At 40.7% G+C, this 70,860-nt stretch overlaps 5 protein-coding genes across 11 annotated transcripts; 3 read left to right on the plus strand and 2 right to left on the minus strand.

The window, feature by feature from the left end:
• Positions 1-277: 277 nt before the first annotated feature.
• Positions 278-12,160, minus strand: LOC137607336 (claspin). Of its 2 annotated transcripts, none has more exons than XM_068333028.1 (24): positions 11,961-12,160; positions 11,051-11,168; positions 10,280-10,710; positions 9,825-9,971; positions 9,546-9,605; positions 9,389-9,461; positions 9,196-9,298; positions 8,439-9,016; positions 8,175-8,363; positions 7,903-8,063; positions 7,625-7,800; positions 7,458-7,510; positions 7,175-7,365; positions 6,283-6,778; positions 6,044-6,077; positions 5,789-5,876; positions 5,539-5,666; positions 5,229-5,390; positions 4,656-4,777; positions 4,243-4,373; positions 3,616-3,736; positions 2,659-2,738; positions 2,077-2,238; positions 278-732 (listed from the first exon to the last, which is right to left on the minus strand). In XM_068333028.1, the coding sequence occupies exons 1-24, from the start codon at positions 11,985-11,987 to the stop codon at positions 604-606; spliced, it is 3,960 nt and encodes a 1,319-aa protein (XP_068189129.1). In that variant the 5' UTR covers positions 11,988-12,160; the 3' UTR covers positions 278-603. The 2 variants fall into 2 exon arrangements, with proteins under 2 accessions (XP_068189129.1, XP_068189128.1); XM_068333027.1 differs by having other exon boundaries at positions 5,539-5,669.
• Positions 12,161-18,202: 6,042 nt separating this feature from the next.
• Positions 18,203-37,645, plus strand: ago4 (argonaute RISC component 4). Of its 3 annotated transcripts, none has more exons than XM_068332436.1 (19): positions 18,203-18,387; positions 24,265-24,436; positions 24,682-24,802; positions 25,182-25,363; positions 25,706-25,842; positions 26,375-26,509; positions 27,266-27,353; positions 27,520-27,667; positions 27,816-27,935; positions 28,125-28,286; positions 30,495-30,643; positions 30,793-30,977; positions 31,103-31,262; positions 31,576-31,747; positions 32,021-32,164; positions 32,325-32,459; positions 32,552-32,653; positions 32,917-33,116; positions 33,711-37,645. In XM_068332436.1, the coding sequence occupies exons 1-19, from the start codon at positions 18,360-18,362 to the stop codon at positions 33,817-33,819; spliced, it is 2,649 nt and encodes an 882-aa protein (XP_068188537.1). In that variant the 5' UTR covers positions 18,203-18,359; the 3' UTR covers positions 33,820-37,645. The 3 variants fall into 3 exon arrangements, with proteins under 3 accessions (XP_068188537.1, XP_068188539.1, XP_068188538.1); XM_068332438.1 differs by having other exon boundaries at positions 30,510-30,643; XM_068332437.1 differs by having other exon boundaries at positions 18,203-18,378.
• A 1,935-nt stretch (positions 37,646-39,580) lies between these two features.
• cldn35 (claudin 35) lies at positions 39,581-41,577 on the plus strand. Its single transcript, XM_068332762.1, has one exon. The coding sequence runs from the start codon at positions 40,879-40,881 to the stop codon at positions 41,566-41,568; it is 690 nt and encodes a 229-aa protein (XP_068188863.1). The 5' UTR covers positions 39,581-40,878; the 3' UTR covers positions 41,569-41,577.
• Positions 41,578-41,649: 72 nt separating this feature from the next.
• On the minus strand, positions 41,650-43,896 carry airim (AFG2 interacting ribosome maturation factor). The gene is made up of 4 exons (XM_068332763.1): positions 43,453-43,896; positions 42,939-43,118; positions 42,735-42,853; positions 41,650-42,256 (listed from the first exon to the last, which is right to left on the minus strand). The coding sequence occupies exons 1-4, from the start codon at positions 43,719-43,721 to the stop codon at positions 42,216-42,218; spliced, it is 609 nt and encodes a 202-aa protein (XP_068188864.1). The 5' UTR covers positions 43,722-43,896; the 3' UTR covers positions 41,650-42,215.
• A 111-nt stretch (positions 43,897-44,007) lies between these two features.
• Positions 44,008-48,936, plus strand: cdca8 (cell division cycle associated 8). Of its 4 annotated transcripts, none has more exons than XM_068333444.1 (11): positions 44,008-44,064; positions 44,360-44,535; positions 45,077-45,205; positions 45,508-45,548; positions 45,653-45,728; positions 45,829-45,896; positions 46,013-46,095; positions 46,432-46,530; positions 46,757-46,886; positions 48,138-48,224; positions 48,333-48,936. In XM_068333444.1, the coding sequence occupies exons 2-11, from the start codon at positions 44,445-44,447 to the stop codon at positions 48,366-48,368; spliced, it is 840 nt and encodes a 279-aa protein (XP_068189545.1). In that variant the 5' UTR covers positions 44,008-44,064; positions 44,360-44,444; the 3' UTR covers positions 48,369-48,936. The 4 variants fall into 4 exon arrangements, with proteins under 4 accessions (XP_068189545.1, XP_068189544.1, XP_068189548.1 ...); XM_068333443.1 differs by having other exon boundaries at positions 44,011-44,064; positions 44,443-44,535; XM_068333447.1 differs by having other exon boundaries at positions 44,012-44,050; positions 44,443-44,535.
• Positions 48,937-70,860: the final 21,924 nt, after the last annotated feature.

Raw genomic sequence — 70,860 nt, forward strand, 5'->3', positions numbered from 1 at the left:
AGAAAGTGAAAGTTATAGTGTTCGGCTATCATTTTTCTGTTTTTGTGTGATGGCCAGTCACAAATCCATGCAAACACATCAGCATGTAAACATGCTAATGATCTAAAGAAAACCGAAGTTAAATTCATCCTTTTTACACTCCAGACAGCTCACACCAAGTTCAATAGAGGGAACAAGAGCAACGTCTTAAAATACTTTTATTTACAATAAAAATGAAATACAATTGAATCAAAATAATAATTCAACAAAATCAAAATCATATTTACATGAGGACACATTGAAAAGTTCTGTCACGCAGTCTAATTTGAGTAAAGTGACGTGACAGAAGAATAATCGATACACAATTAAGACACAGACGCTGGCCAGCAAATGTAAAAAACAAACAACAAAACAAGCAGGCATTTGAAGACGACTCAGGAATGATCTTCAGTTTGCCATTTGAAAGTTGTGTAAACAACAGTCCAGGGAGGAGCTTCCACATAAACACCTCCTTCATTAAGTCTTTCTAGCTCATGAAATGAAGACTGTAGCTCCTCAGTCCAGGCTTGAATTAGTCTATTCCTAGTCAGTTGGTGATTTTCGTTGAGTTTGTGTACTGCAACATTAGTGATCCAGGAAGTTAAAGATGCTCTTCTGGGGGCCCTTAGCCTGCCCAGCAGGTTTGTTCTCCCTGCAGACCCTCTTCGCTGCTGGGTTAACTGCTCCCATTGGACCCCTCTTCTTCATCTTTGGCTGAAACACACCCAGAGTTTCAAAAAAATTGAAATATACAACCATGGTCAGAAGCGGTGTTATGACAACACACTGTGGTGAATGAACATGTGAGTGATTATGATTAGTGAGTTTATTAATGCTGTGTAGGTCCTCTCCATCAAGAGTGGTGGGCTTTGATTCCATCTAGTGGACAACACGGAGATGACATCAACGTCAATAATGTCATCTGCCACACTATCACACTCACATGACGGTCACACTGTGATGTTCTCTGAAAAGCGTTTTGTTTCTGTGCTAATTTTACAACAAGGGTCAGAACAAAAACCAAACAAAAGGCAATCACATAATCTGACCTTTTCTATTCAAGTATTCATGACTGTAAATCTCAAAGGTCGTGTGAACTGATCCAGACAGACTGATGGGGTGAAAAAGTGCAAACCCATGAGATGTCTCTGTGTTGTGTTTGTTGTGTTGAGGTTCCACTTCTGTGCCGCCGTTCAACTTCAAGAAACTGTAGCCACAAACTCACAGGTTGATAAGATCTGAATCATGCAGGATGTGTGATGAGCATAAATATAATATCAGCACCAGCTTGTCTTTTTACACTATATTACATCATTTACTGTCTTATTTCATAATAGAGGTTATGGTTTCCCTGGTAACCGTTTGCTAGTTAACAGCAGGATTACACAGAAAATACCAGACGGCTTTTCTAGAAACTTGGAAGGTTTTTTTTTATATTTCTATCTAATACTAAAACTACGTGGTGCCTTTTAATTACTGTAACCTATTCGGAGAGAGGGAGACCCCAGTAAATGTGAGAGTAGATGTGGATAAAGGGGCGGATCAGGCATTAGGGGATAAAATTATGAGAATTTTTGCTAGAAATTTGAAAGCTTTTACAAAACTAACCTTTCGTGCTTCGAAGATAATAATGCATTAAGATGAACAGACCGTTCATTCCTGAATTGGTTCAACATGGTTTCACTTGGACAGTGCTTCTTAAAAGAAGAAAGAAGAAAACGCTTTGCACCCCCCACCCCAAGCCACACTTGCACTTAGGTGTGTGTGTGCTTGTGTGCAAGGTGGAAAAAAAACACGAGAAATTGCACAACATAGCAGAGGGGCACACTCCTTGTTGGTGCTGGATTAATTACAGTTAATGGCACATTACATGTAGACATGAGCATCACTGCCACCTACAGTAGCGGATCTGCTATTACACTTTATTCTGGTATATCAATAAAAAGCAAATGGTATTTTCACTGTGCACGTTCCCCAGAATCACCGCACTAGGATCTCATAGAGCGCCTAGATGAGAAAGATAATAAACTCTAACTGAATGACGGTTCTTTCACTCACCGGTTCCTGGGGAGTCTTTGAGGATGAGTTATCTTTCTCTGGAGACAGAGTTTGAAACAAGAAGCCTCTGCTGTTTCTGGGTGCCCCAGGATTTCCCTCCGAAATGGAAGCAAGCTTCTGGAGGACGGCATGAGGCTGACTCAGTAGTGAGCCTCTCCTCACCTGAAAGGGTTGACCAATCATCAGTCACAGAGTTCACAGGGAACACGTCATGAGCACTGTCTAAATGTTTCCTCAAACCAGCAACATTCACTCACATTACTCAGTCTATGTTTGACCATTTGTAGGCAGATTTTAGTTTGATATGAGGCAGCACCAGGCAGACAACTACTGTACACTGATGACTGCAGCTATAAAGTATGAACTCGCTGAATCGTGTGATAACTGTGTCTGAAAAGCCCAGAATTAGAAAATTAAAGCTGTGACGGATGTTGAAATCAACAGATAAAGGAAAATAGTGGCAGGGTGTTTCCAAGAGAACCTTGAAACAAAGGAACTTTTGTTAACAGTCTCAAATATAAAATGATCAAAGCTGCATGAAAAATTAAACTAAGATTCACCAAACAAGATTTTCTATTGTACCTTTAAGGGCTGCAAGGGTCTCTGGAAGGGGTTGACAGCTGACGAGGTCGTCTTCTCTGGCTGTGGCGCCACATGAAGCTCTGTTGGAACATTTCAAAAGAGTAACATTTTATTGTTCCTGTTAGACGACGTGAACTACTAAGTTTATCAGTCTGATCTGTGGATGTGAAGCATCCAGTAACAACAGGAGCTTGAGAATATGACAAATATACAGATGATTCACATTTCTTCTTATGAGACCACAGTAATGCCTCCACTGTAGAGAAATTAACGGCTTGTCCTTTATTCTAATTGCATTGGCAGTAGTTTCTGGTTGGTTTAGGTTTCTGTCCATGGCTCAGTTCTACCTCCAAAAGCTCGGCTGCATGAGGTGAAATTTCTGAGAGATTCTCAAATGGACCCTTACTAAAATCTTTATCTCACCAACTACTTGTTTAATATTTACCTGCCAGGTTTTTAACTTTTATTTCACTGGCTGCCATTGACGTCTAGAGACATTCATTTTTCAACGGAGAGGGCTGGGGGACAGTCTGGAGCAGTTTGTCAGTGAAAATCAGGCTTCCCATCATGGAATTTAGCGTAATGACAGGTGATCCAGTAACAGAACAGAGAATGGCAAATCACAGGAAGATAGAGAAGTTGTGGCAGCTTACTATGCAAATGACGTTCGTGTATGTCAGAGCACATCCGCAAGCGAACACGGTACAGCCCTGAGCAAAATATCTTGTGATCGGTCAACAGAAAGAAAACGCAGATAAATATCCGGAGCGTCGGACAAAGTCAGTTACTACAAAGCACTGGCAGCTAATTAGTTAAACCCAGGACTGCTCCACATTTAAACACGAAGGCAATCCTTTATCACTGAACGATCCCATCCAGTGGTTGCGGTTTAGATTTCTTGTCTGCAGCCACTTGTTTGCGTGTTAGGATACTGGCGAAGTTTGACATCATACCAACCTTTTCTCTGCAAAGTTTTCGCTGTCAGTTTTTTGGCCAGCTTCATGAAGTGACTGTCTTCTTCTCCAATCTTCTCATCGTCTACATCCAAATCTTCCCCTTTCTTGGCTTTCTGTTCAAACTGAGGAGAAACCCAAACAGATTGTGTTTACACAATCAGTGCTCTTTGAGTCTGCATTTTTAAAATTTATTTTATGTACATGAATAATCCCCAAAGGGGAATTAGTGGCACACTCTATTTAATCAATCACATGCATATATAGTGTGTATAGGCCTTGAACACACAGATATACACATACACACACAGAAGGGGGCCGATAGGCATGCAGTGGGAGGTAGAGTGCCTGGCAGCTCCTTCCTGGTTCCCCCTTAATGAGCAACTTGTAAAGGGGGACGGCGCATTGCTCGAGGGCGCCCCGGCAGTGCTCCGGAGGTGACACCTCCCACTGTCAGCTCACACTCTGATGATTGGTAGCGGAAATCGAACCGCCGATCTTGTGATCATTGGACGACCTGCTCTACCGCTGAGCCACTGCCGCTCCAACCTATGAAATCTCCAAAGTGGATTCTACCAATGTCTTCATTCAAGGCTGCTGACATTTACATTTGTGTAACTGTACAACATACCTGCTCCCTGAGCCACTGCTCCCTCTCAATCCTCTCCTTCCTCCTCTGGATTTCAGAATGGTCCATGAGATCACCTTCTTCCTCCTCTTCCTCACCCTCCACTCCTGTTTTGTCCAAATTGAAGTCGACATCTGGAGGAAGAATTCACAAAGAAACCAAGGGATTGTTGGAGCAACGTCAAAGGATGTTTGTAGAATATGAACAGCAGATAAGATGAACCCTTAAGAGTGCTTATCTTATGGTACAAATAATAATAATGATAGTAATAACAGTCATCATCTGTAAGTAATATGAGGTGAAAAAATACGTAAACATTTTATTCAGATGTTCTGTTGAATATCCACTTACTACTGACTACACAAAACAGCTGTGCTTTAATATTTGGGACATGTTTTCCTTTAGTCTCCGCTCACCAGTGTTTTTCCAGCGAAATCTGCGAGCTCGTCCCGGCCCATCAGAGTGCAGGTCACCATCAGCAAGGTAGCGCTCCTGGTAGAGCCTCAGACGACGCTTGTCATCATCCATTATCTGCTTCCTGTGGGAACATTTTCATCCCTCAGTTCAAACCACGAAAAAAACTCATCTACATGATGTCCAACTTGCATTTTGAGTTCAGGATGTTGCCATTGTGTTTGGAGCAATGATGAAGGAAACTCTGTACCTGGTTTAAGCTTGGAAAAAAACACACACGTCAAGACTGTTTCCACTGACGTGAATTGATGTTTTTAAAGCAGGAAGAAGCATAAATCCTACGAGTGAGTAAATATACCAGATAACAAACTGAACCCTTGGTCAGTATCAACTGGAGTTCAAACAATAGATGACTCTACAAAGCATCACCTGACAACCAGCAATATGCGTTGAAAAAGAGGGAATCAAATACTATAAATTAGATGAAAACTACCTTTTCAGTCTTTATTCATTTATTTACTAGTGTGTCCATATAAATATATATTTAAAGACATGGAATGAGAACATTTACTCACATGTGGATCTTGTTGACCTGATCCTGTAGCTCATCATCAGAAGGAAGCTCCTCAAGAAGCTCCTCTTCCTCATAGTCACTCCCCCTCTCTCCGTCCTCATCATCGCTGCCCACGTCGCTGCCTGAGAGCTCCGCCTCAGATTCCAAGAAGTCTGCCAGATGCCTGCGAAGAGGAGGCAAAGTATTTAGACCGGCGCTGATGTGAGGATGAGCTGATGAAAAGGATAGTTTTTCTTGTAAAGTCAAACATCAGAGGACAGTTTAGATTAGTTATGTTTGCAAGGACACACATAAGAGCTTGTACCACTCACATCTTCTTTTTCTTGACCCGGTGTGATGCAAACACACCCTGCAACTCCTCCTCTTCTACTTCATTGTCTTCATTCCTACCATTTTCATCCTCATCTCCCTCTTCCTCTTCATCCTCCCCATCCTCATCCTCCTATAAAAACACAATCCGCTTATCATATGTATGATCAAGACACATGGAGTGTGTTGTTTCCACAGGATGTTTAAACCTAGCTCAGCTCAGAGACGTGCAACACATGTTGATGACCTCACCTGTTCGCTCTGACTGTCCACGTCCGACAGAAGCCTGAACTCACAGTCCTCTTCCTCCTCCGGATCTTCCTCCTCGGGTTTCTTTTTACTGGACAAAGAAAACAACATGAGAATTTTAAGACAAGTACTTTGTCAAAAGAAGACAAAATAAGAGAAGAGGACAATAAAACACTGAGTGCAGTTTTTCAAAATATAACAAGGTAATCAACATCTACTGGAGAAAACTTTGGATTATTGTTGGATTTTGTTCTGTACCTGTCTTGTTCTGGTGAACCAGTGTGAGCAGAACCTAAAATTGGCAAAAAAGCAGAAATATTTTAATGGTTAAACTGGAAATAATGAATAAACAAAAGACAGACAATAAGACGGTCAAACAATTTTATGTCATCCAGGCTTCCTGAGGGTTTCCGGACTCTTATGTTAGCTGTAGAGTCTTTTCAATATAAGACCTGCTACAGAGTTATAAAAGAGTGTAACTGAGCACACTCCATTACCTGGACTAGGAAACCTCCCTGAGCACAGCCCCAGCAGCTGATCCATGGTGTTATCAGATTCTCCACCCTGTTCTCCTTCCTCATTCTTCTCCAATTCCATCGGCTCTTTTCCCGTTTCTGTTGGTGGAAACGCTCCAGAGCACAACCCAAGCAGTTCGTCTTCTTGTGTCACGCCAAGGCCTCCAGCCTGACCGGAGCGGCTGTCGGCTGTCCCGAAAACACCTGAACAAAACCCCAGCAGCTCCCCCATGTTTGCATCCATGGCATTTTCATCCATACTGTCCAGGATCAACTGTCTCTTGTGGGAGCGAGGAGCGCCGGGGCGTGGCCCTACATTCAGGAAGCCGTCTGCATCGAGTAACTGGGAATGGGTGTCATCCTCCAACGAAAAACGACCTTGAGGCCCCGAATCAGCTCCAGGCGATGGGGGTGCATACAAGTCCTGAGAGTCTTCAACAGGAAGACAGAGAGAAGGCTCGGAGACCTTTCCTGAGCTCTGATGGGAGAAAAAATTAAAAGTTAAAACACATTGTTTTGACACAATCTAATCAAAATGCAGATGATGAACAAATTCTGTCCTGTTTTTAATAGTTGTTTTTATTGTGCCTCATGTTTAAAGAGAAACATGCAAAAGCTTTTCAATTCCCATCACTCTCAGACAAACTAACATTTAAACTTATTTAAATTAGAGAAATATGGAGGTGTACCAGCAAGATCACATTTTCCATTAAAGTTTATCTTTATTGTACTTTACTGATGTGATTAATAAAAGGAGTGAATTATCATCACTATTATCATTTTGAAACACGTTGTTTAACTCAGGGGCAAGTTTTGCAGATTTAAAACTTGTGATGAAGTAATTTTAGGTACTAACCTCAATAAACATTCTTACCTTAGAGGCAGAGCTGAGGAAGCTGGGCCTGAAGAGGCAGGGCGAAGGGGAGCGGAAAATGGAAGAGTTGGAGGCGCTCCTCATTGTGGAGCGTTGATTGACAGGCTGGTAGGATGTTATCATGGATCCGACAAGCTCAAAGCTGCTGTTGTGGCTGTTGTCCTTCACTAGGGACAACGAGTCTTCCTCATCTGGAATAGAAAACATTTTCTGTCATTATTGGCTGATGATCCATACACATGAAAACATCGACCAATCAAATGAGGTCTTTGACTGCACCCACCCATCTTATTGCTGCTGTCCACTCCGGGAGGCCCGGGCCTTTTAACACCATCACTAAAAGGGACACATGTGAAACTGTAACACCTCCATTTACACACAGTGTTAACATATAGAACACACCAATATAACACCACAAAAATGACAACCAGACACCTTTAACACACTCACCCTGTGCGAGAGCATGAGTTGCCGGGAAACAACATAAGTGTGCCATCTGTGTTAACCAGGTCAGGTGTCGACAACGGTCTGTTCAGGGCCACAGGAGAAGGGCTTCTGATACTCTGAGCCATGCTGCCTTCCTCCTCCTCCTCTACATCGCCACCTCCCAGTAAGTCATCTACATTCTGGTAAAAAGTTGATCAGGTTTGATAAGACCACAAATAGAGAACAGCACAAAAGTGTAGATTTGATTGTTCTTAAGCAAAAAGAATCAAGCAGTCTACTACCTCGTCCTCCTCAGATTCATCGGTCATATCTTCCTCCTCCTCCTCCTCCCCACAGTCTTCATTGTCTAGACGATTCAGCTCAGCCTTGCGTGCTCTCTCCTCCTTTCTCCTTTGGGCCATTGCGACCTGGAGCCGCTGCTTCAGCGTTAACAGCTTCTCTCCTAAGAAAAGAGACGGAGAAGGTTAATCATGGCAAAATCGACGACAAAAATAGATTCTTAACATTCCCGGGAACCCCGTCCATGATGTGCTCATCTCATGTATATGCTCACCTGGCTTGGTTGGCACAGACTCCTCTGCTTCCTCTTTAACAGTGACAGTAACAGACTTGGCGTGCAGCTCTTCTTGACCTGATGGGGTGCTGTCTTTGCAGACGATATTGAGCTGCATTGAACGCTCACCCTGAGGGCATGTGGGTATTTGGACATGACGAAGGTACCGCTTTTTTAGGGCCTCGACACCTGGTTCAAGAGGAACAGTTAAGAATATCTCTCGATGTGATAATATAGACTAGAATACGGTTGAGGCTCACTCACCAGGGTTGAGCTGTGAAGGCTCGAGAAGAACCAAGACTCCATCATCAGGGCAAAGTTTAGCAACAGGCGGGGGATCCAGACCAAGCTTCTTCAGCAGAGCCAGTTTGTCCTTTGTCTTGGATTTGATGGTTTGCTGTGGGGTACCATCTGCTGCAGCTGGACCAGCGCTCCCACAGTGAACAACAATTAGATCCTCCACATTCTTTGACATACATTCTGTTTGCTGGGCATCGGACGTTATTACAGCCTGGATTTGCTCTGAGGCTGAAGGGAAGGTTTCTTCTTGAGAGTCAGGAGTAGGTGTCACCACCCCATCTGTAGTGACTGATTCCTGCTGAGTCTCAGAGAGGTATAACATCTGTTCAGATTCAGGGCTGGGATCTAAGCTGCCGAGGCTGAGACTCTCCTTCTGTGGGGATGAGGTGGCAGCTGGATGACTTTTGGGCTGAGTGGACAACATGTCCACAGATGGAGAGTCTTGCTTTGTGGGTGACTGCAGAGGAACACTGGGAGGATTGATGGGAGTCTGAGGAGGAGGTGATGGTCCTTCCAACATCACAGCAGAATACTTTGCAGATCTGAAGACAAAAAGTGTGGTTTGATCACTGAGTAGCCTTTAAATGACAGACACAAATGTTAAACCTAAACTTAATACAATCAGTCACGTGTGTTCGGTGAAACTGAGACTACAGATTGTGGTTTTTGGCCATGTAGCTACTTCTGTTTTCTGTGATGTATGAATATGTATTTCCTTTACTTCAACAACGCCATGGCAGACCCCACCGGCCTCGTCCGCCGCTTAAAGAACTGGTCAATGGTCTTCGGCTCGGGGATGTGGTACGGTAGGCCAAGGGTAGACTCTATACAGACAGTACAAGCACAGAAGACATGAAATTTCCATTATGAATCAAACTTTGATCCAAAACTACGTTTTGTCAAGACAGTCTTACCTCTGACCAGCCTCTGAGATTCACTGTGGAGCTGCTTCATTGCCTCTTTGCTTGCTTGTGCAGCTTTCCTCTCCTGAAAACATCACAAATGTTGAGATTGAAACCAGTCTTCAGTCTAAAAATCCAGTATGATTTAAATAATATAGACATTGCATACCACACGTTGGGGTTTCTCTGCTGCCTCTTCGTCTTCCTCTTCCCCACTCAGGAGAGGATCCTGGTCCAATTTGACAATGAAAAGATTTAACAAAAATGTAATTAAATTCAGAAAGCATTTTTTGTGTATTAATAAGTTGACCGCATCACAAAAGGCAAGGAATCAAATTTAAGCAAAATCCTTTTGCTTGTAAAGTAATATTCTATGATATTTATCAATAACATCAGTACACAGACAAAATTCTACGTACTAAATCTACGGATTGCAACATTTTTGTACCTTATGTTTCTTTATCTTTTGCTTGACAGCAGAGCGGATGGCCTCCAGAGATTCTTCTTCTTCATCATCATCAAGACCAGCATCGAACAGGTCTGTGTCGCCCAGCAGACACCCACTATCATTCAAAGCCCGAGGGACAGGCGGATCCTTAAACGTATTAGTAAAGATGCCTTTAATTCATGAACATTGGTTGAGTTTGACATTTCCAAATTTTGGTAGAACACAAAGATATTTCTACTGGATAAGACTGAAACGTGAAATAATAAATTATTGGTACATGAATAAAATAGCAGCGTGTACATTATACCCAACATCCATATTTATTTCTCATAGTTTGTGCCTTATTCTTTATTTCCTCATTTGCAGACTAAAATAGCAACATTGATGCTCCTGTACATACACATTTATGAGAAGAAAACAACCATCACTGAATGAAAAGGTCAAGCTGGACTAACCTCATTCATTTCATAGACTCTGTCTTTCTTCTTCAACTTCTCCACTGTTTTGCTTCGCTTCTCCTTTTTCTGTTTGTTCCTCTGACTCTTCTCTCTCATCTTCCGTTCCTTCATTGATTTAATTTCTCGCCCCACCTCCTCCTGTTCCTCCTCCATTTCTCTGCATTCCTGCTGAGGCTCACTGTCGTCACTGTCATCACTATCTACAGGAGCACGTCGTATTCTCTTGCTCTTCAGCTGTCGTCTCATTTTCCTTTCATCCTTCTCTTTTGTAGTTTTGATGTCTTCACCACTGGAAGCAGATAAGATCAGTGCTTCGGCCATGTGAACACTATTCTCTGCAGCAGCCTCCTCTTCATCATCGCTATCTCTGATAGCATTTCGATGAGATTTAAGGTGAACTGTGATGTCATCATCATCATCATCGGATTCTGAAAGAAAACAAAAAAAGCTACAATACTCATCCCAAATCATTCTGCGATGCAGTTTTTAATCAAGCAACATACGGAAAACATCAAAAATTGATTCTGTTGTTGCTGTATCAGTCTGTGTATTTTCAAAATGACATAAATATGATTCTTCAATACAATTGTCCTCTTATTTACCTAGAATGTATTTGTTCCATCTACAGGAGCATTACAAATTAAGTAATATATGAGTGTATCGTTTATTGTAAGCATTGTGATTAAGTATAGATGAAATGTCTCACTGCTTGTTGTAAACTCAACAACCTGACCGGTTATGGATTTGTATGTTTTAGTGTTGCTTTACCTGGACGTTTCTCTTTGCTGATGGCCAGGTCTGTGGTCACCTCCTCTGTTGGAGATCCCATTCCACTGTCCAGATCACTCTCTGTTGCTGTTTGGAGCACAACTGGGACTTCGTCCACCTAAGCACATTAGTAAACACATTTTCTCATAAAATGGAGGCCCTGCAGTCCATTTGCAATCATTTCTTTGCTTGGCCCAAACCATGATCGACCACCTTAAGTGTAATAAAGCTTTAATATAAGTCAAATTCTGCCTATTATTGTTCAGCATTATTGATCGTGCTCTCTGCTTTTTAATGAAACAGTATTACGATAAAAATCGGCACTGGTAAATTACGATTTTGGTAGTAATGACAAACTACAACAACTAATATCTGCAAGTCCATAACATATTCAAATAATCTTAATGAGAGGTCGCTGTATTTATTTAAATCCAAATAAAAAATGTAATTATGTCGCAAAGTAAATAGTAAGTATTTCACTCCATTGCGAGATTTTAGAGTAAGTGGCGCCTCAGAATGAACCGAGCGCACTACAATAGCTAGCCACATAGCTTCCTTCCTAGCGTTTGTTAACAAGTTAAATGATCGAATATTATATTAAGAGACATTCATGACTTCTTTCCATGTACAGAGCCGTCTATTTTCATCGCATTCTATTTGAAAAATGATTTTTAAATGTGGTTCACGACGTTAACTCTCGTGGATTTCCTCGCTGTGACCAGGCCAAGACAACAACCAGCAGCAAACTTGCCCGAGCGAGCTAGCAAACTAGCAAACCCTAACAATGTTTGTCCTGGAAGACATTTAATATTTGACAGTTCCATTTAACATGGAGAAATATGTTACGCTGGTAGTTTAATGTCCTGCGGATGTTCAAAAGTAGACGAACATCTTGCACGCGTTTGCTTACCTGATGTTGAGAAAGGACGAGGCTCATCTTTGTCTGCTGGCTAGTTTACGCTTTGTCGTAAACCAGTTGAGATTATATACCTTGACAATTCTCAGCAGTTACTTAAGAAAGAGTTAAAAAAGTAAATGTCTGTGTAACACAGCCTACTTTAATCTCTGAGTACACATTTAGAAAGCATTTAGCCGGCGTAGTTCTCACCCTCCCGCCTGTTTCATACACGTCTATAGAAATTTTGATCTTTCGCGGGCCGTGACAGCTGGCCCGTAGTTTTTGCTCATCGATACGTCAACCGAATTCTCGCTTTGCCATTGGTCAATTTGAGAACTTTATTTCCGCCCGATTTTACGACAGTTTGGCCCCTCCCCTAATCTAATTCTCAATAGTATGACGTTACGTCTCTTTCTTGTTGAATTCGTCCAGTGATAGGCTACGTGGGAAACGTTGCGACACATCAAGCCAATCAGAGATAGAGGTAGGCGGGTCTTCATTTCACAATACATAGTAGGTCTGTTAGATCTGCTGTTGACATTCGGGATGGTTGTTATAGCCCAGGCATTAAAGCAGTAATACGATCTGGTGTGAGGACTTGAAGATTAGGCAACGGAAGTTAGATGAAGCAAACTTGAAAAAAAAATAAAGATTAGTAAAGACAGTTAAGACTTGACATGAAGATGGAAAAAGGTGGAGGAAACATCATTACATAAGATAAGAATATAGCACAATTAGTAGTAAGGAAATTTCTTAAAATGCATAGTTCAGATATCTTAAATAACGAGGAAAATATGGAAAGAGAGAACGATAGTAAAACATTTCAAAGTGCTGCAAGACGTAAATGAAGGTGAGGGGAAAGTAAATGAGAAATTATTAGTATCAAAATTAAATTAATTGCTAAGAATATCTAAAAAGTAGGAAAAGATAACATAAACTCTTATGCTGAGTTAAGTTATAAGATCAAAATATAAAGTTGCATATCATTATACAGTATGAAAAGTGGAATACTGTATTTACCAACTCAGTGGAAGAAAGCAATTATCTTTTCAATATGCAAGCCTGTTTCATTTTGCAGGAGACTCCTTGTGTTGTGTCATGTGCTTTCTGTTTCTTGTGTCAGTGTCAGCTTTGTTTCCTCTTGATTTTCCCTCCACTGAGGGTCTCATTGTTTCCACCTGGCCCCTATTATCTGCTATATACTTGTTTGTTATCATTTATCTTCTGTGATTTTTTGTGCCCACTGTTACTTTGTTTTGTTTGTAACTTGTTTTGCTGTCTGTTTTTCCCCATGATATACTTATATGAAAAGACAGGCAAGAACAAAGTTGTAGAAGCATTCATCATGCCAGAGTATCAAACAAAAGAAGAAATGACAATCTGTCTGTATACACACAGGTCATACAATTAGGTCTCAAACAAAGATGCCAGTATCATCAGATTCAAGTGTTTCTTTGACAAGAATCAAAAGCATGTTATCAGAAGTAAGACAGAACATTCATTCATCTTGTCTGTGTAGGTTCTCAGTACAAAAAACTTGTTTGCTAACCAAGAAAACACAATAGAAGGAACAGAGATGGTTCCAAAATGAAAAGGTCATGGTTATCCAAAGCTGTTGAAATAAATTCCCTGAACTTTATGAAAGTTTCTTGAAGACGTTTTGCCTCTCATCCAAGAGGCTTCCTCAGTTCGTCCATTCATCTTTTTCCTCTTCATCTGCTGTGGTGGGTCGCGGGGGAGCTGGAGCCTACGCCCAGCTGACTGAGGGCTTGAAGCGGGGGAAAGTCCAGGCGTGACAAAACATCATGATCAAAATCAACAGGGTAATAGTGAAATTCATGTGGATACCAGTAGACAGAAGGAAATGAACTACCAGACAAATATTAAAAATATTTAACCAAAAAAGAAAGCACAACAGAAAATTGCAGTTTAGATAGAAAGATAGATAGATAGATGGATAGATAGATAGATAGATAGATAGATAGATAGATAGATAGATAGATAGATAGATAGATAGATAGATAGATAGATAGATAGATAGATAGATAGATAGATAGATAGATAGATAGATAGATAGATAGATAGATAGATAGATAGATAGATAGATAGATAGATAGATAGATAGATAGATAGATAGATAGATAGATAGATAGACAGATAGACAGATAGATATTACAATGTACGGCATCACTATCTAATATCACAACATCTAATAACTATCAAATATCACAAATTCTATCTAATATCATAACTATCACAACTATCTAATATCACAACATCTAATATCTATCTAATATCTATCTCACAATGGTCAAAAATACAAGGCGTGACTATCAAATATCAAAACATCAGAACACCTTGACCCCACTACACTGCAGCACAGGCTGACATGTCATTCCCTCCATTCAACCGCGTGCTGACCTCACCACCTCCCCCCTCGCTCCTCCTGAGAGAGTCATTGTACCCCCTGATGGCACGGGGCACGAAGGAGGGCCTCAGGCTCTCTGTGGAGGCGTGTGTGACAGCAATCTGCCGCTGAAGGTGCTCCTCTGCTGGGAGAAGGTGGTGTGCAGGGGGTGGCTGGTGTTGTTCATGATAGCCCTGACTTTAGACATGGTCCTGCTCTGAAGAAGTGTCTCTTCAAAGTCCAGGCTCAGCCCGACCACTGAGCCAGCTCTGCGGATGAGTCTTAAGATGGTCAGTATCTCTTTTCCTGGCCCCGCCACCCCAACACACAATGGCATATGACAGCACACTGGAGACTACGGACTGATAGAACATGAGAAGGAGCTTAGGACAGATGTTGAAGGAGGCCAGCCTCCTCAGGAAGTACATCCTGCTCTGCCCCTTCTTGTACACACAGTCCGAGTTGAGTGACCAGTCCAGTCTGCTGTCTAGCTGCAGTCCCAGGTACTGATAGTTTCCTACCACCTTCACCTCGATGATCACTGGTTGTGGAGAGGGGGGTGCCCGCCGGAAATCCAGCACTCATTTTGGAGACATTGAGGTGGAGCTGGTTCTGTTGGCACCACTCCAAGAAGTCAGCCACCAATGCCCTGTACTCCCCTCATCACCCTCCTGGATACATGCAATAATTGCAGTGTCATCGGAGTACTTCTGTATGTGGCATGTATCTGAGTTGTGGTTGAAGTCCGATGTGTAGCGGGTGAAGAGAATGTGGGGGGGGGGGGTTTAGCTGAAGGACATGGCACAATAAAGTCAAATTAAGAGGAATAAGCAAAACAATGGAACAGAGAAAATAAAGGTATGCTTTACTATAATACTGAGAAAAAAGTATAAGTACTAAGAGAGACCTAAAAATAAGGAAGAGAACATCTTAACAATGACATCTGGAATCTCTGGATGTACAGTACACAACATCAAGCAGACAGGGGTGAGAACTGTAACACAGAGGAAACTATATAACATGTAAAGCATATATTGTCACCAATATCGACAGAAAAGACAAACTCTACAAAGTTAACTGGAAATAGATAAACCTGGGTCGATCCAAGCTCAAACTGAAGAAGTACTGCACAAAAACTTGTTTGCTAACCACCAAAACACAATTGAAGGAACAGAGTTGGGTCCAAAATGAAAGGGCTCACTGAAATATCACCTTAACTCCCCAGGGAAGGGGACATACTCAAAGATCCTGTTTGTGGACTTTATCTTGGACCGCACATCAGTGGACCTTTTTGTAACACTCCTGAAGTTTGTAGATAATACCACTGTTTTTGGGCTGATATGGTGATGAGTCCACTTACTGATGGTGATGAAACAGTTGGTCCGTAGGTGTAGTCAGAACCACCTGGAGCTGAACCCATTAAAGGCTAAGGAAATGACAGTGAACTTCAGGATGTGACGTTTTAAAATACCATGAGTTAAGTTTCGTATTTTCATTTATTTGTTTCATCCCCAGAAAAATACTTACATTTATCTAAAAAATATTGTTAAGGAGGCTTCCAAACAAACTGGAAATAAAAAGGAAATAATGTATTTTGTGACATCAGGAATAATACAATCACACAGTGACACTCTAAAGTTTTGTCTAAAAACGCAGGAAAGTGTTCATCTGGAAAGGCCTCTAAGGTCCAAATGGGTTGATTAATATAAAACTTATCATCATAATTTGTATTAATAATACTTTTAATAATAATATTATTTCATTTTTATAAAATGTGAAAAACTGTACAAATATATTTATTATTATCTATTTTTTTGCTTTAGGTTCTTGAAGCTTGAGGCAATTGGACTTCAGTTAAGAGTATCAAGACAGTTAAGAGTATCTTCAGTACCAATTGGTGGGGGTTTCAGGTAACAAGAGTCATTTTAGGTCACTAACACTTTCACAGCATGGGGCATCACACTAGTCAGTAGCCTTACATTGTGATGAGTTTCTCCTCATTATGATGTGAATGGTGTTGAAGCCGTTAAGGAGGAGACTGCATTGAGATTTCTCAGACCCCCGTCTCTGTTTAAAGAAGGTTGTTCCAATATGTCTGTTACTTCCTTTACACCCATTTGCCCTCTCCTGTTTAGGGTATGCATATTTTTGCCCCCACCCAAGTGCCCTTTGTTCCTTAGGTGTGGCTAAAGTATTGGATTCAGTCTTCAAGGATTATCATGACCTGGATGGAAGAGAAGTTACATTAAAGTTGCCTCAGATTGTTTATGTAGATTTAATTTTCCCCACAAGCGTAAAGCAGTCATTCCACACATACATGAGTTTTCATGTCGTCATTTTTTTTTTTTTTACATTTGTTGGTAAATATACAGACACACTTTTTGTTAGATAGATAGATAGATAGATAGATAGATAGATAGATAGATAGATAGATAGATAGATAGATAGATAGATAGATAGATAGATAGATAGATAGATAGATAGATAGATAGATAGATAGATACTTTATTAATCCCGGAGGAAATTGCATATATCCACTGCTCAGGCATTACTTAACAAATAATACTGGATAAACACCAGGAGAAAAGGAAACACTGACATCACAGGACATACCACAAGACATACATTACACTAACAGACAGGCACATGCAGCACTAACAGGACTTATATACTAAACTATAACTAAAAATATAAACAGTATAAAATTTAAAATATTACAGTATTAAAATATAAACAGTATAAAATAAAATCTAAACAGTATAAAATTGAATTAAAATATAAAAACAGTATAAAAAATAAATAAATAAATTATATATATATATATATACAACAGTATAAAATTAAAATTAAATTAAATTAAATCCATTTTCAACCCCGTGCTGACCTCGCCACCTCCCCCCCGCTCCTCCTGAGAGAGTCATTGTACCCCCTGATGGCACGGGGCACGAAGGAGGACCTCAGCCTCTCTGTGGAGGCGCTGTGTGACAGCAGTCTGCCGCTGAAGGTGCTTCTCTGCTAGAAAAAAAACGCAAAATTATGCAAACAAACTCGCTCTGAGCAGAGGAAACTGCAGCCTGCTCGCGCATGCGCAGAAGACCAGAAGACCAGACCAGTTAATCTAACAGATTCAGGTCTAAATAAGAATACTCAGAATTTAATCTGAAATTTAGGTTAAATTACACTAATATTAATATATACTAATGTTTCCAAAAGTAAAATGAGCGAAGGAGAAGGGACCATTGAAGCAAGCTCTGAATTACTGTTGATTATCTGCGGTCATACGTCAATGAATGAGAAACTATCACCTTAATGTTGAAGCACATGAAGACAAAGCTAATGTTTGTGAATTCATATACTTTAAGTGGCTTAATTTACAACAAAACTGCATAATGAGTGTTTATATGTAAACTAAAACAGAAGTGTTTAAGTAATTATATTCGGATCAGTTTCCCAAAACCTCAGAAAACAGACATGCAGGACCAAAGTACATTAAAAATACCTCATTGAACAGTTTCAGTGAATGTATTTTCTACCACTAATTTAAATACTGTCTTAAGTAGCAGTGCTTTTCAGCACTGCTTCTCAGTCATTTTACTTGTAGCGGTGTCGGCTGGTAAAATACATGTATGTGTATTAGCAATGTTTTATTTGTTAGTCTTATGTTCTAATGCCTATTTATGCACAAAGTCACTTTTGCATCACTGGGACGTTACAATTCTAAAACGAGGATGATGGAAGTTCATGAGAGATTCCAGTGAATTACAGTACATTACGCATGCGCACAGAGGGCCAAGCTTCTAATTTGCGCATGCGCAAATCTATTTCACCAGTACCACTAGAGCAGCGCAGCTCAGGTCAGTCAGTCCAGTCAGCAGTCAGCCACACTGCTATCTATATTCCCTTTTCTTAAATTAGCCACTTTAAGCTTCGCGATACCGCCCCCAATTTCAGCGTCGGTACGGAGCCGCCAGGCCGGGACAGAGACGGAGAGAGAGGCCTCGGCCATGGAAGCGCTCGGACCCGGTAAGGAATGTAAGAAAACAGAAAGGAGCGCGGAGAGCGATCCTGCGTGGGGCTCGTGTGAGCAAATGCGTCGCTTCACTGGGGGCCGCGGCTGCAGCGAGGCCTCGACTCCCTGACGGAAAAACAAACCGAGGCCCAGCCCGACTGTTTGTGTATTTGTTAATGCTTATTTACACGTTGTTTTTGTCACACTGTCTTCGATTACGACACGGAGTGGTGTTATTTTCGGTAACACAGGAATGTCTTGGTGGTTTTATTTATCCGAAGCACGCGCAGCTCGTCTCGTCGGGGCTGGCATTGTGTGAGTGGGGATTTAACCAGGACCTTCCTCCCTCTCTCCTTCCGCGTCGAGGTGTGTTTACGTTGATGTTTGTTCACGATGTGCTTCTATTTTGCAACACAGCTACGACCTAATTTCCGAATCTAACCCACAGAATCACGTGAATTCATCAATACATTTGACTAAATATCGTGTAGTATCAACCTCGATCATTGCTAAACCACCTGAATTTGTACCATCGCCATCAGGAACAGTTCGTCCCTTCGGACTGCCCTCGTTCAAGATGACAGCGATGGGTGGAAATAAATGCCAGTATAATACAGGTTAATGGCGTTAAATTGGCGGACGTGTGCATTTTCTCGCAATTTACTGTTTTTTATTTGCATTTTAGTAGGTGATAACGATGAAGGACGCATATATCGTTTCTGATCGACGGGGCATGTTCTTCACCTGTTATATGATAACAAAGGCACTTATTTTGCAGCGATGCGGCGAATTTATGATGAAGCGAGGGGAAATCCGACACACTACACGCTCGAGTAGGTAGTAACACAGCTCATATCATTTGCATTTTCAAACCTTATTTAATTTCTACAGTGGAACAACTCCACGTTTCGAAGTGCGCCTTTACACATGAGTAATCATCCTTTTTGCGACAGTGTGCAGTACCGTTTGTATTGAATGTGTTCACATATTGTACAGACGCTTCAGAGGAGTGTGTTTACTCATTACCAGCAGTGGAATACATTACATACATTTTTAGGAGGGCTTCTGGAAAATCCTGTTTAAACTTCCACAGGTGTGTGTGTGTGCCACTTTGTTACGCGGGGACGACGTGGTCGACCCAAATGTCTGCTACTTTGAAAAATATAAAACTAATTCAGTACTTGACAAATAAATGTTTTCAAACAAACGTGTGAACACAGATTGCTTTATAGCCATAAAATGTAGGAAAAAAAATTCTCCTGGACTGCCTATGTAGTAATTCTGTATAAATCACAAATTTGAGTTTGCTAAATTATTTGTTAAACTCCATACAACAGGAGAAGTCTTATTTAGTTGCACCTTTTTTTAACTTTCAATTCAGCAGTATGGTTGGACCCCCCCCCCCCTCCAAGAACAGTTCAAAGTTAGCATTCTGTGCTTTGAGGGGTAGATATTCCCGCCTGAATAGTGCTGCACAGTTTGGCTTTACTGTAATCTGGTGTTGCACCTTAATCCAGGTAAATTTGCAGTTGTGGGCGTCAGGTTGCTCCCTGCTCGGTGCCGGTAGTGTCTGACTCATCACCAGGCAAAGCCATCATCCTCGTGCTTAGCATAAGCCTAGTTGTGTTCACACCATGTGAACACCATGGTTACCAGGAGCACAAATATATTAGTACAGTATACACAACAGTACACAAGGAGCTAATACAATACATTCATAGGATATTGGTTTCAATTTACTGCAGCAGACTTGGCGGGCAATAATCTTTATACCATGTTATGTTTCTCCTTGAAGATGCTGACCCAAGCTTAAAGATGTGTTAAAGTACAGTAGCTGAAATTAATACATCTGTCATATTTGCTGCAGAAAAAATTAGACTCCCTCTGACTCATGCAGCACTGTTTTACTTGGAGCAGAAGCATAAAATTAAAGGAAGCTTGTTTGACTGGTTGTTTAAATCAGACCAAAGTAAAAAGACTGTAGGTGCCCCTGTAAGTGAAATTTAACCTTATTTAAAGATCCCATATTATGCTTTTTTAAATTCATGTCATTCAGCTGCCAGATGTCCAACTACACTGTATTTGAAATGTCTTGTCCCAAAGTGATCTGTGGTCCTCAATATCTTTGTTTGAATATGGTTAAAATCACTTCCTTCTGAAACACTCGGTGTTAAGGGGTGTGCCTTCGAGCTCTCTCTGTCACAACACACTCCCCCCTTAGAACTGCCTCTATCAACACCCAGTTCCCCCTCTGAGCTGCCTCTACCCCCCCCCCCCCTTCGCGTTCACGTGTGTTTTGTTTACAAGCGCCGCGTGAATGCACATTACCGCTATCGATTGATCACCATAGTCTGGAACTTTTTTTTAACTCTCAGTAACTTCCTTTCGATGTACTGTATTTTGCTCTGATTCCCCTGTGTTTTGCGCTCTTGTTTTTCATGATATAACTGTTGATTTTTCGGAGCTAAGCGTGGAACTTCTTCCTCAGTCAGCTGAACAAAGACACGTGGCTTATTGTGTAAACACAATGAGACAGCCTGTGAGATAATTGAAGCTGTGTTTTCCGACAATCGTCATGGACAATGAGAGATTGTGAAGCTAAGCTAACGCTAACTAATGAAACATGGGATTTTACCGGTAAGACCAGGTTTTTTTGTGTGTGTGGATACAGTTCTCAGATCACTTAGAAGAGGTGAAGCTGCTTTCATTCACAAAAACAAAAAAATTGTTCTGAATTAGTAATTAATGTGTAATTGGTTATGTGTTAGCTGTGATGCTGGTGGTAGCCTTGGGCAGACACACACACACACACACACACACACACACACACACACACACACACACACACACACACACACACACACACACACACTTAATTAGCCAAATGATAGCTTACTTCAACAGCTTGTGAGGAACTTTCATTGTGTAGCTCAATCACTCACTCTGGAGATGACTTAAGGTTCGCCGCTGTGGTCAATCCGATCGTTTTTGATTCTGTCCAGCCATGAATCCAAAAGATTCCAAATATCTATTTATGCATGTGTTCGTTTTCCAGATTCTAGGATTTGGTCGGATTAGGGAGGACCACTGTGTATATGTAGAGACCTGGAAAATGTGTTTTTCATAATAGGACCCCTTTAAAGTGTTTGGATTATTGTCTCTTTTCCACAGGTGTTTTATGTTGAGGTTTAATATACCAGGAGACTTCAATGATGCTTGACAGTGCTGCTGAAGAGTATGAACAAGTGGATGGATTGTACACATATCTGTGTAATTTCTGCATAGGAAATGAGATTTTGTAATGCTCATTTGTATTAATGATTATACTCTGGAACGGATGAAGGTTTTCATTCACAAGGTTGTATTTGGTTTTTACTTTCTCTGTGGAAGGAAGTTAAAAAAAACACACTTAAGTGACCCAATGTGTTGATGTTAAGAAAGTAAGATGAAAGAAAGTATTTTCCAAGCAAAAATTTGGTAAATTGAGCCAAACATGTCTCTATTCCCTCATTCATTTATTGCCATTTTCATGTTCTTTGAGACCGATACCTCGGGAATTTGTAGCTTTTGTTAATCTTATGTGAAGTTAAACTTGTGTTTGGGTTTTGTCTGATAGACTGTTAAAATTAAGCAATTTGAAGAAATTTTTTCTGACATTTTACATTGTGCTTAACCACTAATCAAGAACATAACTGGTGGATTCTTCATTAATGACATTAATTGTTTCTTGCAGCAATAAAGCATTAAAATAATAGTTGCTTATAGATTTTCTGCCAAGAGAAGGTAGGCCCAGACATTTCATCAATTGCATGGCTAAGTGTAGTAGTCTGGCAGCTAAGGAAGCTTAATATAGGCGAGGTGTAGCTGTTGGGTGAAAGTGGAAGATGAAGACCATGGCCTTGTGCCACCTCTCACTCACAAAGTAAAAGTCTTCAGTTGTACCTGTTACTGCAAGAGAAAAGGGGGAAATACAGTCAACCATTGGAAATATCACACAAGATGTTGTAGAGGTGTTTCCTTAAAAGGTGATAGAATGTAATGAGTGTTTTTTTTTTTAAAGCAAGAATCTTAAATATTCTCGGCATTTAACAATTTAACTGAATATTTTGTGTTTTTGACCTGTTGGTCAAACGTCGGTAAAAAAAAATTCCTTGAGTATGGCGCTCCATGAGGGCAGCATGGTGGCGCACTGTTGCCTCACAGCAAGATGTTTCCGGGCTTTAGTCCCGTTCTGTGCGGAGTTTGTATGTCTCCCACTTTTCCGAGTGGGTTCTCGCCGGCTTCTTCCCACCTCCAAAAACATAGAGTTTAGGTGAATTGATTGTTGCAAATTGTGTGTGTGTTTGTGGTGGCGGCGGCTCTGCAGTGCTTTGGCATCGTGCTCTGCGTCCCCCGCCTTCAACCCGCAAGTCAGCTGGGATAGGCTCAAGCAATCCCCAGGACCTGCCATAAGTGGAACAAGTGAGACAGTGAATGAATGAGACAATGACTTTCTTAGCGCTCTGTCTATAATGGTCGTGCAGTAGTATGTGAAATTCAGACGTTAATTTTTTTTTTCTCAGATGGGATTGAAGATGCTTTCACTTCACTATGAGAATTTATATCGTTAACTGCGTTAATACCATATCTAAAACCACGTAGATCAGTTTGCACATGCTGTGCTGCACCCAGTGACAAGGCAAGTAGGACAAGGAAGCATGAGTCATCAGATGATTTTTATCCAATTCATGACAAAAGCAGCGATACAAAAATGGCTTCTTATTTGTGAATGGAGCAGAAACACTGAGAAATTGTTAATAAGAAAAATAATGGTTCAGTTGTATGACAGAGCAGAAGGACTGAGGAGCAGGGACTAGGGGACCTGATTTGGGGCCCAGGCCAGTTGAGGGCATGTTTGGAAGTGTGTTTTTAGGAAGCAATGGGGAGGGTCCCAATTGTCCGTCCTTTTGCGCTTCAATTGCTAACTGGAGCGTGTGGGAGCATGGAGTTCAGGAGGACCCCCGCAGTCCGTTAGCTGTCAGTTGACAAAAGAATTAAGCAGCCTCATCCGACCCTTTTCAATAATGCAAACACAATGCCATTTTAACTTCTGTGTATCTATCTGTTCAAAAAATTGAGTATGTGCTCAATTATTGCATCCTTATGTCCAAAATAACTTCATAGCCACTTTGACCTTGACGTTTTCTTATTCAGACTGATGTGCTGAAGGCAGAAGCTGCTGAAATTGACATTGACGGACATAGCAGGCATCATAACATGTCCTTCCCTCCATGTCAATGTCAACAACTACTTTTCTGTTAATTGTATGATGAGTCATTAGGTTTCATGAGCAGCAAGTGATGACTTTTACAGGCTTTCTACTAAAACTGGATAGCACAGTTTTATATTCTGAACCATGTCCTTAACCATATACTGTAAGCAATGCACATGTGAGTTGTGTGAACTGTGGTCATAACCCCATATTCTATGTAGCACCCCTCCATATGGCCCTGCTGTTGTTTGTCTGCGAGGAGCTCAGGCTTTGTCTTGGCGTGAGGGGTGGGCACCCTGTGTGTCTGAGGGGAGTTGAGGGGCGGGCCGAAAGATAATTTGAGGGCTTTGTTTAGCCAGCCCCTTGTTGACCCATGTAGGTCAGGGGCCAGAGTTATAGATCAATCAAAAAGTGTATGTGGGCCTCTGGGGCCATTTCAGTGCATTCAAGCAAGTGTCACTGATGAGATGTTTTACATCAAGCTTGGTGCTGCGTTGCAGACATGAGTCTGAGACAGGAGAAATCTTAAATGCAACAATAAATAAATAATAAAATAATAATAACAGACATCCACAGTAGCCCATTGTGACTATAGGTTGGTGGTAATTTGTGTTCATACTAAAATCATTACTGTTCTACCCCTCTCCAGGCCCGCCCGCACCAACCTCTCTGTTTCAGCCTCCACGGCGTCCCGGCCTTGGCACGGTGGGGAAACCCATCCGGCTCCTTGCCAACCATTTCCAGGTGCAGATTCCCAAGATAGATGTCTATCACTATGATATCGACATCAAGCCGGAGAAACGGCCTCGGAGAGTCAACAGGTAGATCTAATGACACAGTTGAGCAGAAAATTAAGCTTTCTTTTCTTTCTTTGAATGTTGTTAGTTAAATGACATTTTGGAAAATCTTGACCCTAACCAACAAAGAAGACTAGTCTAAATGATAGGTTAGTAGCAATTGGAGAAATGTGGGAAACACAATATTTTTTATGTTGTCATTAGAAATATTAGGTTACTGTTTATGCCTGCATATCTTGACTGGCTATCCTGTTCCTGCCATTATACAGGGAAGTGGTGGACACCATGGTGCGACACTTCAAGATGCAGATCTTTGGAGACAGACAGCCTGGTTATGATGGGAAGCGGAACATGTACACAGCACATCCGTTGCCCATTGGGAGAGACAGGGTTGGTTTATCAAACATGTGACTTTTTTAACATTTATATTAAGTTTAAATGTTTTTTCCCTGAAGAAGAATTCATACCAATTCCATCGTTTTAGCTATGTCAGATGAATAAGAGTTTGCATAAACTCTACGTTCATGGCAAACCTTGCATCCTTTTTTTATGAAACAAGTTTTTCCCCACTTACTTTAACACCTTTTCTTTTGAATCTCTAATTTTTTGATGCTGTCACTTTTTCAGTGGTTTCACAGATGAACCTTTTCTTATTCTGCCTTGTCCTTGAGTATTCATTACTGGACTCTTCCTTTTACCTGTTCTTCAAACCCTCTGCCCCTGTTTTTGTCTTCTTTCCATCCACCTGTGGTCCTGTCTCTATCTATAGGTGGACTTGGAGGTGACGCTGCCTGGTGAGGGAAAAGATCAGACATTCAAGGTGTCTTTGCAGTGGGTGTCTGTGGTCAGTCTCCAGATGTTGCTGGAAGCCCTTTCTGGTCACCTTAACGAAGTCCCAGAAGACTCTGTTCAGGCGCTGGATGTCATCACCCGTCACCTGCCTTCCATGAGGTACCAGCTGCCATTCTCTCGGCACCACCCACATCATGTCACATGTGCTGACTCTTCTTGGTGTTGGTTTTTGTTTGACTGTTTCTTAATATTTGGTTTGGATATCCTGTCAGAGTTGTACTTCACTGTACTGTCATACCAAAACTTTTTGTTGGTATTGATCATAGTCTGTGCGTTCAGAAATGTAATAATACCTTGACCCTCTTGTAAAAATAGCGTATTTACAGACATGTTTGCTGTTTTGATGGCCTGTTATTTGACTGTGCAAATCCCCTCCATCTCTTTTGAAAGTCTATTAATGAACTTGGCATATTCTGAATCATCTGTATTTTTTGATTGTAGGTATACTCCTGTGGGTCGTTCTTTCTTCTCCCCTCCAGAGGGCTATTACCATCCTTTGGGCGGAGGCAGGGAGGTGTGGTTTGGTTTCCATCAGTCTGTTCGTCCCGCCATGTGGAACATGATGCTTAACATCGATGGTAAGTCTTGAGCAGAGCTCATCGGCTTCAGCTGGGGTTGGTCACCTGGAAAGACAGTTACTTGGTAATGGTAATATGTCCAATGCTGTTGTAAAATATTTTGTCTCAGGCTGATATCTGATGTTTTTATTTGTTTGGGGAAAAATCCTCTTCGGTCCATGTTGTGATCTGCAAATATTTTTTTTTGTTCTGAGAAGCACTCCTTTTTAATATGGCATTTTGTGCAAAAGTCAATTCCTGAAACAAAGTTGAGTAAAGATTAAGATTAGAAATGTTTCTTAGTCTGTGGGACTGAGATAGGGACACAATTACAATGAACTCGAGTCGGGTTTGTTTGAGGTCAGCTCATTATATACTGAGTCAGAGTAAGGCTTGTGGAAAGATGCATAGGAGTTTTAACTGGTGACATCAGTGCATCTATTATGTTCATGTGAGGCGCTTTATGCTCTTTTCACTTCTGCGTACCCTCTTGAGAACACATTGTAGGTCTGAGATGGTTTTACTGAATAAATGAATCTTTTTTTTAACTCAGTGTCAGCAACGGCTTTCTACCGGGCTCAGCCTGTGATAGAATTCATGTGTGAGGTGCTGGATATACAGAACATCAACGAACAGACCAAACCACTGACTGACTCGCAGCGCGTCAAATTCACCAAGGAAATAAGAGGTGAGTTCTCAGTAACGGTTTACACTCGCTCACACACACATACGCACACAGGTCCAACTCATTAGGCAGAGCCAACACAACAGACCTGCGCAAAAAATGATCTGCTGTGTAACTTGCTGTGTATCAAATTCACCACAGAGATTAGAGGAAGGTGTCAGCCTGGAAGGCACACACATTTGTTTTTATGACGTGTGTACTGATTAAAGAATGTTACACCCTGTGAAGAGACTGATCATACTGTGTACACACCACATACACTGTTTTTAACGTGCACCAGCAGTGAACACTCCTTAACCTTGGGGCAACAAATGACTGCTCCTGCCGTTTGTGCAGAAACGAGACTGTTGTGAGTCAGACAGAAAAGCCTGTGATGCTCAGACAAGCCTTCGTGATGGATCTCCTGAGTAAAGCTGAGCTTGAATGAAAAGAAAATATTCGAAGCTGTTATGTTCTGTTTGTGTTATTCAATTCTGTCAGTGAAAATACACCAAAAAAGACAAAGATTTTCAGGGTTGAAGAAAATTTTGAAGAGAACGTTATGGAGTTCTGAAAATGCTTTTCTGTCAACTTTTAACCCTCGGTTTTGGTTGTTTTTTGAACATAGTTGTCTGCAGAAATATCAATACACAATTGGCAACTGTGTTGCTAAGAAATCACGAACATGTCTGTCAAAATTTTATGGCAGAGGAACACAATAGGATCTCTATTAGAGAATGTTGGTCGGTTTTGTAACCGTTCTGTCTGGTATTCAAACAGGCTTAAAAGTTGAGGTCACACACTGTGGTCAAATGAAGAGGAAGTACCGTGTGTGCAATGTAACCCGCCGGCCTGCAAGTCACCAAACGTAAGCAGCATACTCTGTTCATTGTCTAATGTCAGATGGTAGCAATGCGTTTCTCATTCAGACATAACCCTATAATAATGTTTAAACTATTACCTCAGCTGAGTAAATCTTTTCTTTTAGAGTTTTTGCTTTACTTACTCTCACGGGTGTCTGTGGTTCCCCAAAGGTTCCCCTTACAGCTTGAGAATGGCCAAGCCATGGAGTGCACTGTCGCTCAGTATTTCAAACAAAAGTACAATCTGCAGCTCAAGTATCCACATTTACCCTGTTTGCAAGTAGGACAAGAACAGAAGCACACCTACCTTCCCCTGGAGGTGAGAAGGAGGTTGTTTTGAGAAAAGAAAATTAGTTTATGCAAAGAAAAGCTTAATGATTTCAATCAAACAATAACTTTTTATTCATGTATTTGCTCTGCTGTTCTGTTTGATTCAAATGAATGAATTATCTCTTCCTGCTCTTTAGGTCTGTAACATTGTTGCAGGCCAGCGCTGTATCAAGAAACTAACAGACAACCAGACATCCACCATGATAAAAGCTACAGCTCGCTCAGCCCCTGACAGACAGGAAGAGATCAGCAGATTGGTGAGTGTTGTTTGCTGCTCTGGGTTGTGTATAAGAAATGCAACAGGAGCTACTGACATTTTGCTGGATTTTACTGAAAGGATTCAAGATTTAATTTGCAACCAATTCCTAAAGAATATCCAACTTTTGAAAGTTTGGCTTTAGTTGTCTTTTTGTCTGAACCATGTCATACTCGATGTCTATTCCCAGGTAAAGAGTAACAGCATGGTCGGGGGCCCAGACCCATATCTGAAAGAATTTGGCATTGTGGTGCACAACGACATGACAGAGGTAACAGGACGTGTTCTTCCAGCACCCATGTTACAATATGGGGGTCGAGTGAGTACGGACACCGGCAGGGACTGTGGCAGGGTGAGTACCGGACACTGGTTGTTTCTACTGGGACAACGGGTGGGGGTGCATCACAAGTTAACCTGAGATGACTGAATGTTGAAGCATTTATATTTGGTAAAAATGTTCTGTTTGAACTCATAATTTTACCAAATGATATAGAGGTGCAAAGTTGGAAGAAGCATTTCAGAAACCCTTGCGTTAAAAAAAAATCACATATATAAAGTAGGATTACAGGACCCTTCAGCTTGGATTTCTAGTCTCTGCCTCTGTGTATCTGGAGGGGTGGGCGCTCTTGATGTCACCTGACATGTTGAACTTCCTTCTTGACTTCAGATTGCCCAAACTGGGACAACCAAGACGGCTATGTCACCAAGTGCAAATAATATCAAATATTACAGGCTATGATGGTGAATCATAGAGAGGCAGAACAAGAAGAACTCATTTTCTAATTTAATCAGAGCCATTATTTGAACCACTTCACATCTGTGGATACCACCATGTTCTTTCCCCTCACTTTACTGTGCAGTAATCCATGATTGTTACAGATAAAACTGGTGTTCACTGTCTGATATTAAACAGGACAACAATACCTCCTGGTTTACTGGCAATGATGCAGCTTATTTTGACACTTTTTTTTCATAACAAAAGATACAAATGACATTGATTTTACTGAACTCTAATTATGAGCTGACATTCCCAATCAAAAAAAAGATTACTTAAATGTTAATGGATTTATTCTTTCAACTTTAACAATTCTACATAAATATAACACAAAGAAGTTAACTGGAAGGTTTCAGTGAGAAACAAGGCAGTCAGAGACTTCCAACCTCCTGAGACACACCTGAATTCAAAATTTTACCCTTACCTACTTTCATAATGGTCGCAGCAATGAATTCTATATTGTTCTATCAAGTATGTCCTGGTTTTCCAGGTGAAGGTGAAGGTCATCACCAAATGTTTGTGCCTCTGCCTTCCTGAAAATGTTGCTTTTTCTTTGTGATTATATCAGGTTTCAGAGATGTGTATGTAAAAGGGTATAAAAGTGAATTTGACCTTCACCTAGTTTTTCAAGGTCAAGGTTGTGATGTAATTGTCGTCCCCTTGCCTCCGTGAATATGACGCCATTAGTTTTGTCTTTCTATCTTCCTGACATATATGCAAAATATAAAATTCGTGGCAATACGTGAGATGAAACCTTGAGGTTTTACCTATGAATTTCAGTAGATTGTGTATTGGTGGAAGAAAGAAAATTAGGAGGAAGTTACGGCAAACCGCTCAGCCTCACTTGGTGAATCTCAAATCGGCTGTCACAATGGATTGTAATGGACGGTGCATATGTGAGACAGCAGACCTGTGGGGGCTATTTCTAATCAGCTTGTTAGCAAAAACATTTGTGATGTTTTCTTCTGAATAACAAAGCTTCATTTTGACTTTCAATCAATTATTTTTATTGAAGTACATACCCACTACATTGACCTGGTTTTTAGGTGTGAGGAGCAGCTTTTAGATTCAGAGGTTATTAGATCAGAGTGATTATGTACTGCTAAGGGGGGGTGGTGGTGGTGGTAAGGTTCATAGCCACCTAGCAATAACATACAGCCTCGTCTAGAAGATTCACTTAAAAGCCTTTTGAGTAAATGTGACTTTTATCTCCCTTTTGAGAATAAAATATAAATGCTCAGTGTGTAAAACGTCCCATTCACAAATGGTGAATGATCCTGCAAGGATAAGATGAAATTTTAATCATCCCTGTCGGAATTGGCTCATTCTGTGAGCCAGCTTTTCCTTTATACTCTTTTTGATTTACATTTGTTGTTCTCTTACAGCAGATTGTTGCCTGAATAATACTTGTAGTTACGTGCCAAAGCCAGATTTAAATCCCTTTTTTTGGTTCGCCTGAACTATGTTTGTTAATTCATCCTAGATCCAATCACAGCACTCTTTCTGAAAGGCCTTGCCACTTGTCTTCTGGGATTTGGAGTGTAATCAGCTGCCACCTAAAACCCTCTAATGGGGGCCGAAAGATTGTCATATCTGACTAAATGAGACACACAAACATGTCACTTTAAAAATGCATTCTACTGTTAATGGACAAACAGATGCTCTAATAACATTTCTATATGGTCTGTATGCATTATGTCACATATTAGAAAATTCAAAGCATGGGTAGGGGTGTTGTACCTTAAGTATTGGCTCATTTTACCGGTGGTTTGACTAAGAGAGTAGGGACTCTCTCCGCAGAATAAAACCGTGGCCACACCCAACCAGGGTGTGTGGGACATGAGGGGGAAGCAGTTTTACGCCGGCATTGAGATCAAGGTGTGGGCTGTGGCCTGCTTCGCTCCACAGAAACAGTGTCGAGAAGACCTGCTCAAGTGAGTCTTTACACCAACCATCACTCTGACTTTATGATGCATGTTGAGGATAAATGGGAATGACTGAATTGTCAGGATGTTAACTAATAATCCTGGTTAAATATCTACTTGATGGGATGGCGCAGATGAATTAAATTCTCTGCTTTTAGGAGCTTCACTGACCAGCTTCGAAAGATCTCCAAGGATGCTGGGATGCCCATTCAAGGCCAGCCATGTTTCTGTAAATATGCCCAAGGAGCTGACAGTGTGGAGCCCATGTTCAAACACCTCAAGATGTCATACGTTGGTCTGCAGCTGATTGTCGTCATCCTGCCTGGCAAAACTCCAGTCTATGGTGAGAAGTAATTCTGTTGTGTTTTAGTGAGTGAAGAACGTAGAAGCCTCTTTAGATGTGGAGATGGAAGATGATGTCGTGATTATACTATGAAATTGAATTTAAACATCTGCTTTCATCCACAGCTGAGGTAAAGCGGGTGGGGGATACTCTCCTTGGTATGGCAACCCAATGTGTGCAGGTGAAGAATGTAGTGAAGACATCCCCCCAGACCCTTTCCAACCTGTGCCTCAAGATCAACGCCAAGCTGGGAGGCATCAATAATGTCCTGGTGCCTCATCAGAGGTCAATGTTATTTCCTCATTGCTGTCTAGAATTGATCTTTGTTTGGTGGATTAGTCACATGTTTCTGAGTACTAGTAGTTCTCTGGAATCACGTGGTCGGCAGTGATACATGTTAGTAACGGTCATTTTGTTTTACTTGGAATTCAAATTTAACTGGAGCTAAAATTCTAAGAATCTTTTGAACTTTGTATTATTATTCACCTATTTTTCCATTCATAATTCTCTGAAGTCCTACTGTTTTGAACAAGAAATTGATTTGGAAATGTTATGTGCAAGCCTTTGATGTCACACATCTTTAAATCTTTTGTTCCAGGCCCTCTGTGTTCCAGCAGCCCGTCATCTTCCTGGGGGCGGATGTGACACATCCTCCTGCAGGTGACGGAAAAAAGCCGTCCATTGCGGCGGTGGTGGGCAGTATGGACGGCCACCCCAGCCGCTACTGTGCCACAGTGCGAGTTCAGACATCGAGACAAGACATGTCCCAGGTAAGAGCTTCTTGTGTGAACATGTCGGGCTCCGTATTGTTGATATGGGCTTATTTGAATTGGTAATTCATTCAGACTTTAGCTTATCATGTTACTGTGATCCAGTTTGTAGTGTTAAAATAAATAAATCATCTAAATTACTTATTGCCCCCTACATGTTTGCAAACATATGGTATCATACATACACAAATACTTAATGTACAAAATAAGACTTGAATATCTATCCCTGAAACTGATGGACCCTCCTGATGAGTTTAATTATCTTTTTTTTAGGAGCAGCTCTTCAGCCAAGAGGTCATCCAAGACCTGACCAACATGGTGCGAGAACTTCTCATCCAGTTCTACAAGTCGACACGATTCAAGCCCACAAGAATCATTTATTATCGTGGTGGTGTGTCAGAGGGACAAATGAAACAGGTGAGTGTGTTTCTTTTATAGTCGGGTTTGCAACTCCCAGGTGAGATCTCCTCAGAGTTGTGTTCACTTTGGAAGGAGGGTTCCGAGACTTTATTTAAGGATTACACCATACACCTTTTCTGTCAACATAAGTAAAAATGTAACCTGTACATTCTATCAGGTTGCATGGCCGGAGCTGATAGCCATTAGGAAGGCCTGCATCAGCCTGGAAGAGGATTACAGGCCGGGAATCACCTACATCGTGGTCCAGAAGCGTCATCATACCCGCCTGTTCTGCTCTGACAAAGCTGAGCGGGTATGGAGTTGAATCTGTCATCAAGTGAATTTTAAATAGCTTCCTGTTGTACACCATGTCTTTAAATACTGTTATTGATCCTGATCCTGTAGGTCGGGAAAAGCGGCAACGTACCAGCAGGCACCACCGTGGACAGCACCATCACACATCCATCAGAGTTTGACTTTTATCTCTGCAGCCATGCTGGAATTCAGGTTAGGTTTCACACTTCTATGGATTACAATATGTGGTTCCTTCTACCGGCTTGGTTTTAATTGGTTTCAAACATGGTTGTAAAAAGTGGAAACAAAGAGCCTGTTGTAATTCAGGCACTTTGGAGCGTTGTATAAATATAAAGGAATGCCATTATGAAAATATCGACTAAGACAAACAAATACGCATCATTATATGGTCGATTTCATCACATGTCAATGAGGTATTGTCACATGATGTGACGTGATGTTTGGTCTTCCTTCAGGGAACCAGTCGTCCTTCCCACTACCACGTCCTTTGGGATGACAACTGCTTCACTGCCGATGAGCTGCAGCTCCTCACCTACCAGCTGTGCCACACATACGTCCGCTGCACGCGTTCTGTCTCCATCCCAGCACCGGCCTATTACGCTAGGCTAGTGGCGTTCCGAGCCCGCTACCACCTGGTGGACAAAGACCATGACAGGTGAAGTATTTATGGGTATCTGTCGTTCTAGGTAGAATTTGTCAGATTTATCTGGTCACAGTCTGATGAAAAATAAGAATTTTACTTTGCAGAAAGAGTCTGTTCAATTGTCAGGTTAAGAAATGCCTTACGTATTTATTTGGAATCATGCTGGGCAAGCTTGAGAAAAGGTTGCTAGTTTTCTTTGCTTGGTGAAGATCACTTTCAGTTGTTATAGCACAAGCTCCTTTTGAGCTTTGTGGATTATGGTATATTGTTAAAACAACCCTCGTTTCATTCTTTATTTTACTGCTTAAGATTTTTTGGTTGTACAGAACATTTTGTCTCTGTCAAAGCATTTTCTAACATTTGTTTTAAAAGAGAAGTCAGACTTGCATAATGAATGTAGATGACAGATGACAGAGAACGCTCTCAGGAGTGACTGAAGGCCAGTTGAGGCATGTCATTCAGGAGAAAAGAAATGAAACCACTTACACTCGTCACTATGCATCTCCCAGCTCCTGTTTTCATCCCTGCAGCCTCTGTTTTCTGCCTGTTTTTGAAGCGATTTCTTTGTTGACAGTCAAAGTAAATGTTGCCTTCTCTGTCTTGCAGTGCGGAAGGCAGCCATGTGTCGGGTCAGAGTAACGGCAGAGACCCCCAGGCATTGGCCAAGGCAGTTCAGATCCACTATGATACCCAGCACACCATGTACTTTGCCTGATCAAGCGAACACATCAGCCAGTCCACCCACGGCTTCCCTCAAATTCTTTTATCTCTTATTTGCCAGTATCTCTTTCTCTAATTGTAATCTATCTTTCTCTTTACACTCACTTTCTGAATTTGTACCAAAGCGGCTCTTGGACGGGGAAAATCTGCTGTGTCCCAATAGCAAGCAGGTTTTTTATTTCAAGGAGCAACCAACCAGCTCTCCCACTTGAGCCGCCTTTCAAACCAGCAATTTCAGCACTGTGAACCTCGAAGGTTAACAGTTCACAAAATACACACATACATGTCGAGCCATTATTTTTAAAAAATATTTTTTTCGCTCTTTGAATGTCTGCACTCTTGTGTTTTCAAGATACACTGAGCAAGGGAGTGGATTGGCACAGCCTGTGTCAGCATAGCTCTTCAGCTCTCCCAGCTAAGCAGGACTCTTATCTACTTTTACCTCAAAGCCCCTTTGGGCAAAATCTGTCACAAGGTCTTGGGTTTATTGGGTGGTGGGGAGGGAACTCTACAGGAAGAGTTGGAGGGGGGAGTCAACATTTTGAGAATGATATATATACATATAAATATATATATATTTTTCCTTTTTATGAGCCTGTGTTAAACTTCTTTCTCCTTTACCGTCTTTTACAAGCGAGGTGATTTGGGTGTTGTGCCCATTACTACTTTCCTCCCATCTTGGCTGTGCGTGCGTGCAAGTGTGCGTGTGTGTGTATGTGCGTGTGTGTGAGTGAGAGGCGGTGAGTGAAAGAACGTTTGTGTGTGTGAATGCGTGCATCTCTGTATATAAACATGTACTGCTGTATGATTGTGTTTGTGCGTGCATGTGTTTCATGGCAGGCCACTGAATTGTAAAGGGAAATCAAGGAGATAACTGCTGTAAATGCCTCATTTGTTTTTTTTTATTCACACATACAGTACATATAAGCATATATATATACACATCTATAGAACAACTTTGACACGTGATGAGCCTCATAGAGGCCGATGTGGGTATTTGTAGCAGTCCTGGGTCACTTATTAAATGAAATGCTTTGAATTACATTTCAGACTTGTGTTAGCTGTTCAGGGGGGTTCACATTCTAAACTCTGTTGAATCCCAGGAAAAGAAGTCATTTAATCCATTTCAAGTATTAAGTGAAGTCGGGTCTGATGTGTAGCAGTAGTAACCACGGTCTGGCTTGTGACTGGCTCAGCATTGGGACCTATTGAATAGGTTATGGCATTAATCAAAGAGTTTGGTCTATCAGCATCGCTTTCTATGTGATAAGCAGCATCTTATTTTTCTTTGGACCTTATTATCTGATAGAGTATATGATGCCTCAGCAGGATGTTGATTTTCTTACCTTTTTCTAATCATAATTTCAAGGGCCGGAAACAAATTTTTTTTTTTTCGGTCCCCCTTGTTCATACTGGCCAATTCATTGCACTGACCCGGGACACTAGGCAAGCAACAGAGGGCACTCTCAATCTCTCTTACCTTTATGCATTTATATATACAAATCAACAAAGCAGATTTGTAAAAGTTTAATATAAGATGTTTTGTGATTATCTTAAAAGCTGTTGTTTAGACTTGGTAGTTTACCATTGATGTTGTTATTGTTGTTGTCAATGTTGTTACTATTGTGATGAAATTTTACGGTTGGCCACAAAGCCAGTAATATAGTTGCTAGCGTGACTTCAGGAATAGACTTCAATCATTGAGCTGCAGGTTGAGGGGTAAGAACTTTGGATTGGACTTTTCTTAGTAGCATTCTGGTTAATTGTGAGAAGAAGTAGGCCCCATGACGGTTGAGCGTAGGCTTCCTTTTTGAGAGTTTAACATAGTGGTAGGTTTGAGGTATTGGTTACCACCCAGATTGAAAGATCTGATACTGGTTGTTGATTTTGTTCAGTTTGACCGAGAGAGTCGGGGGGTTATAGTCAGAGGGATTTGTTAAAAAGTGCTCTGTACTCGGCAATGAGTTGAATTTTTAGACTTTTTAAAAATTGTTTCTATTACTGTGTGTATTTCAATTATACCCATCTTAAAGTCTTTGCTATTTGACGGTGTTTGTTTCATATTTTTATGCGTTTTTAACACTGGATTAAATTGACAGTAAGCATAAGCACTGCCCTTGGGCCTCCTGTACACACTCTGTAAACTGTCCGCATGGTGACATCGGTGATGTGCTGTGGGGACAGTTTCATGATGACGCCCGCTGGTGTTGGAAGGTTTTGTAGAGAAAGTCGACGTGCACGCCTCATCAGGAGGGACAGCTCAGTGGAAGCCCTTTTGTAATAAACCACCCGTAAAGCAGCAGGTTTACTATGAATGAGTTTGAGCGCCTGCCTGTTGGAGACGTGGGCGTTGGCTGCGACGAGGACCAGGAAAGTGAGGGACGGGCGGTCGGGAGGAAGTTTTCCAGGCATTGCATGAAATAAGTTTTAGTCTTCGTTTCAAAGAGGCGGATTGGTTTTGAAAACGTGCACTAGTTTTATCAAGCCAAGTGGGCTGTGATTGAATATTCATCTGGCATCTCTAATGAGGAACGATTTAATGTTTTATATCCTTCACAATATTTAAACTCCAGTGAGATCAATGATTACAAAGCAATATTAACCCAGTTCTACTTTTCAGATGTGGAGAAACAAAGCTATAATTCTACTCATTGTGGTTGGTGGTCTACTCTCGCAATTGTCTGTACTTATTTATTTTTTTTCAGTTCATTTTATTTGCTTGTATCAATCAGTGGGAATGTGCATTTGGTGGCATAGTTGTGTATGCTTTAGACTATTTTCTTTAAAGTAACAAAGTGTAGACTTTGCTCGCATGCATGCCAGAGTATTGTCCTTTTTTAAAAAAAAAAAAAAATTAAAAACCCTTTTTGAATCATATTTATTATGAACAGAAAAAAAAATCTGAACTTTTTTTTGGTTAATGTTTATGAATTTAGTGGGACTGTTTTAGGCTAGCAATATTTGTCCGGTCTCTCAAAGATGAATTTTAAAAACTCGTACAGTTACCAGTAATTTGCGAGGTACACTGTTTTCTGAGGTGCGGGGGGGGGGGGGGGGCAGTTCTTTGCGTCGTGTTCAAATTCAAACGAGGTACTTTCTTCAAACGTTGGACCCGTTAAAGATCAACCCCTCCTCTCATCTTGCCCGGTTACCATAGCGAGCATCCATTTTGTCTCCTCGTTCCTGGTTTGTACCTTTTCGGTCGTGCTTCTCGCTGGGGGGGGGGCTCTCCTGTTTCCATGGCAACTCTGCTGACCCCTCACAAGTGCACTTCCTCTTTGTGAGGGGGTCCCTGCAGTACTAGTGGAGCAGGATTACCTCTTATTCACCTTTTTAAAAACAAATGATCCATTATTGTTTCTGTGCCCCAGCAGAAAGGAGGCATGAATTATTTTGAAATTCCTCTCACTTTGATATACTGTTATATATTAACAAATTTGTAATTTGACATTGTGTATTGTGTATTTTATTAACTTTTTTTTTGTTTCCTTGTGGGGGGGAGGGGAGGGGGGTTCTAGCTCTGCTCTGTTTCCTCGTTCTGATAGTGGTCTCTGAAGCTGTGTGATTGTCTAATAGCAATAAGAATGACAGAATTGGAACATTCTGGTTCTGTTAATGGAACGTTTCCATTCTCTAAATGAATGAAGCCTGTCATGACTGGCTGCAAGAGGGCGGGGCACGTTAGAGCCCCAGCAGAGGGCCATTCACTCACTGTTATTGCTATTATGTGACATGTTCAAATACATTTTTTTTTTTAGCCTGCAGGGAATTCTTGTGTTATTGTGCAAAGTAATAAAATGGTATTTTATGCCTAAAATATATATGGTGTGCTCTCTTCATTGATGACTGATGGTATTTTACTGACTTTGCTTCTAGAGCTGGTTGCTTCTAGAGCAGTCACTAGATGGCATCCTTCACCAAGGCAGATGGGATCAGATGAATCCTGACGAGCAGCATCGATGATTTATGATTTATACCTTGATCATTTAAAAACACAAATTTGACATTTTTTACATACCTGTTTAAAGCATGTTGATACAGATGAACTATGCAACAACTAAGCACATGATACAAAACAGTACATTGAAGTTACTTTTATACTTGTGTATGCTAAGACTGTATATAAACTGATTTAGTACTTGAGAAAGTACTAATTAATTTATTAACGGATCCTGTGTCACTGCTGGAACTAAATGAACAACATTTAGTCTTCATGTAAACACAACATTCATGAAGGATTTTCTTTACCCTAAATGACCCTTCTGGGCTTCCCTTCTAATATATAAAAGTAACTCATACTGGTGAAGTACTCCAGGCTTGAGGCAAGCATTTGGATCCTTTAAAAGTAAACATGTCAAGTCCTGTCTGCACTGAATATTATATGTGAGCATAATGTCCTTAAAAGTATTATATAGAAAAAAGTATGAAATCCCCCAAGTCTTGGATTATTATGAATGAATGTAAAAGCAGGGCCATGGTTCACTGGCGTCGTGCCTGGAGTTTCCCCCGCCTCATGCCCTCAGTCAGCTGGGATAGGCTCCAGCTCCCCGTGACCTGGCACAGCGGATGAAACAGTAGATGATGAATGAATGTAAAAGCAGGATTCTGCATTAACTGTTGATGTTTTAACTTTACACTGAGAACTGTGCTTTAAGATTACCTTGATTGTTTATCAAACTGATTATTTCTATTATTATTACATTATATGAAGTGTAGACAAATAGTGATCTGTCAACTAATTGTTTCAGTTGCACTTGTGATCCATATTTTGATCCAAATAGACGATATCAAAGACTCCTCTTCAAGGAAATTTTGCTTGATTCGCTGCATTTCTGTTGAAAGTTGACATAAGTTTCTTTGAGGAAAACTGATTTGTCAACTTTCTGCTTCTTTAGTTACTGGTTGACGTTGGTAGTGTCTTCCTCTCTTCATGCTTCATCAGTGGTAAAGTGGGTCATGGAGTCGGTTGCTATGATGTCTATGGGGTAGAAAACTCAAGGTGGTGTTTAAGCTTTTAAGATCGTAGTATGTTTTTTTTTTTTTATTAAAAATGTAATAAAATAGGAACAAAGCTCATGTGCTCATATGCTGAGATGTTACGTCACAGACAAAAAATACACTAGAAAACATTTTTAAAATTATAATTACATCATTATAATTATATTGTAGCATTGTGGTATAACAACTACTACAACACTACTGGACTGCTACAGGCAAACACTGACATCCATCCGTCTATTTGCTCTGACTGACGGCCATCGTTGGTACGTGTCACTATCCTCAGTTTCCTTTTGTGTATCATCTGGGTGCCTGCGTTCTGGTCGGTTGTTACGACCACTGTTACCAAGGAGAGTGGAGGTAGAGAAGAAAGGAAACCTGAACCACAGATCTCGATAGCACGATATTTAATTCATTGGCACAATACTGCACCAAGGTTAAATGTAATGCAGATGGAGTGAGCGTGGCCTTGGTTAGAAGGAACATTGTCCGTCAGTTTTTTCTGTTGCATCCAGGATTTTACTGACTTTACATCTCTAACTTGATTTAACAACAAAATGATGACAATCACAATATGAGTCCTGCTATATTGGCCTGTCAAAATTTAAAATTGTTTATAAAATTTTAAACAATAACAATTAAACAAAAACCTTTCTCTTTCTACCCATGAGCTGTTTATTTCTAAAAGAAAAAATACTCAATGCCCTCTTTTGTGAGGTCCTTTTCACTGCAGACAAAAAAGGTGAAAGTCAAAAAGTGAAAGCTAGTTTTTGTGAAAGCTCCTTTAAAACACAAGCGGGTTGTGTGGAAGCACCGTGACGTGTGCAATCCTCATTGTAGAGGCCCCCCGTCATGTTGTCTTTGTGTTAACTGATCCGCATACGAACAGCTCTCCATCCTCATCTATCCCTCCCTCCTTTGTCTCACCCTCCCTCCTGCATTGCTGGGTTTATTTTCCTGGGGTTCAGCATTGGTCTCTCAGGTTTTACCCTCGATGGGCTATACCAAAGATGGGAGAGATTGAACTGATGCTGTATTTACTCAATAGTCAGAGCAGAGGACCCTGATTATTTTTTGTCCCCTTTTTGAGACCGAATGGACCCATTTAGGCTGTATTGCTTAAAAAAGAAAGCAGTTTGGGGAAAGGCGAAGCGAGTGGCAGCTGAATTCTGAAGTGGCTCATCGAGGCTTGGACCTCAACGTTGTTTATTGTCAGCCAAGAGACTCTTGAGTTGGAAACAGCAGCAGTATCTGACTACGAGTCGTGTTCCTCAGGATACCAGCGCTTTTCGTTATAAAGACCTTTCAAAACACGCTGAAACAAGCAACTGGAATAACCTCTTTGGACCGCAGGATGTTCGTTACATCTTTTCTGTGAGGGCAAATCATTACATTTCTGTCCACCAAGGGGTAAAATGCGATGCCATTTTTTATTCTGTGGAATCAAGGATAAGTATTTCGACCTTGCAGCAACAGGATATACACACAGCAGCACAAGAGGCCTTGAATCCAGTGTAAGGTAACACCAAACCAAGACTGTCACAGTGAAATACACAACATCATAACCAGTGGTCTTTCAGAAAACGTTCAAAGAGAAGTTCAGACTGATACTCTTTTTATCTGTAGAGTCTTGATTTTAGAGGATTGTTTTCAGATCAATCCTGTTTCTGTGGGCTGCCACAGGTGGCTGCACAGGTATCAGCTCCTCAATAATGCATTGACTCAAACTCTGGAATCAGAAGGAGCAAGTGTTCCAGTCTCTGACCCCTTTTTGAAAAGCAGATCACCATTTAGAGAAAATACATAATTACTTCCAGATAGTACGGTGAACTCAGGAGACATGGAACTAAAAAAAGTGAGCAGATGTTGAAGAGGAAAAGAAAAAGAGAAGAAAATGGATATAGATACGGTGACATTGGAGCAAAGACTATAGACAGCTTGATAAAGTAAACCGAAATACTTTTCAGACCAAAAAGAAGGTATATAAAGAAATAAAAAACTTTCCCAGAAGAGTCAAGGGTAGCAGACAAAGAAGGACCGCAGAAACGGAGTCATCATGGTGAACACTGGGATGCAGCTGATAAGCTTCACCTGTGCAGTGACTGGCTGGATCATGGCAATTGCAGTCACTGCCTTGCCTCAGTGGAAGGTCTCAGCCTTCATTGGCAGCAACATCCTGACCTCAGAGATCAAATGGGAAGGCATCTGGATGAACTGTATCTACCAGACCACTGGTCACATGCAGTGTAAGACGTATGACTCGATGCTGTCCTTGGCGCCGGACATCCAGGCCGCCCGTGCCCTCATGTGTCTCGCCATCTTCATGGGATGGCTCTCTTGCACCGTATCCTGCTGTGGTATGAAGTGCACCACGTGCGCTGGGGATGATCGCCGGGCGAAGGCAGGTATTGCACTCTCAGGTGGGGTTCTCTTCATTTTGACTGGCCTCTGCGTGCTCATTCCTGTTTCCTGGACTGCCAACACTGTCATCCAGGATTTCTATAACCCTAATGTGCCCTTGATGCACAAAAGAGAGCTGGGCCAGGCCATTTACCTGGGTTGGGCTGCTGCAGTTATTCTTATGATCAGTGGAGCCGTGTTGAGCAGTACCTGCCCCCTCATGGAGAGGGGTGGCAGGTACCGCAGGGGCTACATTGGCAGGAGTTTTGCCAATTCACCAGCCACAGCACCCGATCCCCCAAAACCCATCACATCTAACAGTCTACCATTAAAGGAGTATGTATAGAAAGAACTTCAGCGGGTGTGCAGGGAGGAAGCTAAGCAGTTGATGCTATTAACAACTCTTGAGCATTTGAACTGTTTATTTAAATATAACTATACATTTAACACACACACACACACACACACACACACACACACACACACACACACACACACACACACAGAGTATACCTCTTTGTAATGTCAGATTCATAAGCAGTTTTCACATCCTTTTTCTTCTACTGCATTGTGATTTGTGTTAGTGCCTGAAGAAAGCCTGTTATCTATATTTAAAAAATGAACAGCATTCACCAACATATCTATTTTGATGGCTTTTATGATGGCCTGTGTTGTGAAGATTGCGGTGATTTCTCCAGCAGTTATTCTCTGACAATGTTGTTACCTTGAGTGTACTTTCATGGAAAGTGTGAAATAAAACAATCTTCTTAACAGTGTTTGTCCTCCTGTGTACCAGTTGTTTTCAAATAATATTGGTTTAACTCACTGTAACCACCAGAGTGAACTTACTAATAATGCCGTGGAGTCTACAGACAAGCAGTTGAGGTCATTCCAGGAAAGACCCCACTCTCTTCCAGCATTTTACATTGAAATGTAGTCAGAATCCAAGGTGGGATCAAAGTTCTACTTCACCTCACAATCACTTTACTTCCTTTACTGGGACTGAACAAAGAAGGACACTTTGCATAGTGTGTCTGAAAGAATAGAGAGAGACAGTTAGTTCATCTACAAAGCTTTAACAGCAAATATAAGCAGCTGTATATAAAATATTTAGCTATTATAGAATTGGTCTAAAGTCATGTCAAATGTCACGTTGTGTGAAAATTAATATTTTGTGTACTTGAGCTAAGTCAGCCATGAGTACCATAGAAACATTAAAAAACAGCAATTTTTGACAAAATAGTTGTAATTCAAATGCATCACATAATATGCCAACTATCAAAAAACATGATAGTAAAAATTCCTTTTAGCCCACAAAAGCTTCCATGACTACATAGTTTGGACTATTATCAATGGTAAAATAGTTATGTAAGTGTGGATGAAAATGGTTTGTTAAACTATGATGAACTGTTTCAATCTTTGTAAAAATTACAATTTTAAAAATTGATTACAATGTTATTATCTGAACCTGAACAGGACAACTTCAGAATAAAGTTACAACTATCATGACACCTGTGATGTGATCATCTGCACCAGGAGATTCCAAAGATTTCCATCTGTTGGGAGCAGACTCCAGTAGGGAAACATCATTTGATCTCAATGTTTGAAGCAGAGTCTTTCTCCTCAGAAATATAAACATGTCAGTTGAGGAAGAATGAAAAAGATCCTGAACACGATGTCCATCCAACCCAAAGCATGCATAAACCGAAAGGATACTGCTGTCGATAGTGACGCTCAGCATCCTGCAGCCACTCCAGCATGTCAGAGAGTGATGGGGTGGCGGCGGAGCGCTCAGTCACAGTGATCAGATCCAGATTGTCTTTATTCTGATCAAAGAGCTGGATGACTGCAGAGACCTGGTTACTGATGGAATCTCTGACAGACTCTAGAGAAGACCTGAGGGAAAGAAGGATCGTAGATGGACTAATGAACTGCTGAGGTGCCATGCAATGTGCAAAATATTTTTCAAACGTCATTTCTAGTAGCATTGTGCTAATACAGAGCAAATGTATCCATAAAAGTGTTTGTGAAGGCAGTATCATAAAATAAATTTAAAAAAAACCATACAAATCCTATTTATTTCTAGGGCTCTGGACACTGCATTGTTGTTTTCACTAATGATCACAAACAAGCACATCTCCTCGTTCAGTTGTGTTGCCTGCAATTTTTAAGTCTCCCTGAAAGATTAGGAACAATAAAGGAGAGACAGTCTGATAACAGAGTTACTTACATCTTCTCGTTGAGTTTACCCAGTACTGTATCCGTAGCCTGTGATATTTTGAAGCGCAGTCGTTCCTCCAGGTCTGGAAAGTCTCTGAGCGGTGTGTTGGAAAGTTGGATGTTGGAAAGCGCCCTTGACTGCTCCGCCAAATTCCCGAGAGCCACCATCAGGGAACTACAATCAGCCAACACATTAGTCCATAGTTTTTGATTGTTTTCAAGGCTCTGGAAGCCTCTCCTCAGCGCTTGATGAAATGAAAGTAGTGCAGGCGTGGACATTTGGAATGCATATTATGGATAAAACCTGAGCATGAAATCAAGGTCGAGTGTGTGCAACAACTTTAGAATATGTTAAAATTATTTAGCTGAAAATGTATCTCCCCCTCTAAGCCGATTTCTGTGACTGTAAAATGTGGTAACTTCAGCTACTAAGAACAGCACATCGCCTCCATGTTGCAGGGACCCACTTCCTGTTTCCTGATGTCAATAATGACGTTTAGTGCTATAATAGGTCGATGGTCTCACGTTGTGATTGGTTGAATAAGAACGTAGCCACTCCTCGCGCAAAAATTTGAAAACGGCTTCGTGAAAGAAGGTTTCCGTAAAAGGTCAATACAATCAGGTAAAATATGTTTATAAAAAGTGTTTCGCCACGACTGTAATATTTAAAAAGAATGTTTGTCAGTGTAAATAAAACGGATATGGCGAGGGCGAGCTAATGATGTGGCTAACTGTCGCAGAACTAGTGATGTTAGCTGTAGCGTGCTAACATTATTTAGCTTCTTTGTAGGTAAATTGTAAACGCTGAATGTTGTGTGGAAACGTTTTTAAAAAATATATATTTACGTATATATGGTAACGATCGTATGTTTCGGTGTTAACAGGAGCTCACCAAAGTCACTTTCTTGGCTCAACAGACAAAGAAGCAGCCACAAAGCTACACGGTGTAATTTGTTGATGTTCCTGTGAACTGACGTATGAACATTACCTGTTCATCCAGACATGGCTCCCAGGAAAAGGACCACCAGGCAGCGGAAGAATGACCCCAAGACGGCAAAACTGGAGGCTTTCCTGCAAGATTTCGACAGCGAGGGTGATTATATTCTACCTGTTATGAAGAGACCGTATTTTTCCGTGCTTCAGTTTTTGTTACTTCGGTGGTCCATATGTCTGATTTTATGCCTTTGTGAAGATTTAGTTATTCTTGATTTTTTGTTCCTCTCACGTATAATAAGATCAGCCAATGAGAGCCCCATCATCAGATGGTGACGAGGAAATGCACACACAAGGGGCCTTTAGGCTTGTGGAGGGGGTTGGTGCCTTGCTCAGGGGCACCTCAGCAGCGCTCAGGAGTGTGAGCTGGCACCTCCCACTGCCAGCTCACACTCCAAGAGTGAATGGTCGGGAGCTGGAATCGAACCGATGATGTTGCGTCATTGGACGACCCGCTCTGCCGGCTGAGCGACTGCCGCCGCATCAACATTCATTGTTTACTCGAGTTCCAATGTTGCATCTCACTCACTAGCAGCAAATTCTGTGTATTCAGAAATCTAACTATTGTTATATTAACTTGGTTGTATTAACCCCCCCCCCCCCTTTAAAACTGAGTTGTATTACTGTATATGTTTTCACAGTGGAAACCAGAGTGGTACGAATGAAAGAGAAGATCAACCGGTTGCTGAAAGATGTTGATAGCAGCTACAATTTGTCACTCATCAAGCTCCCCAAACTTGTCAGGCAAATGCCCTGGTTGGAACACTGCAGTAAGTGGACACACACATTCTCACATTCATCAAATGAAACTCAAACTCCATAAATGTTGTGGGAAACATTACAACATGCTCAAGGTTTTAAAGTGCCATAAACATTTAACACATCATTATTTACTTCATTTTAAATAAAATAAAATTTGTACTGTATCTTTTTCTTACTTTCATAACTTCTGAAAAAGTAGCCACACTTGTAAAACAGACATAAAACAGACTGTTTCCATGTATAAAGTACAGCTATGCATAAAACTGAATCATTCAATAATTCATAAAATTCTGTACTTGTTACTCTGTAGAATCTGAAAAACCAAAGTCACCAGAAGTAGATAATGTTAAGGTAAGTTTAGAGTCTTTTTCTCTCACAGCATGAGTTACAGCGTGTAGAATGTTTTTCTGTCTCTTGAGTTCTTGCTCAATGTGTCTTCTGTTCAATATTCACAGAGAGAAGAGGAAGCTGCTATAGTGGACAGTGTGATGGCAGAGGACCATGCAGTGCTTTTGAAATCTGTCAAGAAAAGTATGTTATGTCTAGTGTTTGTCCAGAGTTGTTCTTTCCTGTCAGGAATTAAATGTGTACAAAATTGGTTGCATTGTGTTTATTTTTCCTCCCATACCAGCGTCAAAGAAAAAGGGCGGAGTCAGATCGGGTTCAGAGGATGAAAACATCCCGAGCACACTAAGAAAGGTAATGGACTTTGGTTCAAGCTTGTATGAGGAGATCAAAACACCTCCAATTGTCTGAGACCTGTCATTGATCAAGAACGTATGTGAAATCAGTTTATTTGCTTATTCCTGATTTAGGCAAGACCAACAAGGAAACCTCCAACTACTTCTAAAAGGGCAAAGGCACTGTCAGTCAGCAAGCAGAACTCCTCCATCAGACGGTCAGACCATCCATTTATGCTGTCTGTCTTGATTTCATGCCATCCTTGTTTCATTGTTCTGTTGAAAGGATCAGGAATTCTTCTGATATGGACAATAATAATGATTAAACTAATAAATAAAAATAATTATTATAATAGTTAAAATATTAGTAAGTAGCCAAGCCTACACACTATAAGTCCAATACCTGCAGCCTGCTTCTCCCCAGGAGAGTCCAATGGATCTGTATACATAGCCAGGGATCAAAAAATTAATTTGACTTTAACCCAAATTGAGTTAGTGGCATCAGGTTCAGGAGGCCAGTTGAACGTCATATTAACTCATCTGTCTAAATTCAGATCATCCAGGAAGCCGTTGGTCACTCCTGCAAGGAATATGCTGGATTCTTCTTTGCTGATGGGCGCCACCCCCCTTATCACCCCACGCTTCGACCCAAGGTAAGAATAGTTACAGCCGAGAGAAAGGATATCTCATTTTCTGTCACCTGATGCAGCATTTGTTATTTATGGTTTTTGTAACAATTGAGCTTTAGTACTGTAATGGGTGTTAAATGTCTCCACCCTACTTTCTTGGTTCGTGTTTTTTTTCTCTTTTGAATTGGACAAATTGTCCATAGGGAAGCAATATTGACATCACCATACATTCTGTACTGTATTTTCTCAGACTTCCTAAGACCCCTGCCGTGAGAGTTCCTCGACACAAAGAGAGGGTCTACAGCATTTCGGTCAATGGTTCTCCCATTGCAGCAGGAAGTGAGGACATTGTCATCAACATTCCCAGCGGCAACGGAGAGGTGAGTGTGCAGTTAGCTGGGCTCTGATCCGCGATCTTACAGAACGGTATTTTTGTTATGTCATACATCAGCTCTTTACAGGAGCAAATGTTACACTGTCATTCTGCCAAACTGTCCCTTAATGAAAGTAAGAAGACACAATAAGAGGGCGTTGTTGGTAATTAGCTAAACTCCTGCCTGATTTAGAATTTAGGGCTTCCATCAGCAGCCAGTTGCCCCTTTGTCACCAGAATAGCATCATACTTCAGGTGAGACAGAGAATCACCTTTTACTGCTGACCCGTACTTCTGCTGGTTTAGCCCCTTTCAGCTGTACACATAGTTTGTTTCTGTTGTTTCATCATGACTACCAATGGAGTCTTAACAAATGACTTACTACTACATGCTGGATCACTGCATGTTTTAGTATTAAATTCAAAAGTAGTTAGAACTGAAGTGCAGTGTCACTATTGATACGATAAGTCCTCTATTCCATTCACACTGGCAGATCTTCAGAATGTTGCAGAACAACACATTTCAAGCAGCCGCAAGTCCAAAATTTGTTTGAATGCCAGTCCCTTTTTCTGAACAGGGATTTACACATCATCTCTCTTTTTAGGCTGGAAAACTTACATAGAGTTGTCTAAAATCACTCTGGGGAAGCATGCTGGGAAGAAATCAAGATCGTCTTCAAATTTATGAGATTTTATTTATTTATTTATTTTTTGAGAAAACTGCCAATAACGTCTAGCTCTCAGTCCAGCCGACAGAATGGGACTGGAGTGTGTCTTATTGGTAACTGAACATGACAGTACTTTGGAACTGGGAGTATTTCTGTGTACAGTACTCCCTCACTTATTTGTGTTTTAAGATGCATTGGCTTCACTACATCACATATTTTTAGTAGGTAGTCACGTGATACCATACGCCCCTGCTATTGGCTGACAGCATTAGTGTGTGCGCTGCGTTCCAACTCACGGTTCGTCCTGCAACTCTTTTTTAATACAAAGTGCTTTAATAGTGTGGGGAAAGGTAATACAGATATAAGGTGGTTTAATTTCAGTATGGGGAGGGTTCATAAGCATTTAAATTACCGTAAATAATATAATAAATGGTTACTATATTGCAGAATTTTGTTTTTCACGTGTGGTCCTGGAACACATTAACCGCAAGTAACGAGGGATTACTGTATATTTATTTAGCATAAGAACAATGTGTTAGACTTTATTGTTGTGATTTGGCTGATTCACTGATGTCTGATGTATTGATCCAGAGTGTTCAGCTGTTGGCCAGCCAGATGGACAAGGTGGACCTATCACTCCTAGATGAAACTGCTCTGAAGAGTATTCGACTGCTGCAGGTATTTCCACCCTGTCCGTGGGACTACATGTCTGTGAAATCATTGATTAGGTGTGAAACATTTATAAATGATTTTATTCTCACCATTATTTTTTATTCCTCCTGACAGAATCGTCTCACGGATCTGTGCGGGATATCGGAGTGACAGACATGCTGTTGAGTTGTACATTACCTATAAGAAATGTTATCTTTATTTTAAGGCTAGATACACTCTAGGGCACACATTTTGTGAGTGTTTTTCCTCAGTGGACATACAGTAGTTTTCTTCAAGTCAGTTTTATTGGAAGTTGTTAAATTTATAAACATCGATTAAAATCCGTTTTATGATTTGCTGTTTTACTTACCTTGCCAAAATTCTCCAGTTAAACACTTTAATTCATTTTCTGTTATTTTTGCATGGGGATTTTCCGCTACCTGTGCAGCATTAGGTTTAGTGTCTGTCATTTTAGAGCTGTTCGTGTTTTACTCTTGTTTATGAGATAAACATATAAAATCTCTATTTTACTTGTAAACATGCCTTGAAAGACTTCCAAGATTATTGGCAGAGCCGTTTTCTGCCAATATTTTACATTGTCATGTTCCTTTTGTTTAATTTTCATCGCTGTATTTTCAACAGAGCCTCTGTTTCCACGAATCAGCTTGCTGTTATAGTATTGATCCAAATTTGTTTCATGTACATATGTCCTTTATCTGCCTTCGCAGATCTGATAAAGTTTTACCACAGCTCTAAATGTGTCGATGTGATTTCTTTGTAACTAGAAAGCGCTTTAATACTGAATTAGTAGTTTCATCACCACAATATTGCTTTTTTGTTTTAGCAATAACTTCAGTGCTTTGTGGAACTGAGAATCTCGTGGACAAAACCATTTTTATTAAACTGTGTCTTTGCAATAGGACCAGTAGATGGCAGCATTTCACCTTGGAACTTTGCTCGTGCGCTGCCGCAAGAACCTTGGAACAGAAATTGGAATGAAGTCGGTTTGAGTGCTTGAGTCTTCCGCTCTTCACAATTTAGTCTTCTTGTTCCCTCAAAGAGCCTTAAACCTCAAACCTCACTGTACAGATGGGCTTTGTTGGGTTTACAAACACAAGCAGGGAAGGAAAGTGGCTGCAGTGACGCCACAAGAGTTGTGTGAACTGGTAAAGGCTTTGATTTTGCCTGTATAAGAAGTTTCTCTTGTCCTTCTGGTGACTTTGTCTATACATTACTGGGTCATGTGATGTAATATTGGAAAGATGTGGCAGCCTGTCCTGCTCCCTGGCACAGACACCTACACTCTGACCTTCGGGATGTCAGAACGCAGTCAATTAGAAGCTTGTTAAGCTCCGTTAGCCCTGATGAGCTTGTTAGTGCCTCCACCTGGGATGGTGAACTAGGTCAGACTGGTCCTCACCTTAGGCCCATGCCGACATGCGGAACTCTTTGGTATTCCTGCTGGATTGTCATGCATCATATGCTACCAAGTCACAGCATGAGAGGTCTGTGCCCCCAGCTCAAAACAGTCCTGATTCCTTCCATCTGCATCTTTCTTAAGCACTTTATCATCCGCTGTCTGTGGATCAGACTGTCTTGCGGAGGTAAAAACCAAAGTCTTCATCCCTGCAAGCGACAGATGTTGTGGTCAGCGGTGCATGCATTTCAGTTCCCTCGTTAGCGGAGTACTGAGCCCTTGTGCACCTGCTCTACATATATAAGTTTCCTAGTTTTGCCTCTGAATGGATAGGATCCTTTTTTTTTTTTATTCTCTAGGTGGGTGGAAAATTGCCATTTTCCACGGATGGCTTGGTTTTCAGTAAGCACGCAGGCAGTGGTGCAGTGACAGGTGCTGTATGAATGGGGTGGATTTTGAGGTCACAGAGCAACACTGCTACATAAATCATCTGCTGAGATGCTCAGGATGAGGGACTGGAACCTGAGATAGTGAGAGAGACACTACAGAGATACTTCCACCAGTAAGCAGTTTGTGTTTGCATCCCTTCTGTGCAGCTTTATAGTCACTCATTCTAGAAGTCATTCCTTAAAATCTTTGCAATACATCAAATGGTCATGCGTAGGCCAAATGTGATAGGGGTTGCTCTGAGTAATAAAATCAGTACTAAAGAGATTTGGTCTCTCTGTTCATTGTCTTACTTTCCCCATCAAACTCATTTCCAGATGCAGTTAAAAGTCTGCACAGCTATCGTTATTGATGGTTCGATTCAATGATACAGTGACAGGAGACCTACAGCATCTGCCTTCTGGAAGTCCTGTGGGGGGTATAGTGTCTCAGTTATTGTGTCAACTGTGGAGAGTGTCCACTTTGGGGAACCCAGAATTGTCTCTGTTCTTTGCAGATGATGTGGTTTTGTTAGCTTCATCAGTCTTTGTAGCGAGAGTGGAGTGTGAGATGGACAGGTGGTTGGTTGCTGGCTATTTGACTGTCGTTGAGAAGAGGGAGTTCGACCAGAAGACAAAGATCTTGACTGATGAGTTGATCTTACGCTCACATCTTCACGTACGTTCATGAGATATGGGATCGTCATATTAACTCATCTGTCAAATGACCAGAATGAGCTTCCTAGAGTGTCTGGACTCAACCTCAGACTGTGAGGAGCATGACCATCTGGAGGAAGCTTGGAGAAGAGACGCTACTCTTTCATGTTTGAATGGAGCCTCCAGGTTGCCTGTCTGGATTTTTTTGCGGCACGTGTAACCGGGAGGAAGGTTAAGGTTAGGTAAGGCAGGGTAGAACCAGTCACTGGAGGGAATAAATATATCCTGGAAACACCAAAGGGATGTGGGATATCCAGTTCAGCCAGCTGCCATCTTGACTCTCTATCAGATGACGAAAATAGATGGATGGATACATTTGATTTAGGTAAAAGGTGCTGGAGATGCTCTAAAAATGTGACATAAAAAGTAGTCGATTATATATCTAACAGAATAATGAACAGAACAGTTTAACTGTAGCTCCCCCCAGCACTTCTTGAAACTTCACTCCATTGTTCCACAGTAACCCCACCCCTACCAATCCTTTCTCTAAAACCTTAACCCCACTCTTTCACTGCATAGCCTTACCCTCCCTCACATTCTCATTTTGCATTCTAAAAATCTGTTATCATTAACTCCAGTCTGATGCAATAATGTGACATATTTCTCAATAAAGCTGTTCTCTCCCCAAACTGCTGGGGCCATTGGTTAAATGAGCCCCCAGACCTGGGGAGCCTGCCAAAATTCCTACCAAGATGAATGAACCAGGCAGCGTTCTCCTCGAGAAATTAATTCTCTGGTGCACTGTGGCCTCCTATGTATCCCATCCGTCAAGTGCACCACTAATCGATTTATTCACAAGCCCACACCTCTGTTTGTCATTGTCTCTCATTCAGTTCACACGGAGCCAACCAGGGGTGGAGACTCATTCTTTGCTGAGATGTTTTGACAGCACAAACTAAAAAAATGTCATGGAATGCTTTGTTCCGTCCGCTTTGGTGAAGGAGAGTTAGCAGGACACAGGCTGATGGCAAAGTGAAATGGCACATGGAAGAGTTAAATGGGACTGAACGGTCCCCATATGATGCTTTCTGGGCATGTGTTCATCTGGTAGCCAGCAGGGTCCTGATGGCGTTTTGATGGGCGACCCCTCTGTCATTCAGGCACCTTTGATGATGGGTAGGGTTGAGAGGTACATCTGCTGCCAAAAAAAAATAAAAAATCCTATGAAAATTAGACTCTGAGTGTAACAGGCTGCTTCGGGTAGAGGCATGAGGTTAATGCAGTTTGCTGATTGAACAGAAACAACCTTGAAGAAGCTCCTCGATGGTCCTGAAGTCCAGACATGATTGACAGACATAATGGTGTTTATTTGCACTGGGTCATGTGAATATAAATTATCTTAATCTGTGTCAGGTTTGGGCAGATGGCGAGAAATGTGAGTTCATGGGGAAAACCATGAAAAAAAAAGACAAGGATTTAATTTTTTTCCTAATTCTGAGGGTGGAGTTAATGCTGTAAGCAGGTTAAAACATCTTGAAAGTCTTTACTTGTGACTGATCTTCACAAGTAAAGCTGAAATGTCAGAATGCAAAAGACATGAAAAGCAGTTAGACTGCCATTTGATTTAACAAAATTATATTCAAGGTGTGTGTATTCTAGTAATAGTAGTAGTGTAAGAAGTGACAGCTCTTAAAATGATAAGACAGTAGGACAGTGGCAGCTATTAATGTTAATGAAATTTCTGTTTGGTCCTGTTGCACTTGACTTTCAGAAGTTGGAAGGCGGCTGACACCCCTCTGTTATTGAACAGAATTGAGTATTTAATTTTACAGAACGACTCTGTAAAAGGTGCTGAAGCTGTTTGTAGGATTGACTTTGCAAGGTTGACATGTTTACATTCTCAGATTCCTCAAGTATTTCCTGGGTCACCGGCAGGAGTTTAATGGTATTTTCTTGTTTATTGGACGCTGAAGCTGGATATTTTATACACTGTTCCCGTGTCGATGCATACCAATGAGCAGCGTCTCTGATAGGGTAAATAAAAAGTAGAAACTCTTTTGTTAGAGGTGATAAAGTGAGCTTTGTGCTGTCATTCATTCCTATGCTGGACATAGCCCGGGAAGGATGAAATCAAGCCTTTCTTATTTGGTTAGATGATTATGAGATGCAAATACCAGGAAAATCGGCCATGCAGGGAAAGAATGAAGTGCAGTCTCACCCCATTCATTACCTCCTTCAAAGATAGAAAAGTGACCATAAAATGAGCAGCGGAGCAATGACCAGGATTGCCTTTGAGAAACAATTAATGCCTCATTGCAATACTCCCCAGCCTCTGGGAAAAAAACCCCACATCTCCTGTATGGTCCACAATTGATGTTTGGTTTACTAGCTCCTCTGTCTAAAGCAGACCTTCAATAAACTGTATCACGCTATTTGTGAGAGTAATACAGCCCAGTGCGGTCCTCAATTAGGTTTAAATGACACAGCAAATTGGAAAATTAGGAGGAGAGGGAAGGATAATGTGCTCCAAAACAGACTAAAACCAATTCATTAGGAGACCAAGAAGGAGACAAAGGGTCCGTCTCTGCCCTCCAGCAAAAAAAACAAAAACAAAACACTTTTAAGTTTAGATGCCTTACTGTTCACCTTGTCATACTTTTGTAAGTTGAACTCATCAGTCTCACAAATAAATGCACAATAACTTCTGATTGTTGTGTTTGAGCTAAAGTTGCTTCACTAAGAAACTTCCCAGCAGCAGGGGTAGGCCTTTGATGACATGTTAACCACCAACATAATTTGCGAAATGTTTCTTTTTTTTTTTTTTTAGCTGTGTCAGGGGTCATAGTCCTTTACTTTGGGATGATGATGCTGGTCTGTGATGTAAACGATTTACCACTTTGGTCCAGACTGTCAATCAACATCCTAAGGATTCTTGTGAAACTTTGTGCAGATATTCATGTTCATGGGGGATATGTTTATTCAGTACAGAACTTTAAAAAAACATGAACCTCATCAGTGCTCATTAACATTTGCAGTACAGCGCGCCCTCTTTCCTGGCGGTTAATGCGTTCCAGGAAACACAAGAATTTAACAAATTCCGCGATAGAACAACAAACTATTTATATCTTATTATTTATGGTAATTTAAACGTTTAGGAACCCTCCCCATACTGATATTAAACCACCTTCTATCTGTATTACCTTTTCCCACACTCTTATCGTCTGTTTAAAGCACTTTTATGGCTCACGTAAGTCCGAGACTCACGGAACATAACGCACTTCCGGATGCCGTCAGCCAATAGAATGCGGGTACGGTATCACGTGACTGCCTACCAAAAATCCGTGATGAGGTGAAGTCGCAAGTGTTGATGCGCGAATGCGTGAGGGCGCACTGTATTTCAAAATAGATGGACATATTCTCAAAAAGGAAGGATGAAAGATTTTGCTGTGATTCCAAAGAAAGATTCTAACATTTGTTTATGATAACAATTCAAAAATAATAATTATTCCCTTTTTTTTTAACAGTGAAATGAGTCTTCAGTGAATAGTCAGTCCATTGTCCCGCCTCACTACAGCTTGGCACTCTTGTATTTGAGAGAGATAGTATGTGCAGCATTTGGACAGTGTGAAAACAGACAAAAAAGCCAAGCTGACAGCTTCCTATTGAGTTTTTGGAGCACTCAGTGGTATTTTCACAGACGGACTAGTGAACGGAGCTGAGCTGACACTCTGTGTTAGTACAGGTTTCAAGTCTCATTGCAGGAATAATTCCACACATTTAGATTCTACAGATATTCAAAGACAAATCAAAGTGTTGAGGTTGACTCAAATTGTTTCTTTCACCTCAAACTTGATATCTTTGCACAGCTGTGGGCCTTCAACTACTCTCCTGTGTATCATTTTATGGGATGTGCTTACAGCCCATATGCCTCACCTTTATAAACCATATATAGTGTGTACTGACACCTGTTTTTAAACTACCAACTGCAAGATAGCCAAGAAAAAAAAGACACTCTCCTTACGCTGTGTTGTGTTTACATGCTGGACATGTATTAGACGTATCTCCTCTCCAGGTTTGTGCATGAGAGTTTGGGTAAAAGCAATGAAGCAGTGCTTTCAACACACCAAAATCTTGATTATTGGATCATCAGAGAAACTCCTTCCTCTCCTGGATTCACAGCAGCAAATAGTAGTTAAAATAAGTTAGAGGATGAATTAATCTTTATTTCCAGACTCCTTTTATTAGATGCAGGGGTGCGCGATATGATTAGGGGGAGGGTCTGCTTCATGATCTGCTGCACAATGGGCCTGTTCCCCACATTTCAGGATATATGACATGACAGTCTCTCTTCTGAGACGACAGAAGGATATAAGTTGGTAATTAATATTCCTTTTTATCATTAAAATGGGGAAGCAAATTTTCTAACAAGATTTATGGAGCAAATATAATTTAAAGTAAAAATAAGTGAGGCTTGAATAAACTGTTGAACTGAAACTTTAATCGTACGGCACATATTGTTCTCAGTTATTGGACATATTAGTGGAGGCAGCAATGAAGCCTGGGTAGTTTCCTCAGCCTTTAGTGTAGCCACAGGATAAACCAATCAGGGCAGGTAATTAAAAAAGGCTGAAAAGCACACAGGGATCTCTGACACTGGTGAGACAGGTGAGAAACAAATTAAAACAGTAAACATGGAACATGCAACAAAGTCAGATTCAAATCTGGTACTGTATGCTTAAATTAGTCAGCACTCCATGAATTCACAGCTGAACGCAGGAAATAAGGCTGGTGTAGGTTGATCCAGAGCACTGAAAACACAGAGCTGAAAAACTGCTTAACAGGCCGAGGAACGGATCAGAACTGGATGATAATGATAATAAAATTACATCATGTCATGTGACAGAACAAAAATACTGCTGCTCTAAAATGTGTCTTAGTGAAGGCCACATTATTTTCATTCACTGCTGAACTCCACATTATTAATCTGCCATTTTTTTTAGTACTGTGATGTAATTATAGTGAAACTGAACACTTTAAAATTGTTTAAAATGAAAATCCTACAAACAGGAGTGGGTCCAAATCAAAAGTTAAAAACACCTTCCTGTCTAACTTAAGTACTGATGCTAGAAGGTTTGTGACAATGTGAAGCATTGGAAATTCTGTCATTATCTGTGGACCTCCACATTGATAGAAAGTCAATTGTTTTAGCATTACACACACACACACACACACACACTCACACACACACACACACACACACACACACACACACACACACACACACACACACACACACACACACACACACACACACACACACACACACACACACACACACACACACACAAATCCGCGAGTGAAAATAAACTGTTGGCCCATCACTCTGCTGATGCGTCTGTAGTTTTACAGCTGAGGAGTGTATGAGAAAAAAAGAAGAAGTAAAATGCTGACCTCGCTGTACTCAACACCGGTGTGCTGTTAGCAGAAAGCCCTGTTCCTCTGTCATGCATCACAGAGCTGTCGACCTTCAGACCTCACATCCGCCGGCTTGGTTGCAAAAATGTGTGAAATGGTTTCATGCACTCGACCCTCAAGTCTCAGGTAGCAGGTGTCCATTTCCTGCCTGCTTTTCAAAACAAAGAAGAAAAAAAAAACAGAAAAGAAAAGGAAACACACACACACACGCACGCACGCACGCACGCACGCACGCACACACACACACACACACACACACACACACACACACACACACTAAAGACTCAAGACAAGCACATCACTCCTGGTAAACTGCTGACTTGCTGAGTTTTGCCCCCCCTCAAGCATAATCAGTTCTTCACATTAACAGTGATGGGTGTATTAATTAATAGTTTTCTTCTTCGTGGCCTCTAAGGACAGCCGCTGCTGATGGATCTGATTACCATCAGCATCCCAAATGAGTGAACCAATTAATTTAAAACCAGGCTTCAAACAATATTTTAACACATGCAGCCGTGCACAGCTCTTGTTTCTGTCGTCTCTCACGTGTATGCCTGCTGTTACTTTAGAAACCAAACAGCTACAGATTCTGGTGATGGAAAAACATGTTTAAATTACAGCTACGCAGCTTTTCAAACTGACAAAGCGAGGCTGCAGGGCGGTTGTACCTGCCAAGAGCTTCAGTAATATAGCAGCTCTTTCACATAGATTATTACTTTTATCTGGCCAAAAGACCCCGTCTCTATTTCCCTTGTTCTCCTTTCACAAGAACCGACAGCTGACATGGCTGACTCCGTGTTAAACAAGTTTTAGATCCTTGCAGCTGAGCCCAAAAGACTAAAAACAAGTTAAAATTACTTTTTCCCCCCACTCCAATTTAGCTTTGGGGAAAATGGGTTGTGTAGAGCACTGATGTGATTTAAATTGACTGAGGATTGCGTGGTCTCAGGTGTCTCCCTCTACGAGATGGCTCATCCTTCTGCCTCAGCTCTGTAAATGCATTCTACAGCTGAATCTATTAACATGTGTTTTTGTCTTTTTTTAGTGGAACATGCTCTCAAATCTCAAACATCACATTATAGTTAAATTATTAATAAAGCACACCTCTATTCTCTGCCACTCCTTTAATAAAAGACGGTATTATAGTCATATGCACTATCATACAGTTGTCAGCAAATATATCATCCAATAAATACATCTCAGGGTAGCAAAACATCTCCCTGCCTGCCTGTTCACTGAAACCTGTTGTTTATCTATTGGGCAGCTGCTTTTGCAGAAATTAATGCTGCAACCGTTCAGCCCTGACTGCTGTTTCCCAGATGTACAGCAAAGTTTATGACTTGAGATAAAAAAAAAGAAAGAAGCAACATTGCACACAACATGTGCAGTAAAATCGATTTCTATCCAGGAAAGAACAGTTTCGCAATTCAAAGCACAGAGAACATCTAATGCCTTCATTTAGCTGTCCACATCATGCAGTTGTCTGACACTGTGTAGTTGTGTAGCCGTATTCCCCCTATATATGTTTAATCTTCGGAGTGATGCAGTGTGACGTAGGCCTGAGATTACTGAGAGAATGTAATGAGTGATGGATTACAAAAATGGAAAGTACAAAAGCCTCAGGAGACAGCGATGCAAATAAATTACTTACCCAACATACATTTATGCAAAAACTATGAAAGTATGTCACATATGTAAAGTGTGTGATGAAGAAAATAGCACTGGTATACAAAAGTTGTGATGTGCCTATAAATATCTGATTATAAATGCATGCTGCAGGGCGGCACGGTGGTGCAGCTGCCACCTCACAGCAAGACGGCTCCGACTACGAGTTCTGTTTTGAGTGGACTTTGTGTGTTCTCCCCATGTCGGCGTGGGGTTTCTCCAGGTGCTTGTTAATAGGTGTCAGAGTGTGCGTGAGTGGTTGTTCATCTTTTGTGTGGTTCAGCAATGTGCTGGCAACGTGTCAGGAGCGTCTCCCAGTCTCATGCCCGGAAGTCTGCTGGGATAGGCTCCAGCAACCCCTGTGACCCATGAAAGTAGAATAAGATGGTGAATGAATGAATGCATGCTGATCATGTTAGGTGGGAAACCAGCGCCTATGCTGGTCAGATTTAGGTACTGCAAGTGGTTAGTTGTGATTCTGTGCTTCATAAATAAAACTTGTTAGTGTAGCGAAGACTCCATCCTAATGTGACAAAAATGTTACTTTTTCAATATGAAATATGACAAAGTTGGATTAAACCTAACGGGACAGTTTAACTTATCAACGATCTGAAAGTGTATCTGAAAACACCACCAGAAAATGGGAACAAGTAAAAGGCCTAGTTAAGAAATAAATCACTGACATGTATAGCTGCTAATAAGACACAAATAAGAAAGTAATTTTGAGGAGCATTCATCTGTACCAAAAGCAATTATTTACACCACTTGAGGACTTGATGTTACAGAAAAAATTTCTGGGACCTGGTGAAATATTCGTGTATTGATTTGAGGCTGAGCCCTATAACAGTTTTAATACTCAGTCAATATGTGTCAGGGCTGGGGTGTGAGAACAGACACATTAAGTATCAGATGGAGGTAATGAGAGGAAACAGTTGGTTGTCAGATCTGACCTTTATGAATTAAGGATGAATCTTTAATTTCAGCCTGCAAAAGATAAACATAGACCGTAAGTACTGTTTTAAATGTGTTTTCACTTTACTGACAATAGATAATATTATCAAGCCAAGCCTGTCAGGGTCAATGCTTTTTCATACATGTGGAATTCCTTAACTAAACTGTCAGATTACTTCAAAACATTTTGTTTCTAATTATATGTGGCCCCAAAAACACAAGATAAGCAGAATATATTTTCTAACCAGAAGAGTAAAGAAAGATTTTCATGTGATATATTCGTTACCCTGCACCTATCCTTATTTGTCTCCAATCCCCTGATATCTTGGTGGTTATATTACATTATATCTTTGAAGGAATCACAGGCAATAAAAGACCTTATTTACCCTTATCTGGAGGAGACCCCCTAAAAATCTCCACATTATAATAAAGGCCGAGATATTATCATCATGCATCCGACGAAAGGTTTTAGGTCCTGTATCTTGGCAAGGATTTTCTGCTTATATTCATTTATTAAAAAGTCTAATTCCTTGTCACTTTGAATTGTACATTATTCTGGCAGACCTTTGGGTGGGAACCATCTCTCTTGAGCTGGTGAAACTAAAGGGAGGAAGGCACTTTTCAGACAAGAGGGATGAAACACCAGGTCTTTAAATCAGACCTTTTTCCTTTGACCATTTAGTAATGACTAGTAATCAGAGGGAGATTTTCCTTCTTACTTCTCAAAGAACCCCAGTTGTTCTGAATGTCTAATAGATGTTGTCATTCTCATTTTCAGGTATTGCTTTCTATTTTGATGATCCAATGACTTCAGCTCTTCTTCAATGCATTTTTTGCTCAATATTAATGTCTCCTCTGTTGATGGCTGTTGGTTTGCTGCCAACAGGCAGTAACATGTTTCAAGTTGTCCGGTAGTCCAGTTTATTGGCATAAACATACTGTACTGATGTCACTTAAATAATAAATAAAGTCCTTTAATAAACAGCATTTTGCATGGAATCATCTTTCATCATTTTAGCAATGGCAGGTAACACCTCTGATCCGATTATGTACTGTATGTGTCTTCCCATTTTAGAAATTCGTTAGATTTCCAACATCATTTGGTAAATTTATCCTGTAGAAAGTTTATCCAAAATTTTATCCAGTGGATGTTGATGCATTTCATTTTGGACTAAACATGGAATAAAAATTTGATTTATTGTCGCTATCATGTAAAGAGCAATGCGAAATAGACAATCTACCTAAAAACGGTTGTTGCTAAACTACGAAACCCTATTTTTTGAGAAATTTTTAATTCTTAGTTTCCTTAGGAGCTGTTGGCCTAAGGCTGATGGGAAACGACTGGACAGCAGCCACTCCCTCGCCCATGCCCACAGCATGGGCGAGGGAGTGCAATCTAACCTGACTTGGCAGCTAATGCCAGTCCAGTCCATGGACCAGACATAGCCTCACGAGAAGAGACACTTTCCTGATGAGTGATATAGTGTACAAAAATAATGCATGACTTAACACCTGATCCAATGAGGTATATATTTGACTTTGTTTAATAAATAAAATTTAAAAGACAATTCTGGTCGTATACCGTGGGTCCATTCATTGATGTTAGTGTATTGCCCAAAAAGAGCTTTTATTTCCAAACTATCAAGCGTGAACTGTGAGGACATTTATGGATTTGGGGAGGATACTTACCACTTCACCAGGAATCAGGGAGACTGGCAGCTTTACAAAGTAAGTGGGCTATACCCTACAAACCCTCTGGGTGTCCTGAGTTGCACCTGTCTGAAGACTTTGGTAGCTACTGTCTCTGGTTATTCACATTAAAGTGATAACGCCTCCTGCCATCGTGTTAAACTGAATCGCTCCTGTTGTATCTGTCAAGACCTGCTGTGCTGCATAAATATTTAATCATACTGTGAGGGACCTACAGTTAGAATTCTGGATGTGTGACTCATGGCAGAAGGAATTTTAGGCAAATTGTGATGATGTGATGTGATCATGTTGCGTTTGGCGTTACCACACTGAGATAAATACGTTCAAAGTGAAACAAGCCACTCGAATTGTGTGACAACCACCTCAGTGTTTCCTGCGAGGTGTGATGGATGGTATGAGCCCCTCACAGTGGGTTTTTTTCACAAGCTTTCCACGGCTGCTTTCTGCTGAGGGGATTAGGGAATGCAGCATGTTGGGATGAAGGTCATTTGAAAGTGTCTCATTTATTGCGTGAAACACAAGTTAAACTGAACTCCACAAAGACGGTAAACGATCTGTGGCCTTTAGTGTAAACCACTTAGCGAAGAGTCAGGTTGCAGGAAATAAAAGACGTCAAGATGTCATGTTTCCCACATCGTGGCAGCGTGCTTCACTTTGTAGGTTATACCTCTTGATCTCAAACACATACTTTGTCTTGATGACCCATTCTCTGTGAAGTCACAAAGCTGCAATATAAATAGAGGCAATCACAGTATTCAGTCTCAGCAGAGACCTCAGTCCAAATATAACCTGCAATTTGGACCTTGAAAATATCTGTTATCGCAGCTTTTTATTGTCCTTGGTCTGTTTCTGGAGGTACAGTCCTTTCTTTCTCTCTTTAAGCCAGGATGACTGGGATCCGTGCCCTTCATGTAAATATTTCCCCGTGACACTCTTTCAGAACAAAGATGAGCCATATCTGGTGAGCTACCCTTGTGCCAAACCTCGGGTTGAGACATTCCCAATGGGGCCAATCTATCACCAAATAATTTATATGCTTTACAGAGTTGGGGTGTAAGAAATATGAGGAAAGACAGAAAGTGGAGGAGTGTAAGTGAAGATGGAGGTAGACAGAGAGGATACAGAAGAGGGCAAAGCCTGTAACAAAGAAATGGACTATATGACATGTATCGTGTGGACATAATCAAATTTCTTCTTTGCTAATGAACTGAAATGTCACTAACCTCTCATTCATTATTCTATTCTGTTGATGATAAAGATCTTTATTAGAAATTGATTTATTTTAGGTTGAAAGGTGCAGCAGCAAATTAATGCTGGTGCAGGTGAAATCCCATAGAGACATCACATTCACCGTGTTTAATTGTTGATTGGAGGCTTGATTATTTTTATTATGTGACAGGATCTGTTGCAGATTTAATTCCACACTTGATTAAAATGCACTGATAGGGTTGCTATGAATAAGATTATCTGTTTTATTCATCTAGATAAGATGTGCACACTCAGTGAAATGATGTCAATGAGAAGAGGTATTGCCTGAAGAATTTCAGTATGTTTTTGGGGTATGACTTTTATCTATTAAAAACACATTTGATGTATGTAACACACTCCTGTATGTACTTTTTGGTGGAATATAGGTATATTTTGCAGCTTGTTATTTTTATTTATTTATTTATTTTGCAGAAGAAGCATGTTTGTCAGTTTTTTGGTTTATCATTAGCATCCAATGAAAGAAGAGGTACCCAAATAAGTCATGCATGTCATGTTGTCATGTAGACTTATGAAGTTTGGTAGACCTTCTAAGCACATACGGTAAATCTACCATAAAAGTCTCTCAGTACTATGCTCTAAGCCAAATAGGAAGTCCACGATTCCATTAATGTTTTTGTTGAAATGTAACAAATGCATTGAGTATTAAATAGAGTACTTTCACTGAAGGGTCAACCAACAATTAAAAAAAAAAAGCCATTGAAAGTTTCTCAGTAAAATTGCATGTTTTAAAGTTTTTGTCACAAGACAATAAGCTGTTACTACCAGTTCGTGGTCCTATCCTTGTCATACTTCCCGAAATAATTAATAAAATCAGATGTTGTAACAGTGACTTCTGATAGCAGTAGGAATTGGCATATTTTTAACTTTTGTATATATAGTACACGTAGTAGCACCTTAACTACAAATGCCTAAAATTTGGTCACACCACAGTTATGGAATCCTGATGATGCTTAACGGGAAATGGCTTGATGGTAACTCCTGGAGACAAAGAAAGTTATCTTCTTAACTCAAAAGTTCTTAAGTATACCGTTGGGAGGCTGACGCTGACACACACACACACACACACACACACACACACACACACACACACAAACACACACACACACACACACACACACACACACACACACACACACACACACACACACACACACACACACACACACACACACACACACACACACTGATGCGCGAATATCCCAAAGGCTTGTGCACCAGAATGTGAGGGCCAGTTCCACACTGACTGCAGATATAATTACTTTTATTTTTTAAAAATATGAACAAACCTACAAAATCCAGCAACACACTCAGTGCAGCCATCTATACCTATCACCGTGTGTTACCATCCTTTCCTCCTGACCTCATAGACAGAGTACAGACCGCCCCCGCTGTGACCCAGAATGATGATGGTGCGACTATCAGTCCCCGACAGGCCACACTGTCAGGCCCATTTCCACTAAATCCCAGTCAATCATTCGCTTCAGTATCACACACTCCCAGATGGCAGTCAGCACCTCCGAGCTGTCCCAATCCATCATACCTCTGATTCTATGAGGCAGTAGGTGGTAAAGGTTTGTCCGGGTGGGCTTTTTACTGCTCTGCAGACCCACAAATCTACCAGAGATCAGTTTGGAGGTCACTCTACCCAGAATGAATAACCTTTGACACAACCCAGTACACTGTCCATTACTCAAAACAACTGCCTATAAGGCAGTATAACCTCTCCTCACCCCTGATACTACAATCCCTATGGCAAGTTGAATCTGTCCTTCTAAATGCTGGTGTACCTTATCGCGCACCACACACACACACACACACACACACACACACACTCACACACACACACACACACACACACACACACACACACACACACACACACACACACACACACACACACACACACACACACACACACACACACACACACACACACAAGATTTTTTTAAATTCTCAATTTTGGTAAAATGAATGTTTTTCTCCTTTCTGCATTCATAAATTAATCTTTTTTGAGTTTCTTTGACGAACAAGGAAAGAAAAAACATTTTTTTAAACAATAAACTGGCAGCCCAAAGCTTGTTCATAGCGATGACTTACTGATTACTTATGCATTGGTAAATTATTTGCAAACCATTCTTATATCCATTAGTAGAAACAATTCTATTGTGGTTTAAAAAAAAGAACTTTTTTGTTGCTTACAGGCATCTCTTCTTTGTTTTATTTCCTCCAAATAATGTAGGTGTATAAAAGAATGCACATAAAAATTGTGACCAACAATAAAACAAAGTGACTTCCAATTTCTAAAAAAGTAATGAACAACACATTCAATCAACTCCCAGGGAAAAACAAACACCTGCATCTGTTGCATACATTCATGAATGCATTTACTACCGAGATTTTCCATCAGTGCCTCATATCATTAACCCCAATATGAGGGTCCCTTTCCCCAGGCCATTTATTATTTTAACAAACAACCAACCTGATCCTGTTGCCACAGTCCTTCTTCATGTCCCAGTTCACCTCCCAAATATCTCTGGAGCTGTGCCTGCATACAAACACAAGAGGTAAATCATTTGTGAGTGAATAAGGTTGGGGACTGATGGCCTTTCAACTTTCTTTGACCTTTTTTTGTTTGAGTTGTTGTAAGAACATCCTCATGGGAACTTAATGCACTCTGTGGATGAATTAAAAGTAGTTTCATCATAAGAAGGATGGGAGATACAAAGGAATGTGGGCGATATTATTATTAATTGGATTGGATAATTTTACAGGCGTCAGCAAAATGATCTTGTCGTATCATTACTGTCCAGCTATTTCAGCAACTTCTAGCAGATGCTGGGAGTTTGTTTCCTGTTCCCTTATTCTCCAAAGCTTGCTGAAGAAGATAAAAAAAAGACAATTAAATGGGAATAATTTATACTTTTTTTGGAAAGATTTTTAAAAAAAAGTCTAAACATTCTTCTGTGTCGTCCAACAAATTCAGGCGACAAGCAAAGATAGTGTAATCCATAAATTTGTGCATTAGTCTTGAGAATCTGTGCAATCTCGAAAAGTAGAAAGTGATTAAAACACATCGACCAAAAGGCTAATGTATAGTCATGTGAGAAAACGATGATCTTAATCCCACTGAGCTGCTGAGGGGTGCAATAAACAGATTGTACATGCAGAAAACCCCTCAAACATCTTAAAGCTGATAGAATTCTGTGTTACAGCAAGTGATGCAAACTTCCTCCAGATTGATGTCAGGGACTTTTAGATGGCTTACAAGAAGCGTCTCACTGAACTTATTTTAGCCAAAAGGGGCAGCAATGGTTACTAGGGGGAAGGGTGTCCTAAATATTTCTTCCATCAAAATGCACATTTTTGTTCATATCTATTGATTGATGAGTAAAACAATATAAATTTTTGTCATTTGATTGAGAGTAAATCACATTCTTTTGAGGAAATAAATAAAGACAAGATTCGACATTGATATGCAAACATTTCTTCATAAAGACCTGATTATTTTATGGGGTGTCCTAATGTTTTCATGACGCTTTATTTTTCCTGCTTTGAGAGCATTTACGCCCTTGTTATTGTCCACCCATCTGTATGTATGAGATGAGCTACATAAAGCTGTGCATCTTAAAATTAGTTTCTTTAATTCTTCTGTTTTAAATCTTTTTAACACTATTTGAACTTTGTCGATTCTCATACAGTCATGCACATTTGGTAGGTTTGTTTGACATCTGCAGGATAATAGCTGGATAAAATTCAATGAAACATTTCACATGCTACACTTAATAGAAAACCTTAGAGAAACACTTGAAGTCACTGCAATATGGCATCAAATGCAAAAACAAAATTTTATGACCTGAAAATGGACCAGTTCACCTTCATTAAAGACGAATAGGATTTAACGGCAAATTAATTAGAAAAGCCTGTCTTTCTACTAAGCTAGCTGGGTTTGCTAGGGATACTTAAATGCCTTGGACCATTTTAGCATTACATAACTGAGGCTTAAGAGATTGTTTTTCTACTATAATTGTCTGAGATTACACTTTTATTGGGTATTTGAGCAATGGGTATGTCTGCAGATTTTTTATTCTTATGGAGGTGCACAATCAAGTCATAAAATATCACAATTATCTTCAGTGACGGTCTTTTTTTCCATTTTCAAGTACCCTGTAGAAGGCCTTGATTAGACTATTTATTTCTCCATTTTTAGTTGTGGAGGTGTGATCATAGTGATTCCATTGAAAAGTGATGAATGGAGTCAAAAAGGTTGAGGATGATTATCAGCCACATGGGTGGTTTAAAAAAAGAAACACAGATAGTGCTGTATCTAAACTTTGAGCATCAAGTATTTGTATTCAAAGGCCCCACACCATTTATAATACACTTTGGCCTAGGGCTTAGTTAGTTTAAATTCATTTAGATTTTAAGCTGCGGACTTAAACCGAATCAAAGCAGAGGACCATCTTTCAACGTGCTCACAAATTAAAATATGAGCCATAATCTGTACATAGGTGTCAGCTTGATACACGGTGTAGAAGTTACTGAACGTCTTCCAGATTGTGTGAAAATGTGCTGCTAAAGTGCAAAGATTTATGACCATAGTCAATGTTTATGTCACCACAAAAGGGCCTTAACTTCTGCTCTGTAAACAACAGATGTCATTCTTAGAAAAATATTTTCTCAAGGGTCTCCACTGTGCTTAGATAAATTAGAATAGATGTCCTCATCTTTTATTTTGTCTTGTTGACAATATCATGAGAAACAATTGTCACTGAATGTTTAAGATTCATTTATTGGCTTATTCACCAAACAGCAGAAGGCCGAAGCAAATAAATAGACTTCAATAAATATAGATGGGAGAGTGAATCAAAAGTTTTTTTCTTATATATTTATTTCATCATTTCACCCTGTCTGTCTGATTGTAAGGTTTCATCATTCCTTGTTCCTGTTTGTCTACCAGAATAAACTCCTCACCTCGGCTTTTGTGTGGCTGTTTTATGTTTTATCCTTATTAGTACAATTTGCTTTGATTCCCGAGTGACTGTCAAAACCTTAGATCAGTTTAGGACTTTGTTAGAAACAAGATAAATACATTTGTTCATTTGTCTTTTACGTTGACTTCAAAAAATAAACAAAATCTAGTTTTAATTTAGTATACTTTTGGCAGTCAGGTGTCAAAAAGTTTGTCAACAAATTTGAGAAAAAAAAAGTTCAAATATAATCAAAATAAATGCCGAGTTTGGCCGAAAGTCATCATTCATATCCCTTATGCATTTACTGTGTGTCTTCAGTGCAGAACATTAGTGGGCCTTTAGACTTGAGTCCGTTGCTGTTGATTGGGTCTGGTAACCATTGTGAAACCAAATATGGAAAATATACTAATAAATGTTCCTATCATGGTGATCTGACTCACATGTCCACCAGTCGTATGTGGGTGGAGTGTTACTGGGCCTTCAGGGGTGACTCCTTCCACTTGTCCAACAGTTGAGAAACAACACACTCCTCTGAGTGAGATGCTTTATTGGCTGACACTCTGCCTATAGGCAGCTGGAGGCTACATCGATGTAACAGTAAATGTTTTCTTCTCCTCTGTTTTAATTCAACTTTCTGTTGCTCGTGCTCTGACTCAACCATACACTCACACGTCCAATGTTTTTTTTTTTTTTTTTTTTGGTATGCAATGTTTACTCCAAGAAGAAGATAAGGTTTCTTTGAAATAAGTCTGCAGACAGGAAGACAAAAACAAAACAAAACAAAAAACATAGTTCAGGACTTGGAGGTGTGTTACAGCTTCACCTTCAGTATTAAAGGGGTGTGTCTAACAAGAAAGGTAAATAAAAAATGGGACAAAATATGTGGTTTTAATTTTACAATGCATAACATTTCATTATGGGAATTCAAAGATAACCATTCCAATGTGATCAAAAAAGAACTAAAGTGAATCTGTTTGGTGAAGCTTTGACACATCATGCGAGCAGCATCTCTTCCTTTTCTGACCTTTAGCTGGTCTGTCCCAATATTTCCTTGTGTTTTTGTGTTTTGCCAAGTCTAACTGTATGTTTGTATGTTGTTTGGTCTCTGCATTTTCTTTTGTTTCAGGAAGACAACCCACATACTTCTGTTTTCCAGCGCTTCAGATGTTGTTTAATGGTATGCTCTATATCTTTACCATGCAAACAACCTCCCCCTCTCCTCCCAGCCTTCTCCCCCACTCCCCCCTCACTTCCAGACTGCTTATTTACTAATGATGTGCTATAAACGCTTACTCTTGTGTTTTCATGCTACACTCACCATCTCCCCTCTTCACCTCGCTCCTCTCCATCTTTCTGTCCCCCCAGCACCTCTGTCTTCCTGTTTCCGACCCTTGACATGACCTGTCCTGACCCCCTCAAGGTGAAAGCTGTGTGGCTTTAATTGGCTGGTATCAATTAAATTCTGAAGGCACGTGAACTCTCAAAGGACAAGTGGGGTTTGCTTCAGTTAGTTATCTTTGCCTCCTCCTCCTCTTGGACCTCTGCTCTTCTTCACACATGGAATTGATGCCTGATGCTTCCTCTCACCAGCCAAATCTTCCCTTTTATTACACAGCCATCTCTTTTTCTTTCTGTCGCTTCCCGGTCCCCCCTATCTCTCTTTTCCTTATCCATTCCTGCCGCCACTTTTAAATAGATCCCCGCGGCAGTGACTGAGCCAGACATGGCCTCCATCATGGGACCAAGAGGAGGCTAATGCCTTTTTAATGAGGCCTCGGCCACAATGTGACACAGTAAAGTGGCAGGAATCGGTGGCTGGCGAGCCCTTGGTCCAGGGTATTTATCACCTTAAACCCTCTTATCCACTGTGCCTGTGGGAGAGAGGGAGGGAGAGGGGTTGAGGAGGAAAGAGAAAGTTACCAAAAAGCAGGATAGAGAGCAAGTGGAAAGATACAGAGGAGAGGGAGACGCTAGGAGCCGAAGAATGTGGATGACAGAGGACAAGACAGAGTCGATGGACATGGCATAAAGATAATTACTGGGCTTTAAAATCTCAATTCCTTGTCTTAGCCTCTTCTCATCATCAAATTAAGTGATTGTCCATGTTTAGCATTCCCAGCACCCCTGGAATTTGCATAATGTGTAATCATTTTAATAGGGATAAAGCCACAACAGTAATTAATATTCCTCCATGCATTTTATTGCGGAGCCTGAGAGAAAAGGAACTGTGTGGATGGCCTCCAGTGAGTCGAACTCACATTATTATATTCCCACTTCATCCAATATTAATGCCCACTGGGCCCAGTATTCTAATATGAGTTCTAGTGAAATGGCTGTAAGTGGCTGAATAGCAAATAAGATAGATTAGCAACAAAAGAAACCCGCCTCTTTTATTATTAACACAGGTGATGGAAAGTAACGGGCAGAATAAAGGTGTGAAATCAAATAAGTTATGAAATACGAACTGTGTAAAATGTACATTTTGGCTTAACCAGTGCACTCACTTAAGACTTCAGTGTTGGTATTACTGTTGTATTATGGCTCCACAGAAAGAGTTTGTAATAACCCTGCTGTGAGATCTGGTACACTGGCCAGAAGTGTACCCTGCCTTACGCCCCCAGTCGGCAGGGATAGGCTTGAGCACCCCGCGACCCGCAACAGCGGAGGAAGCGGGTATGGAAAATGAATATTATTTTATGTTATGTAACTTATTTATTCCTTAGAAATACTGTAGATTATTTTATTTTAGCCATTCCGTCTACTTGCAGTGTTGCAGCATTTGCAGTAGTCTTTATTGTTACACAGAGACTCTGAGGGATTCAGATTGTATACCTGCTGCCCAGGAATTCACAGCAAACAATTCATACTGGACGTGATGTGACTCGGGAAAGCTGCTTCTGGGCAGAAAAAAAACTCACTTGTTCTTGACTGCAGTATTTTTTCAGCCTGTTGGTTTTTGGTCTGCACTGTAAACTGATAGAAGTTCTGTTGTTACGTTTTTGACAGAACGGTTGCTGATCCTACTAATAACCATGAGTACCTATATCAGCCATAGGTGAACAGGTGAAAAAAGTGTTGCTAAGGCAGTTTTTCTATTTTGTGTTAGCAGCACACCAAGGGCCCTTTTTCATTCTCTGCTTCCTGCTTCCTTGTCTCCTTTCTCTCTGCATCTCCTCCTTCCTCTGGTTCAGAAATTGATGTCAGCTCACCATCTTTAAGGATGACTTCATTCTTGAAATGCATCTTGAGGAAAATTGAGTCTTGTTGGAGGAGATAACAGCCCCATACAAGGTGGATTCCAATAAATAATTAGAACAGAAGACCTCATATTTCATAATTTGAATGTTACATATTTCATATCTAATTCTCATTCTAATTCGTGTGTGTGTGTGTGTGTGTGTGTGTGTGTGTGTTTGTGTGTGTTGTGTCTCCTTGATAATAAAAGCTGTAATTCGTTGGATGGCTTCCTTTAGTGATGTTTTTCCTGCTGGGGTCTAATCACTGAATACGACACTCTGTTTCACAATGAATCATGTCACTTTATAATATTTAGTGTGCCACTTTCTCTGTAGACTCTTGATTGAAATATAATTAGAACATGAGCTGCTGGTGTTAATCAGTAGCACAAAATTAAATAATCATTTGCCAGAACTTGCACAGATGAAGAAAACTTTTCATTGAAAATTAAAATGCCTAACCTTGTGACCTTTTCACTATATTTAAGTCCTATATTGCTGGCGTTCTTTACATAATGTACATTAATCACAGGCAAAGCTCTGCACCATCTCATTGCTCTTCAACTTCAAGCAAGGCAGACATTGATAGGCTTTATAATGAACATCCTCAACAAGCCATAGAATAGTTACATTCACAGCAAGAACTTATAGAAATACCACAAAGTGAAGCACCAAACTGCTAAGGAGAGAGATGCAAGTAGAGCAGAACGAGTCGTGGAGGCAAACAAATGGCCTGTGATGGGAATGTCGCCGGTGCAAGAACTCGCTTTGGAACCTAGTGAAGCTGTTCAGTGGTGACATACAGCTGTGATTGTATTGGGTAGATCCCATGTGTGAAAGTCAGTAAATATGTTGATGGGGAACCTCACGCAGCACAGCAGGCTTTCT

This window comes from Antennarius striatus, chromosome 14, assembly GCF_040054535.1.
Source record: "Antennarius striatus isolate MH-2024 chromosome 14, ASM4005453v1, whole genome shotgun sequence".
In the NCBI taxonomy this organism is placed as follows: domain Eukaryota; kingdom Metazoa; phylum Chordata; class Actinopteri; order Lophiiformes; family Antennariidae; genus Antennarius; species Antennarius striatus.

Bases quoted from the DNA above. Each gene is read 5' to 3' on its own strand.
- cdca8 (XM_068333444.1), top strand. From the start codon at position 44,445: ATGGCTCCCAGGAAAAGGACCACCAGGCAGCGGAAGAATGACCCCAAG. The intron at 45,206-45,507 runs GTAAGTGGACAC...GTTACTCTGTAG, and splicing joins GCCCTGGTTGGAACACTGCA to AATCTGAAAAACCAAAGTCA. The intron at 45,897-46,012 runs GTAATGGACTTT...TTCCTGATTTAG, and splicing joins TCCCGAGCACACTAAGAAAG to GCAAGACCAACAAGGAAACC.
- cldn35 (XM_068332762.1), top strand. From the start codon at position 40,879: ATGGTGAACACTGGGATGCAGCTGATAAGCTTCACCTGTGCAGTGACT.
- airim (XM_068332763.1), bottom strand. From the start codon at position 43,721: ATGTCCACGCCTGCACTACTTTCATTTCATCAAGCGCTGAGGAGAGGC. The intron at 43,119-43,452 runs GTAAGTAACTCT...TCTTTCCCTCAG, and splicing joins GGTAAACTCAACGAGAAGAT to GTCTTCTCTAGAGTCTGTCA. The intron at 42,257-42,734 runs GTGTCATGATAG...CTATTCTTTCAG, and splicing joins TGCAGATGATCACATCACAG to ACACACTATGCAAAGTGTCC.
- ago4 (XM_068332436.1), top strand. From the start codon at position 18,360: ATGGAAGCGCTCGGACCCGGTAAGGAAT. The intron at 28,287-30,494 runs GTGAGTACCGGA...CTAAGAGAGTAG, and splicing joins CCGGCAGGGACTGTGGCAGG to GGACTCTCTCCGCAGAATAA. The intron at 31,263-31,575 runs GTCAATGTTATT...CTTTTGTTCCAG, and splicing joins GTCCTGGTGCCTCATCAGAG to GCCCTCTGTGTTCCAGCAGC.
- LOC137607336 (XM_068333027.1), bottom strand. From the start codon at position 11,987: ATGAGCCTCGTCCTTTCTCAACATCAG. The intron at 7,366-7,457 runs GTGGGTGCAGTC...TTTCTATTCCAG, and splicing joins GGACAGCAGCAATAAGATGG to ATGAGGAAGACTCGTTGTCC. The intron at 5,877-6,043 runs GTACAGAACAAA...TTCTTTGTCCAG, and splicing joins GGTTCACCAGAACAAGACAG to TAAAAAGAAACCCGAGGAGG.